General features: G+C 33.5%; 4 protein-coding genes and 1 pseudogene across 5 annotated transcripts; 3 read left to right on the forward strand and 2 right to left on the reverse strand.

The window, feature by feature from the left end:
* Positions 1-27,325: 27,325 nt before the first annotated feature.
* On the forward strand, positions 27,326-30,448 carry LOC109160266 (probable receptor-like protein kinase At5g24010). Its single transcript, XM_019308552.1, has one exon. It carries the CDS (start codon positions 27,681-27,683, stop codon positions 30,159-30,161), a length of 2,481 nt encoding a protein of 826 aa, XP_019164097.1. The 5' UTR covers positions 27,326-27,680; the 3' UTR covers positions 30,162-30,448.
* A 3,300-nt stretch (positions 30,449-33,748) lies between these two features.
* On the forward strand, positions 33,749-34,300 carry LOC109160018 (annotated as a pseudogene).
* Positions 34,301-38,533: 4,233 nt separating this feature from the next.
* Positions 38,534-42,890, forward strand: LOC109160302 (GDSL esterase/lipase At1g54790-like). The gene is made up of 5 exons (XM_019308612.1): positions 38,534-38,844; positions 40,048-40,251; positions 40,910-41,076; positions 41,600-41,870; positions 42,530-42,890. Exons 1-5 carry the CDS (start codon positions 38,538-38,540, stop codon positions 42,796-42,798), a joined length of 1,218 nt encoding a protein of 405 aa, XP_019164157.1. The 5' UTR covers positions 38,534-38,537; the 3' UTR covers positions 42,799-42,890.
* A 114-nt stretch (positions 42,891-43,004) lies between these two features.
* LOC109160301 (elongation factor 1-gamma 2-like) lies at positions 43,005-46,148 on the reverse strand. 2 transcript variants are annotated; one of them, XM_019308609.1, is made up of 8 exons: positions 46,044-46,148; positions 45,892-45,942; positions 44,820-44,969; positions 44,687-44,747; positions 44,544-44,596; positions 44,344-44,445; positions 43,690-44,227; positions 43,005-43,602 (listed from the first exon to the last, which is right to left on the reverse strand). In XM_019308609.1, exons 2-8 carry the CDS (start codon positions 45,898-45,900, stop codon positions 43,223-43,225), a joined length of 1,293 nt encoding a protein of 430 aa, XP_019164154.1. In that variant the 5' UTR covers positions 45,901-45,942; positions 46,044-46,148; the 3' UTR covers positions 43,005-43,222. The 2 variants fall into 2 exon arrangements, with proteins under 2 accessions (XP_019164154.1, XP_019164155.1); XM_019308610.1 differs by having other exon boundaries at positions 46,035-46,058.
* A 17,068-nt stretch (positions 46,149-63,216) lies between these two features.
* On the reverse strand, positions 63,217-66,282 carry LOC109160007 (pectin acetylesterase 8-like). The gene is made up of 13 exons (XM_019308123.1): positions 66,069-66,282; positions 65,867-65,911; positions 65,628-65,710; positions 65,406-65,529; positions 65,197-65,276; positions 65,020-65,106; positions 64,712-64,836; positions 64,549-64,612; positions 64,266-64,319; positions 64,076-64,153; positions 63,787-63,886; positions 63,550-63,692; positions 63,217-63,453 (listed from the first exon to the last, which is right to left on the reverse strand). The coding sequence occupies exons 1-13, from the start codon at positions 66,133-66,135 to the stop codon at positions 63,334-63,336; spliced, it is 1,170 nt and encodes a 389-aa protein (XP_019163668.1). The 5' UTR covers positions 66,136-66,282; the 3' UTR covers positions 63,217-63,333.
* Between the last annotated feature and the right edge of the window lie 5,807 nt (positions 66,283-72,089).

The following is a 72,089-nucleotide window of genomic DNA, read 5'->3' on the forward strand; positions in this document are numbered from 1 at the left end:
TTGTGGAGGGGTTGTATGATAGGGTTTCATCATCGTCCCTCTCCGTAAAGCCGTATGCGAATGCAGTTGTTGTAGGTGGTATCGGTGAGTGGTAAGACGGGACCGCAGAATCTGGCAATCGATAACCCCGACCTCGATTCATTTGAGTATTTACATTCATTGAATCGAAGTCGTATGGAACTGACTCCTGTATGTCTTCGTCGTCTGTACTTCCTGAACCCTCGGACGGTATGGACTCATCAGGTTGATACGTGGCATCAGTTTCTGATGAACTTTCCACCATTGTTGACTCTGATGGAAGTTCCTCTGGTGGATCGACATCGTTAACTCCGAATCCGCCACCATAAATATCTTCTGTTTGAACGTACACATGTAACTCTCTGTTTGACATTGTTTGTCGTATGAAGTATTCCCAGTCTCTTTCTCGCGCAATGTGTAGTAGATAGTGTGTGCTTCCCATTGTAGCATCCACTATCACTCTTCCAATCAGCTCAACATTGTCCTCAATGTTGATTCCCATTGCTTGTCTGATCATTAACTCCATAGGAATGAGTCCAATATTAGATGGTATTGGAATAACTACTCGAGGCTGGAGTGAATAATTTATCTGTGGCGGTGCCCCACTGGTTTGTATTTCCCCACCCCAAAAAACGAAAACATATGTAGATATAGTTGCCATTTTAAAAAAATTGCAGTTTGAGAAAATTCAATTTGGGTCTTTGTAAATATGAGATTCGCAAAACAATTCATAATACTTACAAATTAGCCATTCCTGTATCAAAACAATTCATAATACTTACAAATTAAGAACATTTTATAACAACTTCGAACAACAAGTTACGCAATTAACAACACGGCAGTACATAAATAAATAATTTCGTTAAATACTATCAAAATAAATAATAACATAAATAAATAATTTCGTTAAATACTAACAAAATAAATAATAACATTATTTAACTGAAAGGCAAAACTCGGAGCACTTTGGTCCGAATTTTTTTTAAATCGGACCAAAATGCTCCGAATTTTTAAAAATTTGTGACCATAATGGTCCGAGGTTTACAATTCTAAATAAGCTCGGATTTTTATTTTTTTTTGCCTTCAAGGGACGCTGTAATATAAACCTTTTTTTACCAACTACTTTATTAAATGGGACGCTGTAATATAAAACTTTATTAAATGGGACGCTGTAATATAAACTTTTTTTTTTACCTCAAATATAATACTTTTTTTTTCTCACATAACATTCAGTTCAGTTTGTACCAATATTCATTGATGAAGTACATAAATTAAATATTTTTTGAGATTTTACCTACACTTACATTTTCATTTTACATATTTCTATGACATTGAAGATATATACTTATACACTCCTAATTTTTTTAATTTTTTTTATTTTGGTTCGGACTTCATCACTCCGGAGAAATTATAATACTATACTCAATATACTACTTAAAATGGAGGCAAATCAAAAAAATAAATTCTGACTTAACAAATACAAAAATAATAACTGCATTTAAACATAAAAAATAATTTATAAACGGTATTTAAAATATATATATTTCCCATTCAGTAAATTTCCGATTTTTCTAAAACAATATAATTATAAACGGGGATATAATCTACAATAAAACAGCATAACAAAATAATAAATAATGCGGTGTATAAAATATGAACCGACTAAAATAATATTCCTCAATATAATTTTTTTTTTACCTCAAATATAAACCTTTTTTTTTTCCTACGCAGTGTAAAACAACTCAAATATAATTTTTTTTTTTTTACCTCAATATTGCAAACTGTAGATGTTTGGGAAGATGTTTGAGAAGATATTTGGGAAGATGCAGTGCTGATCCAATCTAAATGCTTGAGAAGTGGCTTGGGAAGAACCTTTGAATAACACAAATATGTTGAGAGAGAACAACTTTGTGAAATGGCTATGAATCCCAATCAGTAGAACAAACAAATATGTGGAGAGAGAACAGCTTTGTATGGCTATGAATCCGAATCAGTAGAACAAATGCAATTGTGGAGCATTCTACATTTTATACTCATACATCCGAAATAAGCATGCATGCATTGTAACATCATGGGGGAAAAGTCCAATAAAGCTGTTTAACATTTAAGTTAAAGTTTCATTGGGAAGGGAAAGTGTCTGCAAAAGCTTGAGGTTTGACCAACACCATGCATTGGGGTTTGGGGCGGTTGTTGGGAAATTAAAATCGCCAATTTATTCAAAATGCGCATTGGGGTTTGGGGCGGTGGGTGGGGCGGTGGTTGGGAATTAAAATTCCGCATTTTAATCAAAAAATCGGATGCCAACCCTCCGAGTTTTGATAATCAAAAAATCGGATGCTATCCCTCCGAGTCTTGATATTCACAAATTCGGACTCCAACCTTACGCTTTTCCCTCCCTTGTATCCACTTTTTCATGCATGCAATTTTGGGATCCACCCAATATATCCCGCATCACCGGCAAATGCACCCCACACAAATATAGCAACCTGGCCCACAGTTACATAGAACCCACCATAGACGCCGACGTTACCCTTCACGTAGAAAGCATCCACCAGCGGGCAGCGTCACGCCGACGAGAGCCGCCGTGAATAGGGCCAAGCCGGCGTTGATCCTGGCCGACGGCCATGATCTGTGCGCGAAGGCGACGACGAAGGACTGCAGATCGGCGTGAGGGGGTGGGAGACGTTCTGGTCTGAAATCATGAAGAATCACGATTTAATTTCTGTACGAATAATTTAAAAAAAAAAAAAAAAAAAAAAAAAAAGATTGGCCCATCGCCCCCTGAAACTTAGCTTGGCTGAGCATCTTGGCACCCGGATCTGTGATCATGTTCCAGTACGTGTCACCGAACAAGCAGTGTGAGGACATGATAAAGTGTATGTGTACTATATATTGCAAGCTTGCTAAGCCCGCTGCTTAAGAAATAATAATAAAAAAAAAAAGAGTAAATACTCAAAATGGTTCCTCGACTATAGCTAAATTTACAAATTGGTTCTCGATTTTCAATTTTAACCAATTAATCCTTAACTTTGCAATTTTAACACAATTTAGTCCTCTGTCTATTTGACCGTTTGTTGACTGTGATTTTTGAAGATATATATGTAATTTCATGGTCCATCGTCGGGTTTTAAGGTTCCGGTTGCATTTCCAGACCGCACTGTTACATTTGAATCCTATGCCGAAAGCAATCTACCGAATCCGGTCGCCTTTCTTCATCCTCCCTTTGGATTCAATGTAGTTGAGTTCGTATCAGAGCGAAGAAGACGACGTGTTTCCGAACCGGTGCAACGTCATCCTGGAGGCCTCCACGTGCTCCGACGAGAGTTGAAGGTTCTTCTGGAGATCGTCGATCACGGTCAACAAATGGTCAAATAGATGGAGGACCAAATCGTGTCAAAAATCAAAATTACAAAGTTAAGGACTTAATTGGTTGAAATTGAAAGTCGATGACCAATTTGTGAATTTAGCTATAGTCGAGAGACCATTTTAGATATTTACTCTATAAAAAAAATTCTACGATTAATCCTGAATCTCATCAGTTTTTTTTTTTTGTTTTTTTTTTTTTTCAAATCACTCCTCTCCCTTAATAATTAGCACCTAATTAATTAAGTATGCATCATGGCAAAACTGTTCTGTTTCTCAAGCGGCACATATGATATCTCAAATCTTGAATTTCACCAATACCGCCTGAGAAATTATTCTTCTCCCTAACAGATCGTTCTACTTGCATTTCAAAGGATAGCGACAGCCCAACATGTAGCCACTAGCTAGGTAGTTTCAAGATGTTTAGAAAAAAAAAAAAATTGTATGTTTGTTTGAACTTTGGAGATAGTAGGTTAGTAGGATTCTTATGGTTTCATTTTAAAGATTGTGCTTATATTTTTTTGTGAGGTCTCATTTATTTATAAAATAAGACCGCAAAAATTCAAAAATGGGCCAGAATGGAATGAAGTTATCTGTAAGATTTGTGAAAGTTTCCTATATTGTTTGCCATGCTGCAACAAATTAAATTGCTTCTTTGTAGAGCAGCATTATATTGTGAAAACAGAATTTCTCACTAAGGCTCTAGCTTGGATGGCAACGGGGTGAGGAGTATACTTCCCGTCCCTGTTCTGAAAGCCCGGCTTTGTCTCTGTCCCTACCGGGAATTAAGTGGAGACGGGGATTTTTCATCCGCGATCAACTCTTAATCAAAATCTTAAATTAGTGTAGTTTTTAATTTTAAAAATTAAGATTTTAGTTATATATATATATATATATATATATATATATATATATATATATATATATATATAATTTATTTATTATTTTTAATTATAATAATTATTCGGGGGCGGGGCGGGGAGGGGCATCCACGTCCCTGTCCCCGACAAGGAATTACATACATTCCCCGTCCCTGTCCCCGTTTCTCGAAATTTTTTTACATCCCTGTCCCCGTCGGGGACTGGGCATATTGTCATCCCTACTCTAGCTTCTGTATAATTTGTATATTTAACACTATACTTTGATACTTTCTATCTTATTTTACATCTCTTATTTACTATTCATTAATCAAGATATTTCTTCTTTACTTATTATTTTTGAATTTGATTTTTTTTTTTTGTATTTAGTAGTATTTTTAATGTAATTTTTAAGTGTATAAATTTTATATACTAATACAAAAAAAAAAAAAATTAATATTATGAAAAATTAAATTGTAAATAACTTCAAGTAAGGCTCGTTAATTGAAACAGCTATCAGCTAACAACTAATTTACCAAACACCTTTCTACAATACTGATGTTATCAACTAGTTATACTCTCTAATTAACCCAATAAGCTAATAGCTATCAGTTAATATAAAATGGAATGAGTACTTCTTAATCACAATGAACTGGCCTGGTTCACAATGCAAATACTTGTTAATTGAATTAGACAAATACACATAAGATGGGATGGAATGAGTACTTCTTAAAAAGTTAGCATGATCATACAGCTACTACCAACTATATATATATATATATATATATATATATATATATATATATATATATATATATATATATATATATATATATATATATATATATATATATATATATATATATATATATATATATATATATATATATATATATATATATATATATATACACATATATATATATATATATATATATAATATATGTTGGGAAAATCCCACTTCCTGCGACAATGAAAAATCACAGAACCGACAGGAGCACAGACACAAGATGATACACAATAGCCCAAAAATAAATATCAAACACAAGAACACACGATTTACGTGCAAAACCCCAAATCGGGGAAAAAACCACGGGACCACCACCAACCAAATAATCCACTATAATAAATCTTGGGTACAAAGTTTCAGGCTACCACACGAGCCAAACATCCACAAATCATCAAATGTAATAATTCTAGGCCAAAGACTTCTATTATATTCCACAGGCCTAAACAGAATACCAACTCGTACTTAAAATATTCAACCACCACAAGTAAGATGAAAAGAATACAAATAGTACGAGAATACCCAAAAGATGCCTGGAACAAATAAGCTGACCTCCAAAATATTTGATGAATAAACCACCCAAGAATTTGGTGAACTCACGACAAACTGTACCAAATTGTACCTGCGCACTGCGGAAGAAAAGCCTGAGAATAAAACAATTGTTTCGCCCACTGCTTCTTCTCTTTGCTGCCAACTTGCTGCCGTGTAAAAAATCACCCATCCATAATCCCAAAGGCAATATATATATAAATATATATGTGGGAGAACAAAGTAGAAAGGAATTTTAATTCCTTTTTACAACTTAGGAAATGAAGGTTTTCTGCCTCATATATTCCTAATTCATCCAATATTCCTAATTAAATATTATTATATTATATAAATATAATAATAATAATTAGGGCTCAATATGAGAGGAAGTCCAACCAAAATATAGTGGATACAAAATTGGCTTGGTCCAAACATGAGCTATTTACCACATAGGAGGGAAGCCCAACCCAACAATATATATATATATATATATATATATATATATATATATATATATATGTTTTGTATTTGTTACATCCACAGGTTGCAGAGAACAGTGCCAAACATCAGTACATAACACACAAATTAAGGCTGCTGCAGCTGAGATATATTTTAATTTGTGAGGTATTACATGTATGTTTAATTAACTTCCATTTGGTTTCGGGCGAGTTGAGAACCGCCGGCGCACGTCACCCGCACGGCCGCACCCACCTTGTAGACTTCTATTGGGAAGGAAAACGCAAAGTGGTTTAGGGTAGCCCACACCGGAAAACTATGCACTTTATGTGGTTTCTACCAATATTATATTCATCCTTTGGGTACCTACATACCTTCATGTGAACCAGATTCACCGCAAAGGACAGGGAAGGCCTTCAATTCTATCCACTTTAACGCTAAGCACTATATATGCCCGTATAGCTTCCACAAGCTGATCAAATTAAAGGACATATATAGCACTACCCGGTTGGTTCGCATATTTTCATCTCCAAAGTGAAACCTTTAATTTTGGCTGAAGAACTCCAAAACTAAATATTATATTTGACCTCTCTGATCTGAACAACCGCTCGTATCTTCATCCTCCATGCTGATGCTGCTCCTGACAGCCTGATGGTGTTGCTTCCTTTTCGCCATTTCTGAGTAAACTTGTTTCTTATAACCACCATATCCACTCGCCGCACCTACATCTTCATCGCTAATCCTCTTTTTGGAGAAGGAGTTGTTAAGTCCATCTGCGCCTTCAAAAACCACTAACTTCAACTACACCTCCACTTTCCTCTCTCAACAACACAAGAAAAAACTAGAAAATTGTATTCTTGTTGTCATCTAACCGCCGGCGCACTTCACCCGCACGGCCGCACAGCGGGATTTCTCCCTGGCGGCGCCGCTCATTTTCAAGCCAATGCCGCCATCTCTTTCCCGGCAGCAGTTCTCACTTCTCAGTGGAGCATTACTACGGGTGGTTGATTGGTGGGGGTGTACGGTGCATTGCGTCTACCTGCGTTCTTGCTGGTGTGTTCTTCGGAAACGTTTACGTTTTTTTTTTTTTTTGCTGATGAATGTTGAAAAAATTTCCGGAATGTATAAATGTGGGCGGTTGGCGGATCGGAGCAAAATTTATGGCGTTATGTCATGTGTGTGTGTTTTGTCCGAGTTAACTTGCAACCATATCCGAGTTTCATTTATCGCAACTTAATTAGCTTTTTGAGTTTGTTGGTTCGTTGAGAGGAAGAGAGGAACGATTTGAATAGATATGACGAGAGCGTGGATTGCAGATAGAACAAAGTAACCGAAAAGAAGGGATTTTGGTTTGGAGATCGAAGCTAGCTAGCTATGGAGAACTTACCTGCAGGGGCAATGGGAACTGGTGCGAGTTTCTTGGTGAGAGTTTCTTGTTGGGAATTTGTCTGATCTGTTCATCAATTGCATGTTTTTTTTTTTTTTTTTTTTGAGTAACGAGAGAAATCGCAGTCACTACTAATGGTGTGCACGGGTAAACCAACTTAAATTTTTCATAACTGGTCTGACCAACTTGGTGAGGTTACCCATTGCATGTTTGATCCTGGCGGGTTTCTTGGAGATAATTGCTCTATTTTCTCTCTGCACGTATTATGTAAATGATCTTTGTGCATGTTATGATGGATGCTTATCTGTTGAATTCTCTTTCTGCTGACTGTTCACTAATGGGGTATGTATCAAGATTAGTTCATGATTACTAAGCTATACTGGATACAATCATGGGGTATGTATCAAGATTAGTTCATGATTACTAAGCTATACTGGATACAATCAGGGCTGGAAATCTCGTTGTTTCCGTCCAATCATAATGTTGGTCAGTATTTTAATAAAAATCTTAACTTTCTATGACTAAAGATGGGTTAACGGAAAGTTGGTACTTAATTGATAGTTAGTTTGTGCTGTACGTAGTGTTGAAGAGGGACTATATAGAAGTTTGAACTGAAAAAAATTGAAAGAAGAGGTTAATGCGTGCATGGAGTATCATAGTAAAGTTCAATTTTATTTTTTTTTGTTCTTTCAAGTGAAAAAGAAATAGGGCAAATTAAAAACCTTGATTTACTATGGGGTTATGCACTATTTCATATCATTTTTTGTCAGTTGCATATATAAAACATTTGTAATTGATTTAATTTCCTTCTATATATGATTTAACTGACATAGAATGCATTGTCTGTTATTGGAACATTGACACTTACTGATGTGCTAAACCTGTGCATGTTCTGTGTTAATGATGTTTTTTCGCGGTTTGAAGGGATTGTTCCATCACTGCATCCTTAGAAATTTGTTATATATGCATTGTTGAATTGGTTTAACCATTTATGTAAACAAATCTGTGTTGATAGAATCTGGTTCTAAACAACCGTCCTATATAGTATTTATTTACTATGTTGGCCACATATATGTCTCTTAGTAAACCGACGTATATGTGTAAAAAAATATTCGATGTATGATAGTATCTATTTTCTGTAGTAGTGTCACCCTGATTAATTTTTTACTTATTCTAGCTCTGCCCATTTATTGCTTATCATTTATGATTGTGATGATGTGAACCATGTAGAAAATTTAAACCGAAAGGGCACAAATAACAATTGTATTTAACCAAATAACAAGTTGAGCATGTAGGTTTCAAACATAGGTGTTGAGGTTGGGGGGTTAGAATAAAGACCTAGTTAACACCAATGGACATCCTTTGACTATGTTATTTAGAACCGTCACGTTTAGTCCTCTACCTTTTATTCACTGTCTTCAATCCTCCTACAGTCCTACTCCTACTATTGGTGTCTTAGCTCGTTTTGTCAAGGGTATTTTTGACATTTTACACTATACCCTCTATATCCCACCACAAATATATCAAAGGAGAATGGACCAAGTATTTAGACATTTAAATGAATTTTGTACAGTATACGTAGATGATATTTTAATATATAGTAATACTTTAAAAGATCATGTAGAACATTTGAATGAATTTATTAAAACTGTTAGAAAACATGGAATCTTATTATCTGAAAAGAAATGTGAGATATTTAAAAATAAAATTGAATATTTAGGATACATAATTTTTGAAGAAGGATTACAATTACAAGAACATATAGTAACAAAAATAAAAGATTTTTTAAAAAATAGATAATAGAAAAAAAGTACAATAATTCTTAAGAATAGTAAATGATGCATCAGACTATATTAAAGATTTTACTTTTGTTTTATTGTTTTAATAGCAGTAGTATGTTCATCTTTCCATTCAAATATATTAGATTTTTTATTCTCAAAGATGTTCGTTGTTGTTCCGTGCACCACCTGATGAGAAATCCACCCTGCGGCTCAAGTTTAATTATGCTGTTTTTTGTTTTCAATTTGGTGTATTGCTGCTCTGCATTTATTTGATTAGAACAGAATTTCTCACTAAGGCTCTAGCTTCTGCATAATTTGTATATTTAACACTGTACTTTCTTTGTCTCATTTTACATCTCTTGTTTACTATTCATTAATCAAGTTATTTTTTCTTTACTTATTTTTTTTATTATTATTTTTGAATTTAATTTTTTGTATTTAGTAGTATTTTTAATGTAATTTCTAAATATATAAATTTTATATACTAATACTATAAAACTTAAAATATTATGAGAAATTAAATTGTAAATAACTTCAATTAAGACTTGTTAATTGAATAAGATACATAAAATAGGATAAAATGAGTAATTCTTAATCTCCATGAATTGGTTCCCTATGCAAATAATAAAATGGGATAAACTGAGTAATTCTTAATTTCCATGAACCGGTTCACAATGCAAATCATTGTTAATTGATCTAAATACATAATATGAAATCGAATGAGTACTTCTTAATCACTATGAACTGGTTTACAATGCAAATCTTTTAATTGTTAACTGAACTAGACACATATATATACATAAGATGGGACGGACGAATGAGTACTTTTTAATCCAATCTCTATATATGAACTAGTTCACAATACAAATCTTGAAATTCCGGTCATATATTGCAAAGTTCATAAAAAGTTACCATGATCATACATCTACTAACAAATATATATATATATATATATATATATATATATATATATATATATATATATATATATATATAGTTTTGTATTTGTTACATCTATCCTAGGAAGCATCCACAGGTTGCAGAGAACACTGCCAAACATCAGTACATAACACACAAAGGCTGCAGCAGCTGAGATGTATTTTGTGAGGTATTAAATTAGATGTTGAATTTACTTCCATTTGCTTTTGGGCGAGCTGAGAACCGCCGGCGCACGTCACCCGCACGGCGGCACCCACCTTTGTAGACTTCTGAGTGGAGCATTTTTCACCCCCAAGACCGCTAAGAACAGATGAAATTCCTGGCGTTGTGAACCATTTTCAGCTGGCTGCAAGAAATGCAATTGAAGCTGGTGAGCCAATTCTAGAACTTCACAAATTGTGTTGAGATTAAAAAGAACAAGCAATATATAATAATAATGGCAGAAAGTAAAGATAGAAGGTATGATTTACCATAGAATACAACTAATATATTTATAGACATCTATAGCTATATCATGAGACCGACCCAATTCGCTCCACTCCTATTCCTTATAAACAGACTCATATTCTCTATATGATGAGGCAATTTGCTAATCTGGACAAACTCAACAAAACTGCATGTTTGTTTTTGGTCATAAGTCAACCTATGTTTGTTGACTGCTGTTGTGTTTGGTAGGCTTTGATGGAGCTGTGATCCATGGAGCCCATGGCTATCTAATAGATCAGTTTCTCAAAGACCAAGCTAATGACAGAACAGATGAATATGGAGGCTCCTTGGAGAAGCGCTGCAGGTCCATTGACAAAATTTCAGGAACCAAATTGACAAAATTTTAAAAATGTAAAAATCACTATTTTGGTCCCTGAAATGGTTTAATTGACGAAACTTTAAACAATTAGAGAATCAAATTGGTTGAAATTAAAAACTTGAGACTACATTGACAATTCAAAAACAATTGAGGAACCAAAATGGTGATTAACTCTAAGAAAAATATACCAATTTACTTCTTGCATTATCATTTTGTTTTATCTTTATTTTATATACTAGTTTTTTTTACGTGCTTTGCGCGAACGGAATAATGCTCAATAATGATTATTTTTAAATAAGCATTTCAAACTATATCAATGTAATATTATATAAGATTCATGCATATAATAGGTAAATAAATGTTGAACCTGTTTATTTAAATTGGTAATTTAAAGTATATAAATGCAAGATAATAGGGAAGAAATACACACGGGTGAAACATTTTAAATGAGAAATTTCAAGCTAAAACTTTGGGCTATAATTTTGGGTCAAAGTTAGATCAAGTTCGGGTAAGAATATAACAGAATAAATATAAATAGGTTAGGTTCATTAATTTTGAAATCAAGTTTGGGTTAAAAACAAGGTTATTATCAGGTTCACTGGTTCGTCTCAGATAGAGTTTTGGGTCAAGATTTTAGAAAATAAATATATAGCTTAAATAGGACTTTTAAAATCATAAATAAATATATAAATATTTTGTACAACATCATTTGAGATAAAGAGTTTAAAATATTTTTATTTATATACACATTTAAATTATCGTAGCAGTAAAAATAATTTTATTTTAAAATTTGACAAAAGAATTTTGGCAAAAAATGTTTTGGGGTGTTACAATACTAGTTGCCTTTTGACAACTTTTCAAATAACTAAAAAGTGGAAAAAATTTTATTAATTTTATCATTTTCTAGGCTATTAGAAATTTATCATTTTACTTTCGTGATTATACAGATCAGAGAGATAAAGCGAGACGCAATATCATTTAATTTCCGGTTGGCATAGGCATATATGCTTGGTACTTCTGAGTTCTGAGGCATATATAGTGCTAACGTTTTAGTTTCCAACCGTTCATATGACTACCAATAAAATGAATTCTCAAACATTTTTATATACTATGAAAAAGAAACAAAAATAAATAAATAAAGTCAAAGCATCCAACTTGGACATAATAATTTGGTGTCCACTCATTATATGAATTTAATTTAAGATCACTATGTATAAAGTGAGAAGTGTATTGCCATATTCTAATGTATGGCGATATTTTATTAGTGTGAAATAATATAATGAACATAAATAAATGCTTTTATGTATAAATTTAGAATGTGGAAAAATTACCACTATGAATTCATTATGCATGAGTTTTATTATGTAGATGATAGAATAATTGTGAATTGATCTAGGATATGTATTTATATGGATTATATTAATAAACTCGCATATAATATAACGAATAAAAAGTAAATAATTGTGTGTAATCGTTCTGATATTAGATGGAATAAAGTAAAAGTATTACAAGTAGATTGCAAGAATGAGGTTCCTTTAAAAGTGCATGAGCCTGAGACTTTATAAAGTAATCCCCTGGCAGTTACAACTTCCCGCAACTTTTACCCCCTACTTTCTTGCTAAACTTTTTCTCCTTTGACCAATATTATTATTGTTATAAATAATAATAATAATAATAATAATATGGCATGCATATTATATTATTCCATCAGTATGTATAGGTTGTTGAAAATATTAGTTATTTTTTTTATATTTAAAGTGATATTTTTTGGTATTTGATTTGCGTCGGATTAAAGTAAATTTAGGTTCTCTTTAGTGAGAGGTTTGATTTTATATATTATACGTACAAAATGAATAATGAATTAATACGAAATTAATTCTCAAAGTGTATCCGTAAGAGTTGTGAGGCTTTAAAGAAACTTTTGTCCCACACTAAAATATAGATGTGGGTTTGCACTAGTATATACGGAGTATAAAGTTTCCTTTTAGCTTAATAATTGTATTTAGTTGCATCTTTTTCTTTTTTTGGTATATCCAGGGTTTTAAAACAGGTCACTTTGCATTTAAGTGCATCATTTTAATTTGTATTGTTCAGTTTTCGTGTGTACTTCCTTCTTTTTTTTTTGGTATACCCTTCACCATTGGACACAGTAACTAATCTCCTCGCTAGGACAACTAGCTTGGAGATTTAAGGTTGCTCTATACCCAAAATCAATGATTGAACCATTGACTTTTGATTAAGGATGGATGAGTTCTTTCCACTCAACCACAACCTACAGGTTTTAAATTCAAACCTGAAACCTCTCATTTGAGACTTCCCATTTGAGAGGCCACAGCTATACCTCTCGATCACTAGCGCTTTCGCGAACCCATGTTAGTAGTTAGTTGCTTGTTTTTAGAACAACTTCAAAATGAGGTTTTTAGAGGATATAAATAAATAACGAAACATGGTATCAAGAAAAATTAAACAGAATCATTCTTCCAAATGACTGAACCCCAACCCTAAGGGCCTTACACATCCTGATCTGACAGAGCATTTGAGAAAATTAAACAGAATCATGATGAGCCAACATAGGTTGACTAGATTAGTGCATCCTTGCTTACGCCATATGCAATGCAATGCGCTGAAAGTTATCAGAATAAGTTCGCAGATATTTTAAATTAAGTGGATGCATGCCATTTAAATATTCCAACATTATTAGTAACAAAAGCACAATTAGGACCGGTATCTTTTTTTTTTTTTTTTTTTTAAGTGCTAACAAATAACGACGTGAGTAATATTATGTACGATTATCGGATTATGCGAGGTATATCTAATTGTATCATGTATTATAAGTACTAGATAGTACTGATTGTACTAATACTATTGGCATTGGTATAAATCAGCATTGTAAAACATCGTGAAAAAAGTTTATAAATTATGCACTAACGGTCCACTTAGAGATATGAAAATTATTTAAATGCTTTTTGAAGAATGATTCAATTTTTTTTTTTAATGTTTGATTAAATTTTAGAAAATTATTATTTTTTGATTCATTTTAATTTAAAAAGTATGAATATAAATCCATTATAAAGTTATTTATTATAGAATATTAAGTATTTTAATAATGATAATAATAATTATTGTTTATATTAAAATGAAATTATAAATTAAAATTTATAATATTATAAAGATTAATAATAATTATAATAAAAAGTATAAATAATTAATTTTAATTTATTATAATTAAACGGAATACATAAATTGATAAATATAATAATTTTGAACTAAATAAATTGAAAACTACGGAGTAATTATTATTTTGTATATACGAGGGCTGGAGTAATTATTATTTTGTATATATGAGGGCTGGGTCATGCTGATATACTTGGCTCAACTCAATAACAATTTAACTCATAGTTAGTAACTCTAAACTAGAGAAATTAAAGATTTATTTTTTGAGTTGTCTTTCAAGTCAAAATTTTATTGTTTGGTCCATCATAGCTCAATCCATATTAATTGGTCATTGATAAATACAGTAAGTCTAAGCAAAAGAATTTAAAGAAAAAAATTTAATTAAATGGTTTTAAAATTTTTTGGGTTATGGTCCAAGTCGAGCCAAGATTTGTATTGTTTTGTACATCATTACTATATTCATATTTTAACTGGACTAACTCAATACAATTCAAATAATAACCAAACAAATGGTAAGGGCAAATTATGTTGTAGACTTGTGTCCACAATGCATTGTGGACACGAGTTCAAAACGACGTCGTTTTAAGGGAAAACGCGGCTTTCTAGTTAAAAAAAAAAAAAAAAAAAAATTGATTTTGTCTCGCCGTTAACGGCGTTATTCGTTTGTGACATTATGAATGTACAGTTATGGAATTATGAACGTACAGTTATGGAATTATGAACGTACAGTTATGGAATTATGAATGTAAGTTATGGAATTATGAACACAGAGCTCTGACATTATTAACTTACAATTATGAACATATAGTGATAAAATTATGAACATAGAGCTCTAAAATTGTGAACATAGAATTTCGAAAATTATGAATTTACAGTTATTGAATTATGAATGTACAGTTACGTAATTATGAATGTACAGTTATGCAATTATGAACGTACAGTTATGCAATTATGAACACAGAACTCTGACATTATGAACTTACAATTATGAACATATAGCGATAAAATTATGAACATATACTCCTATAACAAAGTGGTCTGAAATTACAAAAAAAAAAAAAAAAAAAAAAAAAAAAAAAAAACAGTGGAAGAGCACGGTGCCACTAACGGCACCATTACCGTGTCCAACATGCATGCTGGACCATACCATAACGATTGAATGGTAAGCCAACCTTCTCATTTGGTACCACATGACCCCAATAAGGGAGAGAGAACTAAGCGTGAGATATAAATCCAAAAAATATTTTACAAATAAAAATCTTGAAAAACATTTTATGCCAAAATATAACAATTTTTCTTTAATCATAACGAATATTTTTATTGACTTCATATTTCGTTGGTAATTTAAACACTAAAAATACAAAAATAAAAAATAAAAAATTCAGATATCATTTTCTAATTTCCAAAGTGAGGAAAATCCCTCTTAAAATGACCCCACGATATCGACTCCACTAAAATTTTAAGATCCTTTGTTTTGACTATAGTGACCAATCAAATTGTGGTGTCTGTAATAGGAAACTTTTGTCTAGGAACCACCAAGAAATAAAGTATTTTTTTTAAAGAATAATGTTACCTTAATATAACACTTATTATGGCAATGATTGGTCATATAGTTAGCTTCAACAAATTTTAGTTTATTTGATCATTATTAATTATTTGACTTGGTTAACGACCAATATAAGTGTTTAATTAATTAACTTTTTTGTAATAACTTATTGCTCCAAAACGCTAAAATTTATAATAATAAAAAAAAAATTGTTCAAAGCAGTTTTTTCAATAAGCTTTTTGAAAAATTTATTTTACATGTAATCAGCTATCAGCTGCCAATTAATTTACCAAACATTTTTTTACAATCATCTAATGTTATTAACTAGTCAAATCACTAACCCAATCAATTGAGAACTATTTACCAAACACTCCCTATATATTTATATATCGTATTATGAAATAATAAAATTTTGAATAACTTTTTTAACCAAATAATAATTTCCCCCAACTTCGAGAATTCTGAAACCAGCATGAGTATCCAAAGTAGCACGCGTTGAAATTATATTACATTTTGACTATATTGCCTTTGGCCTTTGGGTCCCTGGCTCCCATGAAACTTGTCTTCTACCAAAAAATATCTTCAAATACTATTTGTATTGTTTTCACAATATTTTTACTACTATACAATTATTTTTTGAGTTATGTTTAATTGTTTATAGAATTTGACTCTTATTCAAAAAATTCGACCAAGAGTTTTTTAACATGTTGCAACATTTACAAGAGCTGCATGAATTTCCAATATTGTTGTTGAATTAGTATCAACAATTAGTATTTGTATTTTTTAGAGTATATAATTAACATTTTTACTATATGACTAGCATGAACAAATATATATAAAGCGATGGAAAAATGGAAAAAGAAGAAGAACTATCTTTATAGACAATCAACTTTTTATGAGTAAATAAGAATATGTATAATACAACTCACGAAATAATAGATAAAAATATAACTTAAGACTTGCTTTCAACACTCTGTTTTTCAATTCCGATCACGAATATTGGTGATTTGAGTTGGAAATACACTTCACATAAGTGTATAGTTTAGTGTTGAATCTCAAAACAAAATTAATTCAATTTACATACTCATAGATCTGAGGTAAATTTATGAAGTGAGAATATAGTACGACGAAGCTAAAAATTCTGAATTATGGAAAATTTGAAGTGGCAAAATACATTTCTAATCTTTTATAAAATATATATAACTTTTTCTTTGAGTATTATTGACTATATTACAAGTAGAGTCGATTCTGTGACCTTCCCTTAAGGTGAATCACAGAGGTACCATCCGAGCACAATGTAAAATATATAATTAGTTCAACATATTATGTAACTTTTGATTATTAGAAAGAAAAAAAAAAAACAAAAAGAGGAATAATATTATTAAAAAAAAAAAAAAAAAGACACATGTAATGTCTGCACTACTAAGATCACCACCGTAGGTGGAGATGTAGTTGGATCCAACCCACAAATTAATATACACCGCTCATAACTTCACTTTCAACATATATTATCACACAATTATATTGTCCAACGTTGTTTTGTTTAAATCTCTATACTTTATACCCCTTTCTGTATTCTACAATCATGATTGATTTTTTTTTTTTTTTAATGCTAGTTTCAATATCAATTAACCACTTCATATGAAAGGGTTTTAGAAGATGGTGTAAAAAATGCTAAGAATTCCACTATAAACAAATGTTCATTATTTCGAATGTTCATTCATCTACATAGATTTTTACACACACACACACAAAAAAATAAAAAAAATAAAAATAAATAAATAAAAACTATAAAAATATTAAGACCATTTGAACCCGCAAATTATGTTGTGGACACGAGTCCAAAACGACGTCGTTTTAAGGAAAAACACGGCCTTCCAGTTAAAAAAAAAATTTGATTTTGTCTTGCCGTTAACGGCGTTATTCGTTTGTGGCATTATGAATGTACAGTTATGAAATTATGAATGTACAGTTATGAAATTATGAATGTAAGTTATGGAATTATGAACACAGAGCTCTGACATTATGAACTTACAATTATGAACATATAGTGATAAAATTATGAACATAGAGCTCTACAATTGTGAACATAGAGTTTCGAAAATTATGAATTTATAGTTATTGAATTATGAATGTACAATTACGGAATTATGAATGTACAGTTATGCAATTATGAATGTACAATTATAGAATTATGAACACAGAGCTCTGACATTATGAACTTACAATTATGAACATATAGTGATAAAATTATGAACATATACTCCTATAACAAAGTGGTCTGAAATTTAAATAAAAAAAAAAGTGGACAATAACGGTGCCACTAACGGCACCGTTACCGTGTCCAGCATGCATGCTGGACACAGACGGGTCCATAGCATAACGATTGATTTGAACCATGTACAGTCATGGTGACAACATAAGACCTTAACTTTTGGGTTCGTCCAGAAGCGGGATAGGCTGGCTGGTCCGTTTTTGTTATTCAGTGGCGGGTTGACGAGCTAAATGGGCTAACCCGTCAACCTGTTTATTTTTTAAAATTTATTTGTTAAAATTTTTAAATTTTGGTATCGCATAGAAATTGAACGTCCAAGTCTCAACCTCTGAGTTAACGACTAAAACTATTTCCAACCAAACATATTAAACTTTTTGAACAAACGTACGTACACACACACATATACATATATATATATATATATATATATATATATATATATATATATATATAATTTACTTAATATTTTTTTTGAACAAAACGCAGAACCACTTCATTAATAACTTAGTAAACCAGAAATACAGGCTGGTGGGATGAATTCCCACGTGGCTCACGAGTTAGCTCGGGCAACCGGTTCTCCTTCTGTCTCTGGAACGTGGGAATTCATCCCACCAGCCTGTATTTCTGGTTTACTAAGTTATTAATGAAGTGGTTCTGCGTTTTGTTCAAAAAAAATATTAAGTAAATTATATATATATATATATATATATATATATATATATATATATATATATATATATATATATATATATATAATTTACTTAATATTTTTTTTGAACAAAACGCAGAACCACTTCATTAATAACTTAGTAAACCAGAAATACAGGCTGGTGGGATGAATTCCCACGTTCCAGAGACAGAAGGAGAACCGGTTGCCCGAGCTAACTCGTGAGCCACGCGATTCGCTGTTCTCTTGACATGGCAAACATGTACGTTACCTATGTCATTTGCAATAGAACGACATTGCTTGACTACCACACCTACATACGAGTAATCCGTACTACTAGAATTAAAAGCGTTACAGAAATTAATGCAATCGGACTCAAGGATGATGTTATCAAAATGTAACCCTTTAATCCACGTCAAGGCCTCCTTAGCCGCAATTGCCTCCACCATTAGCGGGTCCTGGCTGCCCTCAACTCGGCTGCTTCTCGCTGCTATGAACCGGCCACCGTGGTCACGAAGAACATCACCATAGCCTGCTCCATTCGGAAAGGTTGCCGCGTCAACATTGCATTTTAACAAACCACACGATGGTGGTTCCCAGTTGGCCGGATGCACGATGCGGGTTCCCCTCTGAGTGCCGTTGTAATACGCAGCTACCCAACATGCTGTCAGACTCATCACTTGCGACAGCAAACCCGTAGCGGTTGGCCAGACATTACGCCAAACCGCATCATTTCTAGCATTCCATAACACCCAGAAAATAGCGGTTGCTTCAATCAATTGCTGCGTCGTGAGGAATTCGAACCAGGCCTTCATACACGCTTGCATACTACGACCCTGCACCATATCCTCCCGCCCCCAAAGATCTCTTGCAAAGCAGCAATCATAAAAAAGATGTTCCAGCGTCTCGGACTGGTAGCCGCAAAGAGGACAACCACCTCCAATGAAAATGTGCTTGGTCTTCAGATTATCACGCACCGGAAGCACTCCGCGAGCACATCGCCATAAAAGATTACGCACCTTCGGAGGGACTGGCAGTGACCATAATTTATTCCAACTCTGAAATTCGTCCATAACGCCAGTCTGTCCATTGCTCGTTGTGAATAAACGGTATCCATGTTTCACGCTGTACAACCCACGAAGATCGCCTAACCACCTCCATGAATCCTTGAAGTGAGTGTTCACCGGCGTAGCAATGATCTACCTAGCATCCTCCTCCTGGAAAATGTCACGGACGACATCCACATCCCATGCACCACTCTCGTTAAGTAAGCCGCTGACTTTGGCATCACTCAATTCGGCAGTGCTAGTAGTGATAAGTTCTGGATGTGTCGCGTCCGCGGTCCATGGCCAATCCCAGATTTTCGTGTCAAGTCCGTCCCCAACCCGCCTTGCTAATCCTAGTTTTAACACCTACTGCCCTGCGAGAATGCTACGCCAAATATAGCTTGGATTCCCCCCTGGTTGCGCTTCCATGAAATCACATCTCAGAAAGTACTTCGCTTTCAGAAGTCGACTGACGAGTGACTCCGGCTTTATTAGAATGTGTCACCCTTGTTTTGCTAACAAAGCAACATTGAACTCATGCAGCCATTTGAAACCCAACCCCCCATTCGATTTCGGTACACACAATCTGTCCCAGCTCATCCAATGGATACCCTTCCTGCCTATACCACCGCTCCCCCACCAAAAACGGTTGAAAAGTTTCTCCAACGAATCGCATACTCGTAGTGGCAGTAAGAACATAGACATCGTGAAGATGGGCATGGATTACGCTATACTCTTCAGTAGCACTTCCTTGCCGGCCCTCGAGAGTAATTTGTTTTGCCAGTTCCCAATGCGTTCCCGCACCTTCTCCTCAATGTAACGGAATGTTTTAATTTTACTCCGACCCAGAACCGATGGTAGACCCAGATACCGGCCTAAATCCGTTGCAACATTCACACCAAGACACTCAGAAATCCAATTCTTCACCTCACCCTGCGTGTTTAAACTGAAAACAGCATTGGACTTATCGAAATTGATAAGCTGCCCAGAAGCTCCACAATATACATCTAGGCATCCCTTAATTTGTAACGTTTCCTGCTGAGTGGCCCTGAAGAACAAAAGACTATCGTCAGCAAAGAAGAGGTGCGTAATGGTCGGGGCTCCCCGCGCCACTCGCACCCCATGAATCTCCCCCCTTGCCTCCGCCTGCTGTAACAGAATCGACAACCCCTCGGCACACACAATGAATAGGTACGGAGATAATGGATCTCCTTGCCTAATGCCCCGTGTGGGGTTAATCGTGCCTACGGCCTCGCCGTTTACCTGAATAGTGTATTTAACAGTAGACACACACATCATCAGTAAATCAACCCACACCTTGTCAAACCCCAGCGCGTGCAACATCCCTTCCAAATAGACCCACTCCATCCGGTCGTACGCTTTAGCCATGTCTAGCTTTAGCGCCGCCCACCCCATAGCCCCATTTGTTTTTCGTCTCAGGTAGTGTCCAATTTCCCCGGCCACAATTATATTACCCGTCAGCAGCCTTTCAGGAACGAAAGCGCTTTGAGACGGTGACACAACCATTTCCAGACTTCCCTTAAGTCTGTTTGCCAACATCTTGGCCAGCACCTTGTACACCACGTTACAGAGTGCTATTGGGCGCAAGTCAGAAACTTTTTCCGGAATCTTCTTTTTGGGCAAAAGAACGATGTTAGAATCGTTCAGTCCGTCTGGCAAACTTTTGTTTTCCACACAGTGAAAAATAAACATGGCCAGGTCATGACCCAACACCGGCCAAAAGTGTTGGTAGAAAGCCGGCGTCATGCCGTCAGGCCCTGGTGCCTTCTCTGGAGCCATAGAAAACAGAGCCGCCTTAACCTCTGCGAAGGTAAATGGTTGTAACAAAGAGACGTTCATCTCATTCGTTACCCGTCTCCGAACGCGACTAAAGAGATCCGGACTACTTGTACTGGACGAAAAAATACATTCATAATACCTTAGGATTTCGTTATGCATAGCTGTGCCTTCTTTCCATACTCCCCCCGGGTCTTTGACGCGCAGCAACAAATTTTGGCGACGTCGAGCCGAGGCGGCCTTATGAAAATAGCTTGTATTTGCATCGCCATGTTCGAGCCAAAGTTGTTTGGAGCGTTGCTTCCAGAACATCTCTTCCTGTTGTGTTAAACGCTCTAATTCCCCCTCAAGAGCCATAAATTCCTCGATGGCTTGGGGTGCTCGATCCTCTTGCAAACTATCAAGCCGGTGACGCAACTTGCTGATCTGATTCCCAAAACATCTGAAATGTTCCCCACCCCACCTGAACAGCCGCTTCCCACACAGAACAATACGTTCCTGGAACGACAAACCTGCCGATTGGCGCCATGCATCCTCAACCAATTTCGAGCATCCCTCCTCAATGAGCCATGCGGACTCGAATTTAAAGGAACGTTTGGCCGCCCTTATAGGCCTTGGTTCGTTGTCGACATAAATAGCACTATGATCAGATTGTCGCGTGCTTATCTTCCGTACTATCGTCTCCTCGTACAACTCCGCCCATTCCACCGTTGCCACCGCTCTATCTAATCTTTCCTCCACCCACGACTCCGTCCCTCTACCCCGTTCCCACGTGAATCTGCCACCCACCATCCCGAGATCAATCAGTTGGCAGTCGCTTAACGCGTCATTAAATCCCTCCACTAGTGTTGCTGGTTGCGTATGCACGCCCCTCTTTTCAGACAGACTGGAGATGTCGTTGAAATCACCAACGACAATCCAAGGTAATGATGATTTGTCCCTGAGTTGCCGCAGTAGATCCCATGTGATGTGTCTGTCTGATTGCTCTGGATTTCCATAGAAGCCGGTCAACCGCCATGACGGTTTACCCGGTAGTGATACTTCCATGTCGATGTGATTTTGAGAATAACTCAGTAAAGAAACACTATCTGCATCCCTCCACAACATTGCCAATCCTCCCCCCATGCCCTGCCGATCCACAGAAATCATACCTTCGAATCCTAGTTTCACTCTCACCTCTTCCACACGTTGTACCTTAGCCTTCGTCTCCATTAGAAAGACGAAGAAGGGTCGCTGCTTGGACACCATGCCCAAGAGTTCACGAACTGTCCGGGTGCCACCCAAACCCCGGCAGTTCTAGCTCAGGAGACTCATTTGGCTTGGCGAGTCTGGTCCTCCAGACCCGCCGACACAGTGTTTTTTGACGTCTCTACCATCGTAACATTCTCCGCATGCGTGCTGCCAGACGTCTCAGAGTCTTCACGCCTGCGTTTCAAGTCCCCTTGCAGACCACCATTCTCCTCCATTGCCTCCAACATAGGTGGCGAGATCCCAGTAACAGCCTCATTCCCCGTCGCGGACTGTGTTGTTGGTGTGGACAGCAACCATTTCACCCCTACCGGACGCACTTGGCGACGCTGGCCTGCCCTCATCCAACTGCCAAACGGAAAATCTTCTGGTGCAATTCCCTCCATGTACACTCGCCTGCAAAATTTATCCGAATGTCCTGGCACTCCACAACAATAGCAGAAGGTGCTCAGACGTTCATAACGGAATGAAATCCATTCTGACGTGCCATCCTTGCGCACTAGTTTCATGCGCCTCTTCAGTGGTGTCGCTATGTTCATCCGTACTCGGAGACGATAAAAGCTTCTCCACGTTCCACCAAAATTGAGCGGATCGATGGACACAAACGTGCCCACATAATTACCAATCTTCGTGAGGAACTCCGTGGATGCGTACACCGTCGACAGACCATGCACCTGGACCCAGAAAGAGATATGATCCAGACTCACCTCTTCCGGCCTGGCGTCGGGCGGGACCTGCTCACACACGAAAGTGTGGTTCTCGAAAGTCCAGGGACCCTCATCGAGGACGCGTCGCAGATCCTTCAGGTGGGGAAATTGAAATAGGAACAATTCGTCCGTCAAAGGCACAACGTGCATGCCCATCACCGGTCTCCAGACGGAGGCCATCACCTGCCGCATAAACTCGAATTTGATCGGCCGATCCGTGAGGAAACGTCCTACCAAATTGTGTTCGATCGTCGCGTCAGGATTCGTCTAGATATTAGGGGCTTCCATCGCGTTCATCTCCTCCTCGGCCAAAGACAGATCCGCGCATCGTTCCTCTATTTGGCTGATATCCATCGCAACAGAAGAGGGTCGGACACAGAATAACAACACAATGCAGCAAAGAATCTCACAATAATCCATAATCAAAAGCGGAATATAAACCCCAGATCACCAGGGAAGGACTCCCTTGGCCACCACCAAGAGGGAGGGCCACGTTCTACATCACGATCGGAGATCGTTGATCGGGGATCACGATCAGAAAAGAGTAGCGAAGGTTGCGGAGCGTTTTTTTTTTCCTCTATAACCCGATTTTAAGTTTTAAATAAAAAATTACTTAATATTTAATACTATATAATTTACATGTAATGTTTTTATAATAAATAAATTTTATATTAATAATTATATAAAGATATAATTAATTGGATTAATTAATACTTGCAATACATGTAATATAAATAAATTATATATATAATTCTTGTGAATGATATATATATATATATATATATATATATATATATATCTAAAAGATGTTCTTACCATAGTTGATTTTAATAGTATAAATTAAATAACAAATTTAATTTGTGGTAGAGATACGAGTTGGGTTGAAAATTCTCCAACTTATTCCCGTCTAAAATACGGGTTATACGACTTGTTTTGACTTTTAACAGCTCTATATAATGAATAGACAGTTTTTACACTCTGTCAAATTTAAGATCAGAACAATCTAAGGAGTTGACCTATAACTTTTGATATATTATTATCAAATTTTAAGATTTATTGCTTCCAACTGATTTTGGTGACTTATATATGATGGAAAATACGAGAAACAAGAAATCCACCCACATATAGCATTATATTATATGTCATTCAAAGCATGTGCAATTATGGGAGTTGCAATATAACTCTCCACCGTACCCCATGGATCCCAACTATATATGTGACAACTAAAGATGTTGAAATTTCATGTAGACTCAGTTGGTGGGTGTCACTTTCACACAATAAGATAAGGTACAGATGGAGCATTAGGATTTTAATACATTACCTACACCCCCAAAAATATTATTAAAAAAAATAAAATGAATAATTGCAGCTGGGCCCTTAAAGTGTCCAACAATCACACTTGGATCCTCTATTTCTTCAAATGCATAGATCCAAAATCTTCTGCCAATCATGACTTGTCTATGTCTTCAATCAAGATACAAATGTCAAATAACTCAAATTCAAAAGATAAGTATTAGTAGAATATTACTTGCATTTCAGTTCTTTAATAACTATTTTTAAATAAATTGTATGTTCAATCAAAATGATGGCTAGAGCCTAGAGTTAAACATAAAATTTTTTATAATAATATTAATTTAAATTATCAAAATAAATTTAAAAATAATAATTATTAATGGGGTGACCATCACTTTATTAATAACGGGAGGAATATGTTAATTTTAATTTAATTGCATGATTTTGGACTATTCATAATTTATTAAATTGATTGCAATTTTTTTAATTGAATGACTTAATTGTCAATTTTTAGTATGGTTGGATAGTTTATTGGAGCATTATTAAAATAAAAAAAATAAAATAAAAAAAGTAAAATTTTGGGATCTGTTTTTCAGAGAAGTGGAACACTGTTTTTCCTTTATTTCTTGTTGCAATATGCTACATAGCTTTCAGATTTTTATTATTATACTTCTAATTTAAATCCTTCTTGGTACGTCGGTAATCGGTATTGTATATTAAATTAAATTACTTAATTTCCGACATGCGCAAACATCACAAAATCATTACAAATATGTCCAGTAACGTAACTGCATCTTGAAAATTTCAATTATTAACATAATGTTTTGTGACATATTCTAACATTGTTCGAAGAAACAGAGACATGTGTCAGAAAATAAGAGGACGAAAATTTGAAAAAACGTTCTAACAACATATTTCACATTTATTAAAAATATATTAAAATTTATACACTAGTCCATGTTGGACAATGCAAGTTTCCAAATATTTTTCTTATCTCAAAAGGTTGAATCTCGAACCCTAAAGACATTTCACATTTCGACTTGACAAAGTATTTGAGAGGATGTAAATCACAGTGACTTAATGACTCAACCGACAGGATTAAATATTGGTGTGCACAAGAAATCTGTCCCAATGCCGTTACCGAGGTTTGAACATTAATTTCTTCTCTTAAATACTACCTACTGAACCAGGAAGCTAACCTGTGCGAGCAGTTTTCAAACATTTTTAAACTTTTTTTTAACTGCGATAGATATATTTTGAGAATCACTTGAAATGAGAAAAATGTCTAAATAGAAATTCGTGGGATTAGGTGGATATTATAGCTGTAAAGAATACTTAACTCAAGACAGCTACGCATGCCTAAATAGCTAAAATTGACACTGCAAATAACAAGTCATTATGTTTTGTACATGAGCTCATTAATGCTACTTTCTCTAAAATTTATATATTTAAGATTATTAAAAATCTTCAATTTTATCATTGACTATTTTTTCACTTAAAAAAAAAAAAGTTACCACTTTTGATTACTATGATCAAATCTTTAGCAAACACAGGCCAAAATTTGTCAAATGCTCATCATTTGCCATTTTTCTAAAGTGTCTCTTTATATAATTTTCTATTTTTAATTTATCGAGTATAATTACGTTTTCACTTTTAATTTTAAATTACTTTTTTTGTTGTTTTCACACACAAAAAAATGCCAGATAGTAATTTATTTTTATATATTCCCATTTCATCAACTGAAAAATTCTTAATAAATTGATGGAAATGCAAATTATAGCAAAATAGTAAGTTTGATTGCATAAATCTTTAATTCATTCATCCTTTCATCCATTTATTTTTCTTTTTCACAACCATAGCAAAAGCTGAATCACTTTCAATTATTGACAAACAACAACTTCATTAATGGCTTTCATGAAAAGCATTAGACATGGCTAGTTTGTGAATGACATGAATAATATTTTTGAAATGGTAGTTGGGGGAATGGAATGTTATTTGGAAATTATTTTTAAATATTATGAATTTGATTTAGTGGAAGAAAATCACCTTCATATAATTTTTAAATTCAATTTTGTGTATTTAATAATATTTTTAAATATATATATTTAATATGAAATTCTTGAGATGTCTATAAGTATTATGTTGATTTGTACCCAATATAACTATCCATAGTATTAAAATTGAGGGCAACCCCCCACCATGTTGATCATACAGTTGTTTTAGTAACCACAATGTTCTAAATTCAACTCATTGCAGGAGTTGTTTATTGACCTTCTTAATTTGAGCCGATCAACTATGGAAAATTTGAATTTCACCTTGGCCTTCTTGATTTCACCTGATCAGTATGACTTATTAGTGACCTGAACTTCACCTGAATACAAAGATTAATACCCCGCCACCGAATTTCAATCCTGTGACCTTTTCTAAAAAAGAGTCACAAAGATGTCATTTGAGCACAATGTGTTTGGCAAAAGGACAACTTTTTTTTAGTACTACTGACCGTGTTATAATATAGTATCTGTTCATAACTACTTTCTCAACCTACTGAAACACAAAGAGTCAATACTGCTTCCACTGAGGCTCGAACCCACGCCCTCCTGAAATTTATATTGTAAATAAATTGATTAAACTTAAAAATGGGAAGAAGGGAGTATGATGTTTGAGTAGTTTAGATCTCAATATTTCCACAGTATTATGCTCTCAAGCTTGACATTGCGGTTCTAACTTCTAATCTCTAATTTCTTCTAATTTCTTAGTTCATTGTGCGGTGGTGCCTAACATCATTCTTTAACCTGAAAAATTCCATTTTCAGGCGGCCATGAAAGAGTTTTTTACAATCTCCACTCTCCAGTGGCTCCTCCCCATTCTGTGAAGCTACACTTTTCAAGAACTGCAAAAATTCTTTCCCCTCCTTCCTAAATATGCTCCCCTTTCTCCCACTAAGCCTCAGTGTCTTCAATTCTCGACAAAATTTCGTTTTCCAGTGAACCAACAAAACCGGTACCCATGAGAAGCAAAAATCTTAGTTTGGTGCCACTGTTCTTCTCTCTCATACACCTCTCCACAGCTTTCATTCCTCAAGATAATTACCTCATCAACTGCGGATCAAACAGGAGCATCAGCGTGGATAACAGAAGCTTTCTTGGCGATTCCATCAAGTCTGGTTCAGTTCATCTCTCCCAAGGCGAAGCAATTTCGCTCAAACCCCAAAGAACTGGTTCCAATTTGTCTTTGGTGTACAGTACAGCCAGAGTTTTCACTGCTGCCTCGGCATATTCGTTGAATATCAAGAAATTAGGGACCCATTTGGTTCGTTTGCATTTCTCCCCTTTCGTTTCCCAGAATTTCAACCTCCACGACGCGAATTTCAGTGTTTCCGCTAATGGGGTTTTGCTGTTCAAGAATTTTGGTTTTGGTGTTGGTGTTGGGTCCAATGTTCTTAAGGAGTTTATAATGATGGTGGACAAGGTACAGCTTCAAATCTTGTTTACACCCACTCTTGATTCTGGGTTTGGGTTTGTTAATGCGATTGAAGTGTTTTCTGCTCCTGATGATTTCATTATTGATCCTGGGATTAAACTGATTAGCCCTAGCCCTGTTAGTGTTAAGGAGTTCAATCAGAATCTCACTTTGCAGACTTTAGAAACTGTGCATAGGGTTAATGTTGGGGGGGCAAAGATTACACCTTTTAATGATACCCTGTGGAGAACTTGGGTTCCAGATGAAGATTTTCTTGTCTTGAAATCTGCTGCTAAGCTTGCTTGGATTAGTCATGTCCCCAATTACCAAACAGGTGGTGCCACCAAAGAGATTGCCCCTGATAATGTTTACATGACTGCCCAGCAGATGAACTGGGAAAAAGCGACTTCGAATTTCATGTTTAATGTAACATGGAGCTTCCCCGTGGGATCCCGGGATAGTGTACACGTTGTTCGGTTGCATTTCTGCGATATCGTGAGCTCTGCTCCTAGCCTTTTGTACTTCAATGTTTATATCAATGGAGTAATGGCGTATAAAGATCTTGATTTGTCTGCACTCACGTTTCACGTTCTGGCGTCGCCTTACTACATTGATTTCGTTGTCTACACGGGGGATAGCGGGGTTTTGCAGATCAGCGTTGGTCCGTCTGATATGAGTAGTGTTTGGAAGAAGAACGCTATTCTTAACGGGGTGGAGGTTATGAAGATGTTGAATGTTGTGGCTTTGCGAGATGGGTCTAAGAAGAGAAATGTTTGGGTTTTGGTTGTTTCGATTCTTGGTGGAGTGGCTTTGGTGAGCTTGGGATTGTTGGCTATGTTAGTGTTGTTGAAATGTAGAAAAAAGAAACCAAAACCGAAGCGCACGGAGAGTGCTGGCTGGACTCCTTTACGCCAATATGGAGGAAGTTCCCTTGGCACGTTGTCTGAAGGGACTGGCCTCGTTCCTCTCGGCCCGAATGGGTATCTCGCGATGAGGATTCCATTTGCAGATATTCAAGTGGCAACGAGTAATTTCGATAAGAGTCTGATTATTGGTTCGGGGGGGTTCGGGATGGTTTACAAGGGAGTTCTTAAAGACAACATAAAGGTTGCGGTTAAACGGTGTGTGCCCGGTTCCAGGCAAGGCCTCCCCGAATTCCACACAGAAATCTCGATTCTTTCCAAAATTCGCCACCGCCATCTCGTTTCCCTTGTTGGGTATTGCGAGGAGCAGTCCGAGATGATTCTCGTTTACGAGTATGTGGAAAACGGACCTCTAAAGAAGCACTTGTATGGGGGCCGGTTACCCCCGTTGTCTTGGAAGCAAAGGCTCGAGGTGTGCATAGGAGCAGCAAGAGGCCTCCACTACCTCCACACGGGTTTCGCACAAGGGATCATCCACCGGGACATTAAATCGACCAATATTTTGCTCGACGAAAACTACGTTGCTAAGGTTGCTGATTTCGGTCTCTCGAGGTCCGGCCCCTGTCTCGACGAGACACACGTCAGCACTGGTGTCAAAGGAAGCTTCGGGTACCTCGACCCCGAGTATTTCCGGAGACAGCAGCTTACTGATAAATCAGACGTTTACTCATTCGGGGTCGTGCTTTTCGAAGTGCTATGTGCAAGGCCCGCTGTTGACCCCGTGCTCGAGAGGGAGCAAGTGAATTTGGGGGAATGGGCATTGCAGTGGCAGAAACGAGGGCAGATAGATCAAATCGTTGATCCAAACATACGAGACCAGATAAAACCGAGTGCCCTGAAAAAATACGGCGAGACAGCAGAGAAATGCCTGGCTGACTATGGCGTCGATAGGCCTACAATGGGAGACGTGCTGTGGAACTTGGAATACGTGCTTCAGCTTCAAGGGAACGGAGGGCGGGGTGAACCCGACGATGAAGTCAATCCCGCAACTTCTACCGAGCAACCACCACCCCCGAGAGCCATCTTAGCAGATAATGGTAATGCTGTTTCAGATATATCGACCAGCCAAGTATTTTCCCAGTTAATTACGAACGATGGCAGGTAGACTATTGTTTTCGAGCTTCAAAAACCGAGTCATTTGGTTACCAAATCACAACCAATCCGATTTCTCGAGGTATTTTAGCTGCATAATTTGCTTTCTGCTACACAATTTCTAATAGTATATTGTTCTGTTGTTTAGGGCAATTTATGCTTTGTTCTTATGAGAGATATAGTATATGCTTGTATTGTTATATAGATTTTTCTGTAATGGTATGGACTTAGAAGTATATGTATACTCAGCTTTACAAGTTCTTTTGACCTTCTATTTAACAAAATAAAAGACTTTGCTAAGGCTCTGTGTATCCTTGTATTTTCTCACTTTCAAAAGTGAGAATACTGATATATCATCATATTTGTAATTTATGTACTTAAATAGGTTTCTATATTTTATACTATAAGTCAATTAGGCCTTTAAAATTTGCAATTAAGCCCATAAATATATTATTTTCGTGCATCAAAATCCACAAACTGATTATTGACTTGTTTAGGTCACTACCGTTCCAACGAAAATTTGACTAACTACGACGGCGCTTCAGTGATCGTCGGTATGCCCTTGAAGAAGAAGGCTACCAGCTAGTCACTTTCTCCAGTAGGAGGCGACCATGGGAGAAGGCAACCAAATGGTCGCCTTCTTCAAAGGCAGGCTGGTGACCTCCGGAGCATCATTGGAGTTAGTTGGATTTTCGTCGGGACAGTAGTGACCAACTATTATAGATGAATAATAATAATACTTTTAACAACATATTGGGCATAACATAAAAAGTGGCAATAGTACACCTAGCTGCAAGATTTGCATTTAAAACATGTAGGTACTTATTTGTTTAAAAAAAAAATAAAAAAAAATTGATGTGGTAATGTCACATAAGTTTGTAATCTCATGCCATTGTTGGAATACGGATAGTCATTGCGGACTTTTTCTTAAATTTAAAGGAATCCAGAAGATCTTAAATGAAAAAAGTGATTAAATGCTGAAGTACGTAGTGTTAATTAAATCAATTGATGATGTAATAATGAAAACTCCATTTGTTTCTTGATCAAATTATTCCTAAAATCCTCATGGCCTGACCAAAATTGCCAAACGCTATCCCGAATATTTTAAAACGCTATTTCAAGTAAGGTTTAGTGCCTCCTACGATTAGAGTTTGCTCAGAACACTTCCCGACAAGAAAAAAAAATATGTTTAAAATCTTCATGAAAATGAATACGAGAATCAATGTTGCTTATTCAATTCAATTAAAAAAAAAAATTCCCCTGATTATCCTTCACTAAATTAGTCTCTCAAAAAAGTATGAAGTTATTGTTAAAAGATGTTTTAAAGCTTTCTAAGAGTGATCCTTAATGTTCTAGAGGAGTCCTAATATAATCAATTGTATAGACTAGGTTTATCATGCCTAACTGAAAAACTAACTGAAAACTGAAAAGTTAATAGTTAATAAGCTAACTAATTAAAATTAAAGTGTTTCATAAAATTAATTGTTGAATTAGTTGATAAGTGTAAAAGGCATAAAAAGATAAACTAAGATATTAAGCTTGTGAATAATAAAGGGTAGATTGTATCATTTTTGTAAATTAATAAAGATTTAAAAAAAAAGTTAAAAAGTAGGACTCATGAACTTATTTTGAAACGTTACTTAGGGTAGCGCTACTTGGGATAGCATTTCAAAATAAAGCTTCATATGTTTTACCAATTAGAGCTTTATTTATAACTCAAAATAAGTTATATAAATTCTAAAATAAGTTTTACCAAGCAGAGCCTCTATTCCAAAGAGTGATGGAGGAGGAAGAAACAAAATGAACTAAAGATGTTGGAATAAACTCTACTTTTGATATTAGAATATCCCATGTGAGACCACCATGAATATGGAGATTTTAAGGGGTATGTAAGCTTTCCATACACATTTATTAAAAAAAAAAAAAAAAAAAAAAAAAGATAGAAGAAGCACCATCTCTTTTTGGATTAGCTTTTAGTTCAACTTTTTGACCCATTTTGGTTCAGCTTTTTTATATTTTTCCCAAAAATATATATTTAGCAATGTTAACTAAAAAGCTAGTAGTTTGAAGCTTTTGTATTTACTATCACCCTAAAGTAAATGGTAAAAGTATAAGTCTATAGGGCTTGTTTGGTTATCAGCGGTTAGTGGTTAGCGGTAGCGGGTTGTGTTAGCAGTTATCAGTAGCGGATTGTATTAGCGTGTTTGACCAGCAGATTGTATTAGCGGTTTATAAAAAAGTGTTTAATAAAATTAGCTGTTTAGATTAGCGGTTAACATGTAAAATGACCTATATACCCTTATAATAATTAATAATTAATAATTAATAATAGTAATAAGAATAAAAAAAAAAAAAAAAAAAAAAAAGAAGGAAGGGAGCAGCGCAAGCTGCACCCCTCTTGGCTCTTGTATTCCCACTTTTCCCACCGTCCCACATCGGTGGGAAAAGTGGGAATGGAGCCTTGAGGCTCCTATTTAAGGAGCCTCTTGCCCATCTAAGATGGGCAACATTGAGGAGCCGTTTTGGCTCCTCAATTTGAGTAGCCATTTTGGCTCCTCAAATAAAAGTTTGTAGTTTTTTTTTTTAAAATAATATATAAACAGGGGCGTTTTTTTCCCCAAAATGCTAACCGCAAACGCTGCAAATGTTTGCGAAAGCAGTGGTTTGGAGCAAACCGCTGCTAACCAAACAGTTTTTTTGGTCAAACTGTCAAAAATAGCAGATCCGTCGATAATCAAACAGGGCCTATGTATTTCCAAAGTTGTAGAAGAGCAATGCCGATCATCATTGTAACCTTGCTGTTTAAAATTAAATAATAAATATGCATAAAAAGAAAAAAAAAATCAAACAAAATATTGATAAATGGGGAGCCTTCCAACCTAGTGATCGAATAAGCTATGTTTGTTCTTAATGCTAGGATAAGCGCTCAGTGAACCAAATCAAGTATGGTTACTATTTTTTTTTTTGAATGTCACTGACTCTATTACAATGTAGTATCTATTCATAAACTACTTTCTCAAGTATGGTTACACTATCGTTTTTATTCATCTAGTATTGCTATAAATAGTATCACTCATTGTCATTTTTAAATCATCCAAAAACAAAATCTTTCATTCGGAAAAGAGGAGAATAAGAAAAACTTCATTGAGAAACAACGTCATTCTTTATGTCTTGCACTTAGGCACAGATGAAATTATTTTAAAAAGCAGTGAGTCTTTTTCACGCCACACCGTGCCTAATACACATTGGCCTTGACTCCTTTTGTTTTTGTTTTTTGGCTAAAGTGTCATCCCGCACCATGAACTACAACAGATTGTTCATGCTGCACCTGATCTTTCATAAGTGATATTTAGATCCATGAACCATTAAATTTTTTCCACCTAGAATTTTTAATAGGTTTTCCTGTTACCATGATGACATGGCACCAGTAATGTGCTGATGTAGATCTTTTTTTTTTTTTTTAAAGTAATGTGCTGATGTGGACTTTTTTTTTTTTTTTAAATCAAATCCCCCATTTAAATAAAATAACCTCTTCTTGATATTTCTCTGTAAAACTGTGGCGTAAACTAACCCGCCGTTTCTTAGACATTAGTTACCGCCATGAGTGCTCTTCAGGCGTCCATTCCCTACAATCTTGGATTTGGCATTCCGTCCATTGCTGCTACTACTCCCCGTAGCTGGCCTTCCTACGTTTAGCGCCGCATGTCGTATTGCTAAAGTTGAACGTGAACCATCCATCCGAGCAATCTGTTGAGATAATTAGGAAGTTCTCAGAGCAGTACGCTCGGAAGTCTGGAACCTACTTCTGTATGGGCAAAGGGGTCACTGTTGTTGTCATATTAAGGGACTGGCAGAACACAAGGATTCATTGGGTGCACCGCTCTGTCCCTTTAGGCACTATGATGATAAACCTGCAGAAGTGCAGCAGGGTTTTTGCCCGTGTACCTATATGGGAGAGAGGAAGGAGTGTCACTGCATGCTCTTTCTCACCCTGCCCTGATAATGACTTTGCTGGGCAAGAGCAGGCTATTTCTTTGGAGGAGATCAGAGAAGCAACTTCAAATTTGTGATGCTTCATCATCATCATCTTGTATTCATTCCTTTAAAATGACCATATGTAGATGTGTATGCTGGGTAACCACCACAATTATTTCTTAACTTCTGAACGTACACAAGCACAGAAAGCAAAAAGAGTTGTCTTGCTTGTTAACGCATAATTTCCCCTGTAATTTTCAGGGATCAAGACCATTTGTATTCTAGCTATGTAATATGCCGCTACAAACACTAATCTGAATGAATGTTGCTTACTATTGTATTTGAAAGGACTACCATGACGGTAAGTGGCCTTTTGACAAAAATAAAAAAATAAAAAAATAAAAACTCCATATGTGAATTATCCTGATAACAAATCTATGGCCATTGTTGGGAAAGCTGGTGGTGAGAAATGGAATGCAATGTCTGACTCTGAGAAAGCTGCATATGTGGCAAAGGCATCACAACTGAAGTCTGAGTACGGGAATGCTATGCAAGAGTTCAAGAAAAATGTCTCTAAGAGTAGCTGCTTAGAAACACTGAAGAAGCTGAGCAACCTTCTGACGTGAAAGATAACTTTGAGCAGGATGCAAGCTGTTAGGTTTGTTGCAACAAAGTTTCCTTCGGTTCACCCAGACAACCTCGGACTCCCCTGTCCAGCTCCACCTCTACGACAATGCCAATCTTGTTCTCCAATACCAGACAACAATGTTGTGGCAGAGTTTCGATTCACCCACATACACGCTTCTTCCTCAACAACCCATAACCGGAGCTTCAAATCTAGTCTCGGCGAAAGCTTAACGAATCATTCCTTCGACTTCTACAAACTTAATTTAATTTTGTTCGACGCCGATAACGTCCTCCGCCTTCTCAGCAATCTGATTAAACCTCCCTCTAATCTCTCTAATCTTATGGGTAGTCTTGAATTGATATATAAGGACATCTGGGCGTGTAAACAATTTGCGTACCTTTGTCAGAATATCGCTGCAAGAACGCAACTTTCGCAGTTGACATGTCATACTTTTAATTCATATTTAATTATTTAAATAAGTCAATAAGAAAATACCTCCACATCAGCATATTATAACCTATAACTTGAAAGAAACTTGTAAAAAGTTCTAGGTGAAAAAAATTTATTGGTTCATGGATCGAAATATCAATTATGAAATATTAGGGTGCATGATGAAGAATCTGTTGTACTTCATGGTGCTGGATGACACTTTAGCCTTGTTTTTTTTTTTTTTTGACAATAAATTAAAATTTTCTTCGTTTGTTCGAATATCACGTTTTTTTTTTCTCGATTCTTTCTCTGTTTGTTCTCCTTCCATTGACAACAATATCCATTTGAATTTATGAAGTGTAAAAATAATAGACGAATTAAGCAACTAATCCAATCTCAAAAAGTAACCAACAGATTGCCATTAATTGCAATCGAACATGAAATTTTTGAGAAAGTAGACATTGAATTTTTGGTGGATAATTTTGCAATTAAACATGCTTGAATAATGTCACTTTTCGATTGAAATTTGAATGATAAAATTTTTATTGACTATTTTGTATTTTGATACAGTACTATACAATGAGTATTTATTATTTACTTTATATATTCTTCCCAAAAGGTTGAATCCCCAACCCTAAGGGCCCCCCACACCCCAACCCGACAGAACATTTGGGAGAATGTAAATCATGGTAAGTCAAATTTACTTTATATATTAAAATGATACAAAAAGGGAGTTCATATTGAACTTTTAAACGGGACTTTTTTTTTTTTTTTGGGAGTAAAAGGTTTTCATTAAAATCGACCAAATTCATCCTCAAAGTGTCTAAAATGACAAGGAGGGAGAGGAGTCAAGTTCCAAACAAAGCAATCACACATGGAACAAGCTACCCGAACAAGTTCGTAAGCTATTTTATTCGCTAATTGTTTAACTAAGGAGAAAAATATATTGAAATTTCTAGCAAACGGATTGATATCATCATAATCAAGCCCGAAGGAGCACATACGGTTTCAGCCTTCAGCTCTTGAAAAACAACTTAAGCATCCATTTCGACTTGAATCTGATTGAATCTCAGCTCTTTAATCCAACTAAGCGCTTCATCACAAACTCCAAGAAATCAATTTATTTATTTATTTTTAAAACCACCCTTTAACACGCTAAGAATTATTTTCAAACTAAGAATCTAAAAATTATTTTCAAACTTAAAATCTAAAAATTGTAAACATGGAATAGTCCAAATCCAATATTAATAGGGAATTCGAATTACAATTCTCTAGTCTCTAGTTATAAAGTTACAACCAGCAACTAAAAAATTAACAAACAATCAACTCAAAATCCAAATTTAATTACAAATATATCAATTTTTTACTTTCTATTTTATTTTATGTATTTTTTTTTATTAACGCCATTCGAATGTAATTTTCCTTTCTGGGTTGGCAAGAAAGACAAATTATACCGTAAACCATAATTCACATGGATGCAACGTCAAGCACGAACCACAGAGTCATTTAGCTATCTGGTTATGATATCCTACTTAAAATCAATTGGTGATAAGTAAGTAGATATTAACCATTTAACTATATCTCTCAATGATAAGCCACAACGTCACGTCTCGAATTGAGTAAGGATTGAACTCGGCCATATATATATATATATATATATATATATATATATATATATATATATATATATATATATATATATATATATATATATATATATATATATATATATTCATTTTTAATATATTGAAGTTCATTTTATTATGTAGTATACACTAAAAATAAACACATAATACACTAAAAATAAATTTTTAAATCAATGATTCATCTTCATATGAACCATGCATGGTCCACACTATAACGGGCAAGAGAAGCCCGTAGGTGTGTTGCAAAACTTGCCATCCGTAAAAGCAAATTCTAATATTCGTTTGCAGAAAGCAAATGGAGTTTGGTCCCATCCATCAACCAAATTTCACTTCTCCACAAGCAATAATTTCATTCACCCAAATATGTCCTTGCCCTTCAATTTTCTAGCGTGATGAACATTTAGATCAAGCTTGATGAATGCTTTAATTTCTTTGGACATTGATACAAAAACTGGTTTTAGCATGGCGAAACAAATAAAAGTCACTTTCATGTAGAAAATTGAGCTATAAAAAAGAAGATTTTAATGAGAGTGGGCTCAAGAGTCAAGATCATAAGCTGGCTCTGGCTTGCTTGTACAAGTCAAAAATGGTTGCCAAAATTTCTAGCTCCCAAAATGTTGAATCCCTAATTCTGACTTGACAAAATATTTGGGATAATGTAAATCATGGTGACTCAATGACTCAGCAGATAAGATCAAATGTGACCAAATGTCGATATATATAAAGAATTTGTCCATTTTAAACATAATCTCTACATTGTCACCGTCGAGATTCAAACATTGATCTCTTTTTTCTCAATTAATGCATAGAGGAACCCGAACTGTACTTTTTAAATGGTTTTTTAGAAAAGCAAATTTTAACCTCTCTTTCTCAATAAATGGCGGCTTAGACAATATTAAATCATGAGAAATTCTACGAAAATGCATCATCAACTATTATAAATACAAATGGGTAGTGTTTTCGTAAATAAAAAAGGTATTATTATTATTATTATTATTATTATTTTTTTTTTTTTTGAAAACCATGTATTTTTATTTTTAGTCTCATTATTAATTTATTATTAAATCACTTCTACATTCGATGTATAAATATTATTTTATCATATTTTGTCCCCAAATATTATTTTTGTTACATTTGATGTATATGATGGGTCGGGTGGGGTTTAGGCATGATTTGTACATAAAACACCGCAAGTTTAAATTTTTAAGACCCAGCTCTGACACACCACTCACTATCACCCAAAAAACTCAATCAATGCGGGGTGGATTCAGGTATGGATATCTGCGGGTCAGATTGAAAGTGTCATCCTTCCCATCTAGTAATGACAAGAATATAAAAAGTGGGCAAGAATATAAAAAACATTATCCTAGACATTGGCCCACTGGATGAGAAATATCATTTAAGACTTGCTTTCAGCATCACATTAGGAGTTTGGGTTTGAATTAGACTCTTTGTGCATGATGTTGAGTTCCAAATTTAGATTGGGACAATTTACCTCCTCATGAGTCTGAGACTGATTTTTGAGGTCAGATAAAATCACAAAACTTAAGTTAGTTATAAAAATAATAAAGAATATAAAAAGTAAGAAAAGAAACTGCATGATAGTCTGAAGTCCTAATTGTCTTTCTCTACACATCATCATCCCCATACCACCCCCCCCCCCCCACCCCCCACCATGAGCACTTGTGTATATTATTATGGATTTATGGCAATGGAAATAATACCATCCACAATGCGCTCCGCACCCTGTTTGGTGACACTGAAAATCACAACAATGTCTTCTTCCCTTTTTCAAATCTCCCTTGTTTTCTTCATAACAATCTTCTCTTCTCCCTTTGCCAATGCCGCCATTGATTTGAAGTACCCAGCAGTGTTCAACTTCGGCGATTCAAACTCCGACACCGGCAACCTTATCGCCGCCGGGATCGGCGACCCCCTCCTATCCCCAAACGGACAATCTTTCTTCCACCAACCGTCCGGGAGGTTCTGTGATGGACGCCTCATCACCGACTTTCTCAGTACGTCAATTAAAACTTCGTCTTCCTAGGATACCTATGTTAGTTAATTAATTATTCATCATTAGAAACATATATGCATGCTACTTCTTAACTACGACCATCTTGTACTCAATCTGTTAATGCTCCATAATTTAGTTCAAAAGTTGGTTAACCTAACCACGCACAAGTATAATGAATTGAAATAATTAGTGAACCTAGCTCCTTAATTATATAGTGTTTGGTTCATAGCTGTTAAAAAAAAAAAAAAACACTAATTAATCAAAGACTTATATTGAGATTTTAACCAAGTCAAACAGCTAGCTAGTGATCAAATAAATCAATTTTACAGCATGTGTAGTCCAAATCTAAAATTATAATTCAATTTTAATTTGTAACTTTTTCATATTTAGCATAAGGTTTTATATCTCTTTCTCAATTGTCATTATTTTCAATTTTCTGCCTTCTTCGCTCTTCAAGTCATATTTGTTTTTCTTCACGGCGTTATAATCACATGTTTAACATTGCATTAAAGATAGAATGAAGATTTGTAATTTAAATTTACTTGAATTTTAAAATTGCATAGTTAGTTGGTTTTTTTTTTTTTTTTTTTTTTTTTTTTTTTTTTTTTTTTAATGGGAGGCTTGACAAATTATGGTTTTAATTTTTGAATACTTGAAATCTTGTATTACGGAGTATAATTTTTTTAAAACTTAAAAAAATTCACCATCCTATCTTCATCCAATTCATCAAATCCGCCATTAATTGATTGGATCTGCACCCCTAACTAATGTAAATGCAAATGAGATTTTTCAAATCCACTTTTAGTGGATTGGATGCGGATTCTCTCAAAATCCGCTGCAATCCACTCTGCACTCACCATTTATCTATTTATCTGTTATTTCTTTTCTATTTTTTAACCAACCAAACATTTGAATATAATTTTGCATGTAATTTCGTAATCCAACCAAATTTTTTAGATTATTATATATGTTTTTACATTGTTTTTAAAGATGATGGATCATAAATTATACAACCTTTTAAATGCTTCCTCAGTTCCTCCGTCCCAAAATAGATTCACTAAAATTGTGTTTGGCACAATTTTATCCAATATGCAAATTTGTTAAATTAAGAGTAAATTATGAATTATTCGTAGCACGTAATCATAAATCGTTATCATAATTTATTTATAATCATAAATTTTTCTATATATGTTATGTTACACAGTGAAAGGTATTGGGCATGGGATCCCATTTCTGAACCCCTATTTGGACTCCATTGGAGGGCCAAGCTTCAAGAAGGGATGCAACTTTGCAACTGCAGCTTCTACTATACTTCCAACTCCCTCCTCTATCAGCCCATTTTCCTTGGGAGTTCAGGTTGCCCAGTTCCTAGAATTCAAGGCTCGAGCTCTCGATATTTTAGCCAAATGTAAGTTGTTACTAATTTACGAAAAAATGATACTTTTTGTCTTTCAATTATAACGATATAGTCAATCTTGCTTCCTGGATGTTCATTATTATTGTACATTTAGTTGTCAATGCAAATGTGGTTCTGTTGTGAAAGTTGTGTTGTTTGGTCTTTGATTAATGAGGAAATAATCGAGGATGTAAAAATAATAATTATCGCATTATTATAATTGATCGAAATTTTAGCTTTGTTTGGTAACATAGTTAGCTTATTAGTCAATTTTGATTTATTTGACCACTTTAACTTGGTTAAACAATCAATATGAGTGTTTGATTAATTAGTTTTTTGTAACAACTTATTGCTCTAAAATGCTAAAATTCAAAAAGTTGTTTAAAGTTGATTTTTCGATCACTTTTTTGATAAAAGTCATTTTGCATGTAATCAGCTATCATCTAATAGCTAATTTACCAAACACTTTTCTACAATCAGCTAATGATATAAGTAATCAAACTCACTAACCCAATCAGCTAACAGCTATTTACCAAACACCCTTTAAATGTTTGATTTGGTTCTTGATATTGTAGTATGGTTTTAGTTTAATCTTTAGGGCTACATTATTATATTTACTTATATCCAAATCATCCAAATATTTGAGCTTTAATTTAATCTGTGTGTGCAGCAAAGAAAATGAAAAAATATGTGCCTCCCAATGATTTCTTTGAGAAAGGTCTATACACATTTGATATGGGGCAGAATGATCTTGCCATTGCCTTTTATTCCAAGACATTAGATCAAATTCTTGCTTCAATCCCTGCAATTCTAAGGGGATTTGAAGATGGAATTCAGGTAAATAAGTCTTGTTATATATTATAGTGAAAGTATCCATTCATTCATAGTTTCTGTTTTGTTTAGTTATTTAGCCTGTAACATTGTACAATAACATATGGGAGGTGATCAATGACAGTATAATATAACACGGTATTAGGTGTCAAGTAAAAATCAAATGGTAGGTGACAACAAAAGTTAAGGAACCAAAATCGCACATATTTGCCTATTTGACCACACATTGGAGACTGATTTTACAATTGTCACAACCCCAACCAAGTTGGTCAGATTATTGGTTTAGAGGTCACAAGGTTTCAAGTTCGACTCCTAGTGAGAACAGAGCGACCTATTATACAACCTAAGTTGATTTATCTCCTTATGGTCATTTGCTAGTTAGGATCACAAGGGCAGCTTACCCAATGCAGACCATCGAGTAGTGACTGCGGGAAAATGACTAAACATATATAACTAAAATACTAAGAATACATTTTTGCATGTATTAGAACTCCTTAAAAGACTAATTTTTTTTTTTTTTTAATCTTAGGCATTATATGAGGAAGGGGCAAGAAATTTTTGGGTCCACAATACAGGTCCTCTGGGATGCCTAGCACAAAACGTTGCAAAATTTGGGAGTGATCCATCAAAGGTGGATGGGTTAGGATGTGTGAGAGCACACAATGAGGCTGCCAGTCTCTTCAACCTGCAGCTCCATTCTCTTTGCAACAAGTTGCAAGCCCAATATTCAGATGCAAATATAATATATGTTGACATCTTCACCATCAAGTCTAATCTCATTGCCAATTATTCCACAAATGGTTAGTGTTCCTACCTCTATCTATCTTTCCACGATTACAACTTTACAAGTAGTGTCCCCACCACCACTAGGTTATACTTAATTCTTGAACTAACCAACTTGATTGGTGTGGGTAATCATGTTCATCCATTAAGAGAAGTCAAGGATTCAAAAGCACCCTCTTGTATAGAAAAAATAATATGGTTAGCACTTTGCCTCTTAAAAAGGCTACCAAATCAACTAGACTGGTGGCCAAAGGACACCAGATTTGGTCGCTTTCTTGATCTGAAGAAGGCGACACGCGACGGGTCGCCGATGGTGAATTTCATATCTAGAACTTCATTAACTGGTTATTCCAAGTGAATAACTGATTATTGGGTTCAAATGCACCAAAATGATGAGTTAGAGTGTTCAACTACAATTTTCAAAAGTTGAGGGGCCTGTGTAAAGTTCAAAGAGTCAATACCCCACCACCGGGGTTCGATCCTATGACCTTCCCTCAATGGGAGTCACAAGGTGCTTGGCAAAAAAAAATAAAAAAACATTCATAATTTAGATCACAAACTCATTACACCACTCGGACCATTAAAGTCTTTGGCATTAGGTTATAGGTGTTTTCTTTATAATCCTTGACTATTGTTGAATAGTTAAACAGAAAAGTGCATCATCCTGATGTTGCAGGATTTGAACAGCCATTAATGGCATGCTGTGGGGTGGGTGGCCCTCCCTTGAACTATGACAGCAGGGTAGCATGTGGTCAGACAAAGGTTTTGAATGGTACAACAGTCACAGCCACAGGGTGCAATAACAGCAATGCATATATTAACTGGGATGGAATTCACTACACAGAAGCAGCAAATCAGTATGTTGCAGACCAAATTATGACAGGAAAATACTCAGATCCACCTTTGGCTGACATGATGACATTCCCCCTTCAACTCAACGTCTAATATAATCATTGTTTCATTTTCTCATTTTCGGTTTACTAATAAAATTAAAGGAGTTCCATATATGCTGCTTCAGATGTATGTCAGACATCAAACCCACAGCCAAATGTAATAACTAATGCACAATTTGACTACTCTTCTACTACTACTAAGACATAAGAATTTCAATATTCAAACTATTTGCATATAGTATGAAACTATGAAGGGAATACGTCAAGAAAAAAAGCATATTGTCATGAACTTGCTTTTACTGCTTGTATAATAGATCAAAGTCAAAAACATAAATTTTAATCACAGAGCAGTAATTCTTTGGGGTGAAAGAAATCACATTATAAATGAAGAAGGAAATACTAACTTGCAGGACAAAATTAAGTAGCACTAGAAACTAGAGATAAGGGGAAAACCCATGGATGCAATTCTACTGTACTCACTTGAAACACTTGGCATCCAAAAGATCCTCGCCTTCAAAAGGCTCGTGGTCCTCAATCATCTGGTTGACCCGCTCTTTCTGAGCTTCATCGTTGATGTCTGCTTCCCTCCACTCATACAGCTCCATGTCATAGACTTCATCCATGATGAACTTTGGAATTTCTTTGCCACGGAAGAGCCACAACCCCTTCACCTTGAAGGGAGGCTGTGAACCAATCACCAACATTTTGCCAAATGCATACTTGCGTGCCAGATCCATTCTCTGAAGAAAACCGCTCACCTTGTTCAATGTTACAAAAGAAACAGTGTTCTCATCATTGTACTTGTAATCACAGAACCAGAGTGAGTAACCCTCAGGATCGTACATATCCCAAAAACCTGTTGAATCAATTAAGATAATAATAAGCTTCATGACAAGAACATAATAAGGTATACAGAGAGATACAGAAAGGAACACGTGAATACCTTTGATGGCAACTTCCCGGAAGTTGGTCTTAGTGTTTGAGTAGAGCCTCTTCCATTCATCTAGAATCATCTTACTGGGTGGCAAAAGATCAAGAGGATTCTTTGGCTTGGGCTTTGGTGCTTCTTCCTCTGCTCCTTCATCTGATTTTGGCTCTTCCTTCTTGGGTTTTGGCTCTTCTTTCTTGGCTTCCTTCTTTGCCCCTTTCTTTGGTGGTTCCTCCCTCTGGGGTGTTGCAGGTTCTTTTGGCTGTGTTGGCTTCTTGGATGGAGGAGCTGGAACTGATTCTGCCTGTTTAATTTCTCCCAATATCTTGCTGAAATTTGGCTGATTAACCATAGTCCAGAAATATCTCTCCACATGAGGGAATTCCTTAGTAAAGCTCTTAGTCAAGATCATCTTAAATCCAATGCTAAGATTGCAGGTCATAATAATGTCAGCCAGTGTGACGGAGTGCCCAACCAAGAAGGTGTGAGAGGCAAGGTGCAGGTTCAAGGCATCCAATGCTCTCTTAAGTGCAGAAACTGCAACTTCTTCAGCCTGTTTGGGCAATGTTAACAGAAAGTTATCGAGCAATTATCATCGAGTGTCAAGTGGATCGCTGTAGTCAGCAATCCCAAGGTGCATAAGGAACAAAGAGAAGCAAATTCACATACCGGAGGCAAATATACACCCCAGCCAAGTCGAGGATACAACCACCTGCCAATATTAGCATCAACCTCCGTAGCCGCGAAATCATTCCATTGTTCAACATGGCCCTTTACAGGTGATGATCAACAAACAATTGGCACATTTCAACAAAGCAAAATAAGTAATGTGCTGAACTTAATTAAATTGAAATTTAAAGATAACTTACATATTCAATCAATGAAGAGCCAAAAAGTGGACCATCAGGCTTCAATTTAGCAACTAGAATAATTAATAGAAGTAAAATCAGGATAGAACATTGCTTGAATGCTTGCAGGATCAGATTGAATGGAAATAAAACAAAATTCTCACCATATCGTGCAATTGCATTGCTCTCAAACACAGGCCCCTCAGGTGTTTCAAGCACAGGAACCTACACAAATGTCGGCAAAAAACATTAAAAAGTGTGAATGAAAATTCATTTTTCCAACAGGGGATGTACTACCTTTCCAATTGGATTCATCTTAAGAAACTCAGGAGTCTTGTTTGATACACCCATCTGAAAGTCCTTCACTAATTCAATCTTTACACCATTGTATTCTGCAGCAATGAGAGCCTTGCAAGCATTTTTGTTCGTACTGGAGGAATGCAGAGTCTATCATGCAGGGAAAAAAGTTAGTGTGTTATGAATGACAGAACTTGCATATAATGAATACCAACCAAAGGTTAATGTATCACTGAACAAATTCATATGCAGTTAAGTTGATAAACTATTGCTGTTATCAACTTAAGAGCTCTACTTTGTATATACTATATAGTCCACAAAACATGCTGCTTTTAACATGAAAAAAAAAAAATGCCCACAACAAATCATCAATAAATCAATAGTTTTTTTTAATGCTTATGTCTTTCAAGCATAAAATTATGTAAGCAACAAAAATATTTGAACGTGGTACATATACAACGTAAAACTAGCAAAGCATTTGAAGCCTTGAAGGGAAAATTTGCTCTCCAAAAAATCCTAAATATAAAATATACAAATTTAGAAAAAGAAAAATAATAAAGTTACTATGGCACTGCATTCTCCCATTCCTGAACACACAAATTTGAGCCACTGCCCATTTTACAGCAGGAGAGTCCATACACAGTCCTTACAGTAAAAAACCAGAAAAAACAAAGCATGCACACACATAAAACTAGCATCGTGTATGGAAAGAACAAGTGCAGCATCTGATCAAGAAATATAAGACACTCATAAAAGACAATTTACAAAAATACAGATTACAGAATTTCTCATAACCAGATTAAAAAAAAAAAAAATGTAACCCGCCAAGTTTAAGGTATAATGATCATCAATTCAATGCATCTTCTTGAAACAAATGTACAAAGCATTAAAAATTTAGGTTCGAGACATGAAAACATCAGCAAAAGGGATCATCTTTTAGTCAAAGGCAGACAAGCTATATATATAATTTTCCAGCAAAAAGCAATATTATCAACAAATTAGCAAACGGATAGCACCCAAAACTGCTACTGATCAAGAATCAAGTATAAAAGAGAAGATCTTAAGGATTCACCAGAGCCATGGCTTCGGTGTAGAAACTTCAATGGATTATCACCGCAGAAACCTGACCAAAAAAAAAAAAAAAAAAACAAACAAATCACCGATAATCATCAGGAGAATATAAATTCAAAGATATGTATATAGAGAGATATTTAGTAGTGAAACCTGGGTTTGGCTCCGGAGAAAGTGGTGGAGGTTTAGGGTTTCTGTTGATTGTGATCAAATACGTGGGAATGTGGTTTGAGAATCGTTACATGGATACCTTTCTGGATACCCGAAATGTAATAGGATTATATCGGGTCCGGGCCAAACGAGAAAGGTTAGTTCAATTTAACCATTTTAGTTTATGCAACATGTGAATAGAAATGACACATATCTCAAACAAAATAAATAAAAAAATCTTTGATTTACGAAAAAATTTGTAACCGTTACATAAAAATAAATTTTGAGTAAAGTTCGTCTTTTGACTATAGCATGCATAAATTAAAATAAAATAAATTTAATTCTTTTTTTTACAAGAAAAATAAATTTAATTATATTCTTAAATAGTCAATCAATTAATTTTTTAGGAAAAATCACAATTTTGATCTCTAGTTATTCTTGAATTGTTAATGTGGTTTCTGTTGCAATTTGGCCTATCAACTAGCTCAGTTCTCGCGTGATGTTTGCACGGTACTGCTTCGTGATTGTATGTATATGAGTAGATAAAAAAAAAAAAAAAAGTAAAAGGGAGATGAAAAACACAATGTATAGAACACAATATCATAAGACTATCTTTTCATTTAGCTTTCACCCTCAATTTATAGGGACCATTACAACCTTTCACATACTTATCATAAACAAGATATTAAGTAGAAGGCAAATGAAGAGTCTCAAGATTAATGGCCACTAATTGAAATATTTATAACACTCCCCCTTGGCCATTAAATAACTATACTCATGCCTCGTTAAAAACCTCGCTAGAAAACCCAGTGGGAAAAACTAGACGAGGAAAAGAGTACACGAAGTATATTAAACCATTGTGTTGCACTGGTTGCCTCATTAAAAACCTTAGCCTAAGAAAACCCAGTGGGAAAAAAACTTAGCTAAGGAAAAGAGTACAACCATAAGCCTTCCGGGCAAAATCTTCAAGATTTCAAGGGCCTTCAAGACTATCCACTCAAGTGCACCAACATCGATTGCCTCATTAAAAACCCGAGTCTAAGAAACCCTGTGGGAAAAAACTTAGCTTTGGGGAAAAAGAGTACAACCATATGCTTTCAGAGCATAATCTTCAGGATTTCAAAAGCCTTCTAGATTGTCCATTCCAGTGCAGTTAGGGGTTGTCGCTCCCCCTGAAGATAACAATCTTCTAAGCCCACGCATCCCAATTTATGAACAAATTACTCAAAAGTGGATGTAGGCAGAGACTTAGTGAACATATCTGCAAGATTGTTTAGTGGGGAAAACATTCTCAACAAGAATTTTACAACTCTTCTAGAGTTCATGTGTGTAGAAGGGTTTAGGTGCATCATGTTTTGTAAGGTTCCCCTTAACAAAATTATTACTTGCTTGTGCAACACAATCTTATTTGTCCTCATATGGGACATTGGGGGTAAAAATATAGCATAACCAGATTGGGACTTGGCATCATAGGGATCAAATAAAAGAGCCAGTACCCAAGTAGCCATAAAAACCACATGTTGGTTTCTCACATAAAAGTCAAAATCTTTATACCTCGAAAATGCTGGAGGATATGTTAAACACAATTTCAATATTTCATTGTAGAGGGAGCACAAAACGTTGCTAGCAATTTCATCGCAAATTCAATATCAGGCCTGATGTGACTATAGAACTTCTAGTTCTATAATATTGCTCCAATAAAAATATCAAGTAATGGACTTCCAGTCCCAAAATATCCTCATTATCATCTTCGAGTCTAAATTGTTCTTTATCTACTTCAAGAGATTATTGGACACCTGTTAGTGTGATAAGTAAATGATACTTATCCATATAAAACATCTTCAAGACATTTTTCAAATAGGCTAACTGGTGTGTAAAACTTCTTCAAGGAAAAGCTCGATCTTCAGATCGAGACAATACTTGGGTTTCCCAAGTCTTTTATTTCAAAACTTCGTCTTTCGGCATGAGCTGATATCACCAAGCTCTTTATGTGTTTCAATAACATTTAAATCATCATTACCGACTGAGATAATAAACAAATAACTCCATTAGCAATTCTTTAACGAACACATAATGGTACATATTTGCATATTCCTTCTTCGGGAGGAAAACACTCAGTCAATAATATCCAAGTCATACAAAGACTTTAGTAGTTTAATGATACGCGTTGCCATTTTCACTTTCCCCATTTCAAAAGTGTTGAATCCATCGGAGATTTACAAATAAATATTAGTGTCTAATGACCAGTAAATTACGGTTATGACATTCATCAACTGCATATCTAAATTCATAATTCACTGCGAATAATGTTAATTTGCGGAATCTAATGCCATTTGTTGTGGGAGACAACATTTGATCAAAATTAATTCAGGGTCTCTGCGTAAACCCTTAAGCTACCAGTCTCGCTTTATATCATACCACCATATTGCTTGTATTTCTCTTTTGTACAAACACCTATTTGTAACCTTCAGGGTTAACATTAAATGGTGTACATGTTATAAAGAGAATACAGTTTTAGCGAGCTGAGTTGTACATGCCTTAATTGCCCTTTTATACATTAAAAAATCAAGACACTACCGGTGCCTAGCTCTGGATCCAGATTCTCATATATTGAGAGCAATTTATAAGGCAATTGTGTTGTCGACAACTATAACATTTTTCATAAATTTCTCCCATAAAATAATGGCGATTTCTAATTCAACCAGACTCTATACATTTCCCAAAGATATTTTTATCTGGCCGTTCCACATCCCCAATATTATGATTTTGGGTGCACCTAAAATTTTACTGGGGTTTTTTGCCTTCTGGACGAATGTCTTCAGGACATACTTCTTTAAGCGATTTCAAGAGTGACACCATTTTCTACTAGATTTAGCTTTCCGCGGATTATACCAACATGTCTCCACGCTTCTAGCGTCAAGGAGCATTGGTAGATACATATGGTCCAAGTTGGGGAAGATATATAGGACCTAATCACTCTTTTTATGATCAATATATATATTGACAGATTAATTATCTTCTGAACTTCTAGTTCAGTTTACTTATTTTTCCTGAACTTCTAGTTCAGTCTACCTATTACGTGGATTTAAATATTGAAGATCAATCATCCATAGAATTTCTCGGCATTCTATTAAATTTGAGATCTTATCTCCCCCTAATGTCGTGAAATGATCTTCATAAAGTGTGCAGTCAGCGTACCTATTTATATATTGATCCCATATCATGGGCTCTAATGATTTAAATAATAGACGGAGGTTTATAATCAACATATACATGCCCACAAAAGGTACGCTATGGTGGTGATATAGGAAAAGTACTGCACAATGTGAATAAAACGCAGATGGGAAATGTTTGGTTTTATACCAAGTACTAGGTTCTAGGGGGATAATTATGATATGCAGTAGATCAGATTGTGATAACCACAATAACATATAAAACTGATGTCCCCAACAAGAAAATATATAATCAGATATGAAAGCATACATATCAAAAGATATTATAAGGGTACACGACAATCGTAGGGAAGCTGTGAAGCTTGTCAAATAAAATAGATCTTCAAGATCTCTCGAAAATCCTTATCCTCAACTTTCCATTAGTTTCATTCACTGGTTTGCTTCGTGCAAATTCACATGATATAATTCGCTCCCTCATTTGCTTCGGGCAAACTGATATGATATCATTTGTTTTTATCTTTCAAACTAATAATATCTAAATCAGTCATATCATGTATGACATAAGTCAAGGATTATTCTTATAAAAGGGTATAGTACACCACCCCTTAAATAACACAGAATTGCACTAAGCCATACTTGGAGAGGAATTCGACATTTTGACATCTTAAATTTAGTCAAAAGATGATTATCATAATTTCTTGATAATAGCAATCCTTCCGGAATTGGTATAGGATATGTAGATCAAATAACAATTCAACTTTGAATTAGCAACCAGTCAATTGCATACGAGAGTCATGATTGAATGCATAAGAATAAATTTGAGTAAATAAGCATGCAAATTAAGAGAAGTAAACTTCCCGAATAGTAAATTTCGAATAGTTAATCTGAGTAGTAAAATCAGCAAAGTAAATCACTTTGTCCTCATAATAATTTGCGTCTAAAAATAACTTAACTTTTCAAATATTGCGGTCATGAATTAACTTTTCGGATGCTTCAGGCATAAACTAACTTCTCGGATGCTTCAAGCATAAGCTAACTTCTCGGATGCTTCAAGCATGAGCTAACTACTCGGATACTTCATGCTTCAGGCATGAACTAACTTTTTCGGCCATGAATATATTTTCATGCATTGTTCAAAATATTATCATGACACCAATCATTTCTTCAGCAATACCTCATCATTTCATTATCATTATTTATCGCAATATTTGCTTCAGGCAAATTAGCTAGAATCATCAAGATGAGGTTCATTCTCCGATGACCAAATGTTTTGGTGTGCGGCACGTAGGGATCAATGCCCTTCAGACCCACATTGTTAGCAAACCGCTTCTGGCTAAGATTTTGCCTCGATAAGTTTGGTCGTCCTTGAATATCTTGATCACTTTGTTTCTTATTCTGAGCTCGAAACTCATACCACACTGGTTATAATCTCGACCACATCCCCTTATAACGTTACTCAACTAGGTAATATTATGTGCTTCAGGCACCTGTGCAAACCCAACCAGGCATGCATTTTGATTCTTCGTCAACAACTATTTATGTTTCTTAGCCACAAGGAGTGCTAAAATCAGCTTAGGATACTTCTCATAATTTTGTGTTGTACTACTGCTGGAGTACAAATTACTCGCATGAAAAGTTGGCAATGTCTTTCCAATTAAATATTTATCTGAAACTTCTTGTTTAGAGTTTCAGTTGCGAGACTATTTTATGCATAGCTGAATTATAGTTCATCACTGACTTACATTATAATCTCAAAATTAAACATGAGATTAAACTAGTCAAAATGTGTCTTGGAGAAGAACATTTGATGACTTTTGGTCGGAATAGTCCTTCAGGGACTTTCATTCATTCAAGGGGTTCTTTTTCAATCAGATACTCATTTTTAAGATCGTGGTTCAAGTGGTGACATATGAAAATGAGAGCTTGTGCCTTCTGGGCATCGGTGCTCTGTGACTTAGCAACAAAAGTTTGGCTCAATTCTTTGGATGCCAAATAAATTTCAATATCTAGAACCCAACAATTGCTTCCTTCATAAGCGAGTTCAATAAATTCACATTTGACAATTGAATACGTAATCTACAAAACATATATCATATGTTCTCATATACATTCATAATATCACATGTTTATAGCAAAATAAGGAATTTAACATCTTCTAGATGCGAAATGAACTTTCCGTGATGAAATCAAAAGATAAAATCAGAAAACAAATTGATCTTTCGAATATACACAAAAACCGAAATGGTGCAACACGAATTGGTGAGGCAAACACCAAATTGATGCAACAAGCATCGACTCGTGTTTATAACATCAACTCGTGCTACAAGCAATAAGGCACGAATCGGTGCGAAAACACCGAATTGATGCAGCAAGCATCGACTCGTGTTTATTGCATCAACTCGCGCTACAGGCAACGAGTGGTGTTTCATTCTCCAATACACCGAATTGATGCTCCCAAGTCATCAATTAAACTTTAAAGTCTTACTCACTCTTAAGCTTCCACAAAATAAACTTTAACAATCTTAATTAAAAACCATTCGCAATTTTCAATGAAAGGCATGATCTACAAGATGATCATTTGATGCAACTTTAGGAAGCAATGTGACAACTTGGAAAAAAATCAATATTTTGAATACATGTTCAAGCAATGGATGAAGAAACATCTTTTACATAAATATGCATACATGTTTCTTAGCATTCTAATACAAACACAACAATCCGATGCAAACATATAATAAGGACCGATTATGCATTCGATATCCATAGTCATAGAACATACATGGATACATATACATACAATTTGGCATATAACTACATGTATTTACCATTTCAAAGCACCATGGATTCGTGGTTCATATAGAGCCTAACTCATATACAAGAATTTGAGAGAATAAATAAAGATAATATGTATTTACAAATGCATGTATTTTACCCAAATTCTTAATAATGTCTTGGTGTGGGGTTCATCACTCAAAAGTTGTTAACAAACAAGAAGAATAATCACTCATTTCATAGAAACAATAATTGAAGGTTCCAAACCAAACTCATAGCCATATATACACATAATATTTATATATAAACAATGGCATATGATTCAAAAAAACACAAAATGCACAGGAAAATGAACCAATAGTACCGTTCACCGGAGATTACAATAGAGACTCGTGCTGATAACGTGTTGCAATTTGGCCTATCAACTAGCTCAGTTCTCGCGTGATGTTTGCACGGTACTGCTTCGTGATTGTATGTATATGAGTATATATAGAATAGATAAGTAAAAGGGAGATGAAGAACACAATGTATAGAACACAATTTCATAAGACTATCTTTTCATTAAGCCTTCACCCTAAATTTATAGGGACCATTACAACCTTTCACATACTTATCATAAACAAGATATTAAGTAGAAGGCAAATGAAGAGTCTCAAGATTAATGGCCACTAATTGAAATATTTATAACATTTTTTGTCTTTTAATTCTTTTTGAAATATAATCCTCCAATTATCTCAAAAGTTGTAATTTGATCGTTGGTGTTATACACTTTCACTGCTGGAAATCAGCTAGACCTGACAATTATGGACACGACCCGTTAACACGACACGAAAATAACGGGTTAGTGTTTAGCCTTAACGTATTTCGTGTCGTTAACGGGTTGACCGGTTAAGGACCCGTTAGGTTTCGTGTCTTACCGGATCAACCCGTTAAACCTGTTAAGAACCCATTTAACCCGTAAATATTATCGAGTTAACCCGTTTACACAAACATGCTTATAACCTGTTAAAAACTATTGTCATGAATGAGATTACAAAAGATATCATGAACATGACTAACGATGAATTTACTACATTAGGTCAATATCTTACACCAATTATTCATGTTCAATAATTTGAAATTTGAATTTTTATTATGTTCAATTTTATTCTAAAACTAGTATGGACTACTTCTTTAATTATGATTGTTGAACGTTATTTTATCATTTTATGAATGTTATAAATTGAATATTTTAGTAGTTTGTTTGATGGGTTGAATGGTAGGTTTCACTTCTTTTTAATATAACTTAACTTTAAATTTTAGTTTTTTAATATATTAATAGGTCTAGCGGGTTTTAACGGGTTTCGTGTCGACACGAACCAAAACCTGTTAACAAAACGTGTTTATATGGGTTCCGATGTGGTTGGTTGTCTCAAGTGCGGTTGTGGGGTGAGATGAGAGTCATTGATCTTGTCAAGATCAACATCCAGGATTAACAAGAATTTTAAAAAAAAAATGCAATGGCAATTTGGTCTTTTTGCATCTATGTCAAATTTAAGGTATGTGATTTTCCTTCTTAAGTGCGTGGTTTTTGTGTTATGTGTTTAAGGTGCGTCAGTTATTATAAACTTAAGTGTGTCTGTCTAAAGCTTTAGGTGCGTGGTTTTCCTTTTTAAGGTGTGTGATTTGTGTGCTTAAGGTGTGTTAGTTGTTGAAACTTAAGGTGTGTTGGTTTAAAGCTTTAGGTGCGTGGTTTTCCTTCTTAAGGTTCGTGATTTTTGTGCTTAAGGTGCGTCAGTTGTTAGAAACTTAAGTGTCGGTCTAAAGTTTTGGGTGCATGGTTTTTCCTTTTTAAAGTGCGTCATTTTCTTTCTTAAGGTACATGATTTGTGTGCTTAATGTGCGTCAATTGTTGAAACTTAAGTGTGTCGGTCTAAAGCTTTAGGTGCGTGATTTTTGTTCCTAAGGTGCCTTGTTTTCCCCCCTTAAGATGCATCGGTCTAAAGTTTTAGATGCGTGAGTTTCCTTCTTAAGGTGCTTTGTTTTCCTTCTTAAGAAAAAATAAAATAAAATGACTTTTTTATTAATTTTATAAACAATTTCATGAATTCCTTGCTCAGATGAGAGCATTAATGGATGACGCACGTTAATTTTTTAAATTTTCATTGATTTGAATCGTTGATCTAGATTTGATCAATGGTTCAAATCTAACCCCATTTTTTATATGGGAGCAAATATGGGCCTTTGGAATCTTGAGATCAATGGTATATATAAAAAGGTGTTTTTTTTTTTTTTTTTTTTCATTTGTTGACTGATGAATTGGGTAGATTAATTAAGGTAGGGGTATTTTAGGGATTTGGATAGTAAATGTCGTCCACATTTTAGGGGATTATTTAATGATTTGATTTCTTAGATAGGTTTGGATTCTAGGTTGCACAAATTTCTCTGCAAAATGTACACAGTCAAACACTCAAGGACGCATAGTTCGCAATCAGAACAATTGCTAGGGATGGCAACGGGGCGGGGCGGGGGCGGGGAGTATACTCCCCGTCCCCGTCCCCGAAACCCCAACCCCGTCCCCATCCCCGTCCCCATCCCCGGCGGGGAATTAAAAATAGTCCCCATCCCCGTCCCCGCGGGGAATTTGGCGGGGACGAGGACTTCGATCAATTCTTAGTTAAAATATAAAATTAGTGTAATTTTTAATTTTAAAATAAAACTTTAAATCTTAATTTTAAAAAAAATTATATATATATATATATATATATATATATATATATATATATATATATATATATATATATTACATAATGCTACGGTACACAGTAGCAATGCTACTGTACACAGTAGCATTAAGTAATATATATATACTATTATAACTAAAATAAGTAGTATTAGCAATGTACTGTGTACCGTAGCATTATGTAATATATATATATATATATATATATATATATATATATATATATATATATATATATATATATATATATATAAAATTTATTTTAGTTATAATAATTATTCGGGGACGGGGTGGGGCGGGGAGGGGTATCCCCGTCCCCATCCCCGTCCCCGCCGGGGAATTCAAAAATTCCCCATCCCCGTCCCCGATCCCCGAAATTTTTCCCCGTCCCCGTCCCCATCCCCTACGGGGCCGGGGATCCCCGACGGGGACGGGGCATATTGCCATCCCTAACAATTGCTATGATTTTGCATACTACAATTTCAAAAGCTGCACAATAAAAAAAAAAATAGTAATATTCCAAAATTGACTCCCTATACATTGTAAGTCTCACACACACGCGCACACACACACACATACAGGGTTGCTTTCACATCAGGATAACAATATATAGAGGACTGTGAGGACAGATGTAGTCGTGTGTCATTAGTCTGTCGTATGTTGTGTGCATGGCCGAATGTAGTTGTGTGCCATTAGTCTGTATGTCATGTGCATGGCCGAATGTATCTGTGTATGTCATTAGTATGTATGTCGTGTGCATGGCCGAATATAGTCGTGTGCCATAATTTGTATGTCGCGTATATACGTTTGTTAATTAATAAAGTATGAATTCGAAACCTGATGTTTACATGTATGCTAGATACGTACTAACTCCTATGAGAATTATGAACAATCTAATAAGAAAAAAGATCGAAGTTAGCCATGCTACCTTAGCTTCTTCTTTGTCTCTAAATCTAGATACAAATTAAAGATGAGAAAATTTTTTAAATGAAATAAAGTTGAAGGCATTCATGGCCATTGACCATGGGCTTCCTTCTTCTCTTCTCTCCTTTGTTTCAAGATTTCACCTAGGGTGTTTCATGGCTCAATCCAATTTAACTTAATTATGGAACATAGCATTCTTTTCCCAAGGTCTAGACCTAGAATTTTGAGTCAATCCGACCACATTTCACTCTCAATGAAATTTGATTCAAAATGGTGGTCATGACATAATTCAAAAGATTACACGACTTAATATATATATATATATATATATATATATATATATATATATATATATATATATATAAACACATCTTGAGGATGTTATGATGAGAATTTCAAATTAATAATAGTTTCATTATAACCTATTAATGCATATGTAATGATCACATGGTGGTAGTAGGGAACGGATTATAACCAATTGTTGAAGTCTTGTTAAAGCTAACAATGTAATAAGAGTCAAGAGATACTATATTTAAAGGGGAGAAATATGAAAGTGATCTGAAGACTTTTATTCCATTAAAATAGTTTTATACTCTCCTAGCTTAGTTTTCACATTCCTTTGGTAATAGTCAAATTCTTTTCAATAAGTAAAAATAGTTAATTTTTATAATTTCTCCTAGGTAAATTTGATACTATCATAGACATGATGTTGAAATGTGTTGGACTAAGTTACAATTTGCCAATTATTGTTCCATATTTTCTTTGTTCCGTAATTTCTTTGTTTTATCGAACTCATGACCGTACTCCTTTAAAAAAAAAAAAAAAAAAACTTTTTACATTTCATATAAAACAATAAGAACAGATAGCTTCGATTTTTTAGTATTGTAGATGTCTTCATCAAGAATTGTAAAAAATTTATTTAGAAGAGAGACTTTATCGACAATTAGAAAACAAAAAGTGACTGACACCTATCTCACACTAGATGTTGTAATAATATTCATTGAGCCAAACGCATCCATGCATGCATGCCGACTCCCCATGAGCATTACACATTTACATGAAATAATCTAACTATAGATTAATTTTCTCCCAATATTATCATAAGTCAACCAATCAAAATAATGGGGAAAAAAAAGTAAATTACACTAAGATATATACTTATTTATTTATTATAATTTCAAATGACGCTTGAAAAAATACAAGTTTCAAACATTACTCGACTCATCATATGCATAATTGAAAGTATCATAACTAACATATGTTAATGGGGTAGTAGCATTTAGAATTCGTTCACAATAATCCCACGTTTTTTCACCATTGAAAAATGCAATTACATTCTCATCACTGTAATAAGAGGAAAGTTTGTAATTCTCAAAAGTAATCCAAGACCAATAACAATCATGACCCCATGTGTTTAAAACCTTTGAACAACAATCGGGAGAAGGATCTGACGTTGTTGGAGGTGCAATTTTACTAATTCCATCCATGTGAACAATTGCATTTATTAATTTCCAACATTCATCGGTTATTGGTTCTTTAATTGAACATGTTTCATCATCACATGATGAAAGTCTTATTCTTCCAATTGATACCAGTAATACCAATAAAAAGAAGATGACACTATTATTAAAACTTTGCATTATTCCTAGTATTCTTTAATTTGGTGCGGACAATAATTAAAAAACATGCAATTAAATATAATGATTTCACAAATAAATGTCAAAATGTGCTATTAATAATAATGTATGTTACGTTGTTTAATTTTTGGATACATGCATCAATCAATAATACATCGATCATGTAAGTTACGACAAGAAAGAAATTAATATTAATATTATACAAACAATATAATATTTAATGATAGAATTAATTTCACTTTTGGTCCCACGACTTTTGATGTTCTATCACTTTTGGTGCACAACTTTAAAATTTTTTAATTTTGGTGCCTAACTTTGTTATTTTTATCAATTTTGGTCCTTTCGGCCAAATTGACTGTGAAATGTTGTTGGATTTTATATTGTTAGGGGTAAAATCGTCATCCCAAGGAAATATCTTCAATATCTAAACAAAATCACCGTAAAATCATATCTATAGGTGTTTGATGATGAGAATAATGGAGAAGATGGGCAGAAACCAGACAGATCTATGGGATTTATAGTTTCGACCATTGGCAAACTCTTCTTTTCCTCTTAATATGATTTTTCTTTTGTTTAAATATTGAAGATCTTTCCATGGGATGACGATTTTGCCACTAAAATAAAAAATCTGGAAATATTTTACCTTCAATTTGGCTAGAAGGACCTAAACTGATAAAAATAACAAAGTTAGGCACCAAAATTGAAAAAATTTAAAGTTGTGCACCAAAAGTGATAAGAACTCAAAAGTCGTGGGACCAAAAGTGAAATTAATTCTTTAATGATATGATGACTTCCTGAACAATTAAAGACACGTTAATTTTAGGAATAAGAGTCAAATAGGTCACTTAACTACACATCAAAGTGCAATTAGGTCATCGAACTCAAAAACAATGCAATTGGGTCCATGCATAAATAACACAAAGTCATGCAATCATATCCAAAATGACATGTTTATCTGAAAGAATGTCGATTTTTAAAAATAATTTTAAATAAAATAATTAATTAAAATTAAAAACAAAAACAAAAAAACAAAAACAAAAACAAAACAAATAAAAAACGTAAATGTCGTCTTCGTCTCCTGTCATGGAGACGAAGGTCTTCATCTCCGGCCATGGAGACGAAGATGGCATTTTAAGTTTTTTTTTTTTTTAATTTAATTAATTATTTTATTTAAAATTTAAAATTATTTTTAAAATTGATAACCGCCACGTCAGCATTTTCTTTCATGTAAACAGGTCATTTTGGACCTGATTGCATAATTTTGTGTTGTTCAGTGACCTAATTGTATTATTATTTTTTAATTCGGTAACCTAATTGTACTTTGGTGTGTAGACAGTACAATAGAATGGTCTATTTAACCCTTATTCCTTAATTTTATTATGTCAATATATTGCTACTTTTATGGAAATGCACTTTTAGTTGTGTAAATGCACAAAATTACAGCAAAGTAAATTTAGAGAATATATATATATATATATATATATATATATATATATATATATATATATATGTTGTATTTATGATACTCACCATTTTTTTAAAAAGTATGTAGCACAACTACCTTTTTTTTGTTTTGTTTTTTTTTTTTTTGAAAACTAGCACAACTACCTTACTTTGACTGCATTTAATTTTTCATAAAATCTGAGATTGCTTGCTAGCTTAAGCTTAGTCATTCGGTCTTTCAATTTCTACTATACTAATAAGAGCCCAAGAGAGTTAGACTTATAATTGGTAGAAAAATAGCGGTCAAATTTTTTAATCAAATGAATGACGCAAATTAATCAGATTTTAATTTTTCCTTAAGATTTTCTAATTTATCCTTAATGAATATGATTATCCGTTAACTTTTCCGTTAAATATTATCTTTTCCATTAATTTCTGTTAGGGTCCGTTTGGAAAGCAGGAAAATAACTTCTGGAAAATGAGTCATTTTATTTTCCTGTGTTTGGCTGCACAATGGAAAACTGTCTTTTGGTGTTTGGTTCATTTTCCAGAAAATGAACAGGAAAATGAACAGAATGGTATACTTAAACATTTTAATTATTAGGGCAACCCCAATAAGGGGTTCATTCCCACATTTTAGCACAAAAATCCCCATGAATTGCTTTTTGACATATGGGATAGCAAACTTTTGACTATATTTTCCTCCTACAACTCACAAAAATTTGTCAATTTAAAAAAAAATAAATAAATAAATGAAGGGTGAGACGCGCAGGTGTGTCTCACCCTTCTGCCAACACACGCGCCCGCCAGGGCGTTTCAGAATTGGCGGCCACTCTGAAATCATTTTAATTTGTCATTTGTGTCGTTGCAATTTGCAACGGCACAAATTATTTATTAATTTTTTAATTTTTTTTTATTGTTAATCACAAATTGAAAGCTTGTAATTTTTTTTATATTGTTAATCCATAATTTTTTTATTGTTACTCACAATTTTTTTTTTGTTAATTCATAATATATTTTTTTTACTGTTAATCACAATTTATTTTAATTATTAGTTCGGAAATGAAAGCTTGCAATTTTTACGTATGTTCATTTACGTTATTACGTATGTAATTCATTTATGTTTATTATAAAATTATAAATTTATAAATTAAATAAATAAAGAAATAATTAAAATATGGAGATAAAATGGTGGGTCCATAAAAAGTTGTGAAAAAACTTAAAATTAATTGGAAGAAGAGATTTTGTGATTGGGTGAAATAGTGAATGATGAGGTGGATGTTGGGGCCCACAAAAATCTGGGGTAAAATCCCCAACTATTGAGGATGCCCTTATATACCGAAAAATATATTTTTATTGTTGTTTGTAGAATATAACAATTTTTATTACAAATTCTATGCAACATAAATTTTTATTGTATTTAATTCTAATGCCTCTGCTCTTAATCTATCTTTCTAGTACTAAATTCTAATGCAACACAATATGACAATTTGAAATCAAAATTACATGTTAGAAACAACATAAATGCATACATAATCAAGTTTTGAAAATTAAAGTCCACAAAGTCTTAGGATCCAATATAACAAGTACTAAGATCCAACATAACCAACCAACTACAAAACATACATAAAAATAAGTCTTAAAGATTACAATCCAAGTCTTAACATGCACGTTAACCAACAAAAAAAAGACATACATAATTTAATCCGAAGAAGAAATAAATTTCTCAATCCATTTCCTCTTCAAACTTGCATTCTTCCCCTTGAAAATTCGCGCCTGAACATCATTTGTCATCAAGTATTCAAATATCTTACATAAGTCATCCTCATGAAAGTCATCACCTATGCTCATCACATCCGCAAACAACTGATTTTCATCAATACCGGTATTCAAAGATTTAATTGTCGTGGCAATGCTACCGAGCTGTTCAGCAATTTCATCTCTATTGAGGATGTCATGTTCTATTTGGTTTCTATTCCTAAGTTGTTGCAATAGAAGAACTCCTATAGCTAATATAGCACTTGCTGCATCCATAATAGTTGCACGCACATTATTTCTATCCATCTATACAAACAAACAAATAAAATGATATGACAACAAATAACTACAATTAAAACTAACACATAACCACAAAATAAGCAAAGCATTTTACTCTCTCTGTCCCATTTTGCCTGTCCTGTTTACTATTAATTGGTCAATCTAACTCTTTCTTCATTGCTTATTTTCTTTAGTAATTTTTAATTAATTTTAAATTTTATTTTTTATGTTTAATAGTACTTTTAATATAGTTTCTAAATATATAAATTTTATATACTAAAAATAAACTTAATATTATAAAAAATTGAAGTAAAAATAGCTTCAGTCAAGCCTCGTTAACCGAACCAGACAAACAAAATGGGACGGAGGGAGTATTATATAATCAATAATAATCAAAATAAGCAGCAACCAAGCAAATTCATCAATAAACAATCCATAAACACTCAAGCATGTTATGGCTTCTTCACTGATTTTTCCAGCCGGAAATCACTGCTGGTTTCCGGTTGGGGAAACCAGTGCATCTGGTTTTCGATGCGGAAACCAGTGACTCTGGTTTTCCGCATCGGAAACCAGAGCCACTGGTTTCCGGCTAGGGAAACCAATGAAAAAGCCATAACATTTTCCGGTTGTGGGGAGGAAAACCCACAGCCGGAAAATAACTTTGGAGAAAAAAAAATTCAAAAAGTGAAAATGATGAAATATACCTCTGTAGCTTTTCTAGTGTTGGTAAAGCTTTTGTGGTTGTGGATTGTTGGAGAAGGAAGTGTTGGTAGAGTTTCTCTGCTGAATGTTGAAGGAGGGGGTGAAGTCTAGGAGAAGAAGCACTGAAGGCTTAGCTTGCGCGTGTGTTTAGATTGGAAGATGGAAATGACTTTCCCTAAAAAAATGGGAAGTCATTTTCCGGAAATTAGCACCCATTTTCCGTTGACTAGCTAGCATTTTCCTTTGACCACTTCATTTTCAGCCTACCCAAACACCAGAAACCCGAAAATTGATTTCCAGGTTTCCAAACAGACCCTTAGTTCACCGTTAACTTACTCATTGATTTCAATAAGAAAAGTTTTAGGTTCGAACCACATCCCAATCAAAGTTGGCATAATTAGTACTTTATTTTACTCTTAGCAAATTAAATAATAATTTAGTAGCTACAACAAAGAATAATACATATGCATTTGTTTAATTTAGAATTATATGTCTACAATGTCCTTATTCAAAAAAAAAAAAATAATCATTATCAATAAATTAAATAAGAGAAATAATTGCATTAGTCGTTATATTGTATTTATTTTTCTCCAATATAAAAATTCTTTACATTCAAATTCATCAATTGATTATATTCGCTACATTGTCTCTACAATGTCTTTATTAAAAAAAAAAATCATTATCAATAAATTAATTAAGAGAAATAATTTTATTAGTTATATTGTCTTTATATTTCTCCAATGTAAAATTCTTTACATTCAAATTCATCAATTGATTATATTCACTACATTGTCTATTATCTTTTTGTGCACTATTTTTTAATTAAATATGAAAGTTATAATACAAAATAATGCTATATATTTATTTTCCAAGTATTTTATTAATACCATGAAAAATTTTTAAAAATATAATTAATAAAGTCAATCATATTAACTACTTGAGGGACTTGTTGACAAATTAAATAGAGTATTCAAATCACACAACAAATTGAAGTGAGAACTACCTCGCAATTTCCTTGTTTGACAATCAGCAGTTAGCAAATTATATTAGCGAATTTGACCAGCGAATTATATCAACGGTTGGTACAAAAAATATTTGAAAAAATTAGCTGTTTAGATTAACATGTAAAATGACCTAATGGTATACATAATAATAATAATAATAATAATAATAATAATAATAATAATAATAATAACAACAACAACAACAACAACAACAATAATAACAATAATAATAATAATAATAATAATAATAATAACAACAACAACAACAATAATAACAATAATAATAATAATAATAATAATAATAATAATAATAATAATTGTTTTAAAAAATAAAAAAAATAAAAAAATATAATTAAGCCAATCATATTAATTAACTACTTGGGGAATTTATTGACAAAAAGAGTATTCAAATCACACAACAAATTGAAGTGAGAAACTATTTCGCAATGTCCTTGTTTGGCAATCAGTAGTTAGCTCTTCAATATTAGTATATATTTAATATTTTATGCCCTACTTTTTATTTGCTCCCGCTTATGTCCCGTATTTGATTTCAATCATACCTATACAATTATTTTATTGACAATTATAATCAATCTTGACTATATTATCTTGCATTTATTAACTTAGAATTGCATATTTAAATACGCAAATTTAACATTCAATTATCTATGCATGAATAATTCTAATATAATCTTGCGTTGATATACTTAAAAGTACTTATTTAAAAAAAAAAAAACATTGACATTATCTCAATCGCGCGTAAAAAACTAGTATTATTAATAAACTTCTTTAGAATGCAACAAGTACATAGAAGGATAGGATCGGATGCTGTGCATGATCACACATATACTATACATCATTCCATGCACTGCTAATTAATCAGGTGAAACTGTTATTTGGTACGGTTGAATAATTATTCAGGCACGGGTATGGATATTTATCTATTATATAAACGCCTCTCTTGTCAAAGTACCAATCTCTAAATAGATTTACAATTGTCTGTCAAAAAAAAAAAAGATATAAATAAAGAGAAATAATATTTGATCAATTATACATATATATGGATAAATAATTAGTTTGGGTTTATTATAATACCTCATTACTTCCCTCGACGACCATGTCTGAATTCCAGTGACTATTTCGCTCTTGCTCATGGGTCTTAGGGGAGGTAATCAAGACCCCTTTTGATGAACAATTTGTATGCTTTGGTAATAAACTCAAAAATTCCAGTCTTAGATCTGAAAAACATGCATAAAACACATAACTACTTGATATGTAAATGTATAGTAAGAATTACTTTGTACAAAAATTAATTAGGTAGGTATTGTCAACCTTGTAAGACTTTATACATCTCACTTGAACAACTTGAACAACCGGTTTGATCCATAATGCATTTTTTTATTGCTTCATTGTTTTTAAAAGTCCATGATACCTGAAATATATTAAAGGATGAAAGGAAAATTAAAATAACAACATATATAACACACACTATGAATATGGAAGACAAATGAAATTGGATCATAAAAATATATACATATAGACTACTTAATTTTATTTTTAATTAATGTAACAAATATCGTATATCACATGGTGCATTTAGCGTAAAATACTATAATCTAACCTGAACACTATCGAATGCAGACATCAAGAAAAAGATAGGAGTTTGGATGTCTTTCTGCACATTTTGAGCAAAGAAGCACTGCATATATGCATGCACAAGTTCAATATACATAAATAATTATTAATTATATAATGCGATTCATATTTAATTAGTTGACGCAATTAAAATTAAGATATTAATTAATTATTACCATATACGAACTTAGTCTTGATGTGCACATTTTGGGTAAGGACTTAGCTGATCCCTGATCCATATAAACAAATTAAAGCAATTGATTTGATTGCAGGTATAGTATAAAAATCTCCATGAGAAATAAATTTTATATAAAATCAAATTAATTATTTATTGAAAAATACTGATAGATTATCCTTAATTTATCACTCACAAACCAATTATTCCTTATGTCACAATGTTTTTATATATATAATTTTTCGAAGATGTGAAACTTAACAAAGGAAAGAAGAGAAAAATACATGTAACGTTATCAATCCTTGAAAGGTTGGTATAAAATCGTTCCTTTGATCTTCGAATCTTTTCCTGTTAATTAGGAATTATATATACACAAATATCAAAAGTCATATCATTTTTTTTAGGTCAAAGCTTAGTGCAATTAATTATATGACATATAAATCTTACGACGGAAAGAAATATCCGGCATCTGACAAACATTTTACTCGAATAGCATAAGGCAACAAATTGTGAAAACCATCACAATGAAGTGTAGCCGCAACCCCTCCCGCAGAACTACCAAACAAAAGTGCCTACAATATAATAATAAATTAATAACAGTAGTAACAACAATAACAACAACAACAACAACAACAACAACAACAACAACAACAACAACAATAATAATAATAATAATAATAATAATAATAATAATAATAATAATAATAATAATAATAATACTTTAATTTGCAGGTTAGATGTGCACTAATTCTTACATTTTGGGCCATTCCCATTCCCTTTTGAATCAACTCTTGCATAACAGCATTGAAAATTCTAGCACCTCTGAAGTAGAGATTGGTGCCCTGCAAAATAGTACACTTACACTCTAGTTAGTTTGCAAATTATATATATATATATATATATATATATATAGCTAGACAAGGCATACATACATTGTAAATTGTTTGGGAATCGCCTGTGAATGATGAGCCATCACAGTAAGTGATCACAACTTTATTCCAGTCAAAGAAATCTATATATAATATAATTTGCCAAAAAACAATTCATTAGTCAGTAAAGAATATGGAATCGGTGAAAATGTGTATTTAATTAAAACAAATGTACCTGTTTTTTTTTTTTTTTTTTTGAAATAAATATATACCTGGATTTTTTTCTTTGTCACTGTCCAAAATATTACCAAAATCGAATGGTCTTGGATCTTGGGTAATTTTTCTATTATTAGCATATTTGATGCAATATTCAGCAGTATGGCACCATGCTCCTCCCTGAAATTCAAGTAAATAATTCAAGGATTGTGTCTTATAATTCAAAAAGAAATTTGATTTGTATTTTTTGTGTGTCCAAAAATATACACTTAGCTTACCGGAAGATATACAATCCAATTGTTAATTCCATTGCCAAATCCTTGAAAAAAGTAATAGGATGCTGGCTTCCCAGTCAAGCAAACTGAAAGGAATATATATATATATATATATATATATATGAAATAATTATCATTATATAAACATATATATTACGAAATTAATTAATGAAATAATAAATAAATGGAAATAAAAGTTTTAGAACTCTGGTAGAAGCTATAATGAAGAGAATAAATGTTACCAGCTTGGGTATCAGACTTCACCAGTGTTGGATTAACAAATAATCCTGAAAAAAAAAAAAAAAAATCTCTAACTTGTTATCTATGTTCTATCAGATCATAAAATTACAAGAAAGTAAAATATTTTGGATCTTTACTGGAAAGCTTAAGATCAGAGGAGTAAGTAGAAAAAAAATATATAGGGGAGACATATGCTATATATACCATTAGAAGTTGTAAGTTGAAAGATGACGAAGAAGAATAAGAACAGTATGAACGGCTTGGTTTCCATTGGTCTCTGCTTAGGAAAAGTCGGGTAAGATCAATAACTTAGGAAGAGAATTTTGTAGCTTCTCTTTGGTTTTTGTTCTCCGATATGAATTATGATACTCTCTCTTTGCAAACTTACTTACATCACTCAAATATATATAGAGAAATATTGTGGAAGACAGCTCATCACAAGTATTCTTCTTATGTTGTAAAACTAATAACTATAAAATTCAAATAGAACTATGTTATATATGTAAAACTTATTAATTTAATCATAAAATTCAAGATTAATTGTCAAATATTAGTCCGAGAAGGCAGCCCGGGAGAGGAGACAGTGTTTTTTTTTTTTTAAAAAATAATTATTTAATTTAAATTTATTAAAATACAATTAAAAAAAATATTTTAAAATTTGGTAACTACCATGTTAGCATTATGTTATCCGGTCAACTGGTGGTTATTTTATTATTTTGCACTATTCAGAGACCTAATTGAAATTTTAACCCAGGTACCATTAGACCATATAGACTTGGTAAAGAAACTCAACTATTATTAGAGAGATTTGAAAATATAAGGATAGAGAGAGGATATTACTAAACCCTTGAAAAATCGGGGACAAATTAAGTTTGAGGACGAACTAAATAGTATTTTTTGTTTCTCTATAAACGTAACAACAATAATTCATTTTCATTTGGGAAAATATTACTTGAATTCTATAGTTCTACTTCCTATTTTTACTTACACAATTAAAATTTTGATATTGACATTTTCTTGGAACTCACAAAATAAGATTACTTATCATCTCTTACCAAATCAAACAGTAAAAATAGAAAAATAAAGAATGAAAATTCATGTAATAGAACTTTTTCATTTAATTTGTTTTAATATCATCTTTCTTTTCCTTCTTTTTTATTTCACGTTTTATTTATTATTAACATCTTATTTTTTTCTCTCATATAATCTTTCTTTTTATAAAGTACTTTCCCTTTTCATTTTGTCGATCCGATCCCTCATCTGATCTTCTACTTCATCATCTTGTTTTTTAATAAAATGCTCTCTTTGTAGTCTAATGGCACGAAGTGGTTCTCCCAAATGAGATGTCATTGATTCAATTTTCAGTGAGAATAAGTAATTATGAACAGATACTATATTGTAACAGAGTTAGTAGTACTAAAAAAATACCCCTCTTTCATTTGCTTTGATCCCTCATCTTCTACGTAATAATGATTATTAAAAAAATCAATATATAAAAAAATAACTTAGTAATAAATTAATGTTCATATTTTAAAAAATACAATTTTTTTTTTATCTAAAACGAAAAAAAAAAAATTCTCTAACTTCTATTGCTAAGAAAAATATTTTTAAAATATAATCAATATAAAAAATTTCTTTTGTTTTTTTGAGGTATCTTTACTTACCCATCAATTGTCTTTTGTGGGCAAACCTAGCATGCACATAGTTTTTTTAAAATAAAGCAACTTTTACACTAGGAAGGTAAAATGTGCAATGCATGTATTTTTTTGATTTAAATATAATATATAGTATAGAGTTGATGCATTATTCATTAATTATACCACCATAAAACCTATGCCAATTTGATTTGACTAGAAGCGTAGTAATGCGTGTTTCTACCCCATCTATTTAGTTGCTATCTATTGCATGCCATTTATTGTTCTAACGTTCCATTCCTTCTTTAAAGAACAAACAAACAAAAAAAAAAAAAAAAAATCAATTCCTTCTCTTTAAACAACAGAAGTAATATTTGTTATTTGGTTATTACCAGCTAGCTAGTTGCATAGAAGTAACTAATGCTTCTCTGGTCACGTTCAAAGCTGATAATATTTACAAAAATATCACAACTTTTTTCTAAGGCATTATTCCTCCGATTATCTTAAATTAAATAGACAATTAAAATTGTGACACATTTTTACAAAAATACATGTACTTGTCCATATATTTATAAGATTGGGATTAAATAAGAATTATTTGCCCAAAGTCTTGTGGTCGAACGACATAGATGTGACTTCTCAAATGAGATGTCTCAGGTTCAAACCCTAGTGTAGAGGTATCGACTCTTTGTGGTTCAGTAGGTTGAGAAAGTATATATGAACATAACAGAGTCAATAGTCCTCAATATATATATATATATATATATATATATATATATATATATATATATATATATATATATATATATATACTGAGTAGCAATGATTTTATGGTATTCTAAAAGGAAGAATCTAACATAAAATTTTAACCAAAGTAACCAGCATTTACTAATAGCAGTTGTTACGCTGTGCAACCATGTAAGAATTTATGGTGCACACAGTTGCACAGCATAATTTGCGTACTAATAGAGTTAATTTTAATTTGTAAGAATTAATTTCGAATGAATTCAATTTTAATTTTTAAGAATTAACATCGTAATCGTTTTTATAAATTATAAATCGTGGATGTTACAAATCTGATTTAATTCAAATGTTAATGTCATTGTTTATTTCTATTTATTTCTTCTTCTCCTATAAATACCTTATGTTGGACAAATATTTTAATGGCTAGTTTTTGAACCATTCCAAATCTCGATTTTCTTCTCTCAAAAATAATTTTCCTTAAAAAATGTTTACCAAGACTTTAAAAAAAAAAAAAAATCGAAGTTTTGTGTTCTAAAACATTTCACATAGAGTAATATAGATTCAGTGATTAACTATATTATTGTAATCCATTTTATCCTGGGGCTAATATTACAATGCTCCTTGTACCATTGAGAGGTAGCGAATCAATTTAAAGGAATCGATGTTAATGAAAGTGTGCACAACATGGATTTTCCTATATTCTTTCTTTCATTCCTTTGAATTTTAAAAAATAAAATCTAATCTCGTTATTGTATTTATATTTTTATATAAATTTCATTTATCGACTTATTTATCTGTACATATATCAAGAATTTGTAAGTAATAGTAGAAAATATGAGTCCTCATAATATTTTACTCACGTGTTAGTGTTAGCTATATTTTACTCCATTGGTCCCATTTTACATGTTTATTTACTATTCATTGGTCAAACCAATTATGCATTCATTCTCTGCTTATTTTATTGAATATTTTCTTATGATTTTTTAAATTTGATTTTTTTTTTGTGTGTTTAATGGTACTTTTCATTTTTTTTTGGGTGAATAATTTACTTTTCATGTTTAGTTGGATGGAAAAAAAATATTCAAGGAAAAAGTTGTCCTTAAATTTGAGGAAAATGATAATTTTTCTTTGTTTTGTTCATGGAAAACTTTTTCCGCATGAAAATGTTTTCTTTAAGTTTGGCGAAAAAGTTATTCAATGGGAGGAGGTGGTATTTTGTTTTCCATTGAAGTTGGAAGAAAGTATCACATGGTTGGACAATTTTGCCTTTGTTACTTTTATTATCATTATTTGCATTGTGTAGGAACATTTTAGTCTTTATACTTATTAATCATTACCATTTCAATCTCAACCAAACAACGGAATCAATATTCCAAATTCCAATTAATTTTTTTCACTAACTAAATAATAGAAACAATTTTTTTAGTAATTTTTTTTCCATGGAATTTCAATTTCATTTACCTTCAAATATTTTTCGTGAACCAAATGAGTTAATGTAATTTCTAGATATATAAATTTTATATACTAATACAGTAATACTAATGTTTCTCTGCATCTTTCATGAAAGAGATAAAATTATAAGAGTTCTACTACAAGAACTCTCATTCTTTATTCTCTCACTTTTACTCTATAATAATAATGTGACAAGAGATGAAATGTTATCTTTATTCTGTGATGAGTTCTAAAAAAAAACGTCAACATCAAAATTTTTTTGTGATGGAGTAAAAATAAGAAGTAGAACTTGGGAGTCCAAGTAGTATTTTTAAAATTAAAATTGTCATACCATAGACTAGTCCAAAATAACATTCAGATAATTATGTGTTAACTATAGACAAATAATTCATTAACTGCACATAAATAATATGTTAATTATAATAAATATATAATTTATGTGTCTGCAGTTAATAAATTATATGACTGCAGTTAACATATTATGTATCTTCAATTTATTTATAAAAATATAATTTATCAACTTTAGGCATATAATATGTTAACGGTAAATATATAATGGATCACCTAATTAGTAATCAATATGATAGAAGTTAAAATATAATTGATTAATTTCCTTTTGATGGATTTAATTAACCCGGTGTGGACCCGAATCACTAAATCCGGATAAGAATATGAATAACAAATAAATAGATAACACGAAACGGTGTCGTAAAGGTCGCAGGGACAGTATGTCGTATTAAATGCCGTAAATAGGCTATTACAATGATTTGTTTAGTATAAAATATGTAGGATAATGATTAAATGTCCTAAAGAGACAAGGTGAGGGGTTTTATACAACCCTCACCCCTAACCGCCACCCCCTAAGGCGGGGGGTGGTTGGATCCGCGTTGACCGCGTCCTCTTGACCGGTTCCAGGTCGGCCCGTTGATGGCCGACCTCTCCATGACCGACCCCTCTGGGTCGGCACCTGCTCTGGTCGGGGCCCCGGGTCTTGCTCCACCTCCACGGGTCGGTATACTCTGCTCGTAATATATCCATCACCTTTAAAGGACAAAACATGACTTTTTTAAGCATCTTCTATACTTGACTTTTCATTTAGTTCTCTCGTTTTTACATTAAAGGAATTCATATTACAAAATTAATATGACGTAAAGAAATTAATATCAATTATTATTATATAACCTCATAAAAAAATTCAATTGGAAAAGAAGTGAAAATGGACTGAATTTACCTAAATTTGACAATCAATGTGTCACATGCAATGTCTAAAAGTAAATCTAACAAACCAAATAGATTAACAATACAACACTCCATGTTAAAATGTCATGTGTTTATAATTCCTTACTGGGACAAATTAAATGTGCATTGTTTTTTTTTTTTGTTTTTTTTTTTTTAAAGGGAAATGTGCATTGTTTGTTACGTAGAGTTTAAAAAATGTGATCCATTAAAATACACAAGTTATTTATAAGGATCTTTAATAAGTATATAGATGAAATTTTAATAATTAAACTGATTATTATGAAATTATTAAGATGGTTGAACCATCTCAAATGCATTAATCCCATTGAATCCTTTTAGAATTAGAATTTTATTATTGAAGCGTCCTAAAACATAGTAAAAAACTTGTTAGTTCATTACATAAAGCAAATCCATTACTTTCATTCCTTAATTTCTTACTTTCTTTCTCTCTCTCTCTCTCTTTTTTATTTTCTTTTGAAATACTCCATTATTTTCTTCTTTAGTGTTCCAAATTTAGTGATAATGCTTTAGAAATTGATATCATAACCTAATATTTTAAAATGGATCATTGAATTGATTTTACTACTTCATTCAATTTTAAGTCCGAGTTATTTTTTAAATGCTTGGATTTTATTAAACCATGAAAAAAAAAACTTTAAAAAAAAACTATGGAAGTTAGATACTATAATTCCCAAAATTGATTCACCAACAAAATAATCAAACTTTGTTGTAATACACCGTTAGGATAGTCTATTCTTAATTCTCAATCAGACATCACAATATGGGAGCCAACTATGCATTGCTTTTATCTTTGTAATATTACTTTTTTAGCACGTGACAACATAGCACATGAGGTAACAATATTTTTTTTACCTAAGAGAAAAATAAATAAGGTGGGATTGCATTTATAGTATTATATGAAAACATAGCACATGATTGATAACTTTTTTCTTTTATCTAAGAGAATAATAACTAGCTAGTCTTTGGTCCACATTAATTTTATTTTAATTTTTCTAACCAAAAAAAGGCAACTTTTTATTTTTTTTGTGTATACTGACTCCATTACATTATAGTATATGTTCATCGCTTCCACTGAGGCTCAATATCATGACTTCTCATATGAAAGAATCACTACATGTCATCTGAGCACAAGGTG

This window comes from Ipomoea nil, unplaced genomic scaffold (genome assembly GCF_001879475.1).
Source record: "Ipomoea nil cultivar Tokyo-kokei standard unplaced genomic scaffold, Asagao_1.1 scaffold2845, whole genome shotgun sequence".
NCBI classification, from domain to species: Eukaryota; Viridiplantae; Streptophyta; class Magnoliopsida; order Solanales; family Convolvulaceae; genus Ipomoea; species Ipomoea nil.

What these genes read in the sequence shown, in the direction of transcription:
- LOC109160266 (XM_019308552.1), top strand. Translation starts at nt 27,681, where the DNA reads ATGAGAAGCAAAAATCTTAGTTTGGTGCCACTGTTCTTCTCTCTCATA.
- LOC109160302 (XM_019308612.1), top strand. Translation starts at nt 38,538, where the DNA reads ATGGAAATAATACCATCCACAATGCGCTCCGCACCCTGTTTGGTGACA. An exon ending in CCTCATCACCGACTTTCTCA is followed by an intron (nt 38,845 to 40,047) that starts GTACGTCAATTA and finishes TATGTTACACAG; the next exon opens with TGAAAGGTATTGGGCATGGG. An exon ending in TGCCAATTATTCCACAAATG is followed by an intron (nt 41,871 to 42,529) that starts GTTAGTGTTCCT and finishes CTGATGTTGCAG; the next exon opens with GATTTGAACAGCCATTAATG.
- LOC109160301 (XM_019308609.1), bottom strand. An exon ending in GCTCTTCATTGATTGAATAT is followed by an intron (nt 44,446 to 44,543) that starts GTAAGTTATCTT and finishes TCACCTGTAAAG; the next exon opens with GGCCATGTTGAACAATGGAA. An exon ending in GGGGTGTATATTTGCCTCCG is followed by an intron (nt 44,228 to 44,343) that starts GTATGTGAATTT and finishes TTGCCCAAACAG; the next exon opens with GCTGAAGAAGTTGCAGTTTC.
- LOC109160007 (XM_019308123.1), bottom strand. Translation starts at nt 66,135, where the DNA reads ATGGAAACCAAGCCGTTCATACTGTTCTTATTCTTCTTCGTCATCTTT. An exon ending in ATTGGATTGTATATCTTCCG is followed by an intron (nt 65,530 to 65,627) that starts GTAAGCTAAGTG and finishes CTTGAATTTCAG; the next exon opens with GGAGGAGCATGGTGCCATAC. An exon ending in TCGTCGAGGGAAGTAATGAG is followed by an intron (nt 63,454 to 63,549) that starts GTATTATAATAA and finishes TTTTTTTGACAG; the next exon opens with ACAATTGTAAATCTATTTAG.